This window comes from Eptesicus fuscus, chromosome 3 (assembly GCF_027574615.1).
Source record: "Eptesicus fuscus isolate TK198812 chromosome 3, DD_ASM_mEF_20220401, whole genome shotgun sequence".
In the NCBI taxonomy this organism is placed as follows: domain Eukaryota; kingdom Metazoa; phylum Chordata; class Mammalia; order Chiroptera; family Vespertilionidae; genus Eptesicus; species Eptesicus fuscus.
The window spans coordinates 94,084,625-94,156,713 of NC_072475.1; the positions used below are offsets into that span (position 1 = coordinate 94,084,625).

General features: G+C 38.1%; 1 pseudogene; it reads right to left on the bottom strand.

Moving 5' to 3' along the window:
- Window positions 1–18,696: 18,696 nt before the first annotated feature.
- LOC114226979 (U2 spliceosomal RNA) lies at window positions 18,697–18,842 on the bottom strand (annotated as a pseudogene).
- Between the last annotated feature and the right edge of the window lie 53,247 nt (window positions 18,843–72,089).

Sequence of the window (72,089 nt, forward strand, 5' to 3'; positions counted from 1 at the left end):
AAATGATCACCTTCTCAGAGATTCATTTACTCAGAATATGAGGAATAGCTTTATTTAGATTATTGTATACTCTGAAAACAATATATATAGATCCCATTTATAAATATTAAGTCATATTTTATAGTGGATAAATGAATATTGAATATATATTTTCAAATTCCATATAATCTTCTTGTTAATTTTTGCAGTTAACATTCTCATACAATAACTTTTCAGATGAGTTTTTATGTAAAATGAAGTTTTGCAAAATTATGTGCTTATTTACTTTGAGCTATCTTGTTCTTATTTGAAGTGTTTAAAATTGAATGGATAAACAGGATAATTTGCATCATCCCATCTCCTTTGAACAAAATAAATCATGTTAAAGAAAACAATACAAACATTACAAAGCATGCATTCCCTTAGAAAAATGTGAGAGGAACAAAAAGAAAGGAAAATGTGAGGAAGGAATGGAGTTCCCTGTTTTTCTTGGGATAGGGAAAAGGTATTATTGTGTGACTGTGCACAGGCATTATTAGCACTAATTTGAAGATCCACCACCATCTTCTCTAGTTTACTACTCAACTTCTTGAGTCAATATAAAAAGATGGTTTTTGGAAGAAAATAATCCTAAATTACAGTGTCCAAAATAATTTTTTCCAATCTTCCACAAACTTGAAACAACTAAAAGAAGAAATCATATTCTAAGCTACATTGCTAAAAGAGAGCTTATGATACACTAAGAAAACAAAACAGAAAATAGGAATGCAGAAAATTAACTTTCCAGGATTCAAAGGAAAATGGAATGTCTCCAGATTTTTGGTATTTAATATATCCTAAAGCTTTAATAGTTGGAACTACATAAGATATTTTTATTTGCTTATTTTTTAATAGTCATGGTTATATGTACTATACAATAATTTTATATGTATTATATAGTAATTTTACTATATAATTTGATTTTAACTGCAGTGATAATTTAAACAAATTTTAATAAATGAATAATAAATATTTTAAGTGACATGAGGTGGTAGAGAATCAGCAGAGCAGGTATTTTCAGTTTATTGCAGTGACTTCACTAACTTTGACAGAGATTCAGCAGACATAATGGCTTCCTCTGAGTCTTGCTCTAATTTACACTGTGACAGTGACCTTGACTAGCTTACTAGGGTTTTCTTGTTTCATAGTTTTCTCAATAAATTAAAATGAAAAGAATAAATGGAAAAAGGATTACCAAGTCTTATCACTATAAAACATTATGGAGGGCATTAAGAAATATAGTTAGAACTCATCATGCCTCCTACAAAAATCTCCTTGTAAAGACTTAGTATATCATTTTTTATTTGTGGCATTTTTTTCATGTTGTTGTTTTGAGATTCTTTTGAGAATAGATCTCCATGATTGGCAATTTGTGTGGTACATGGGTGATTTCTGGAGCCACTATACTTCCTATTTGTAAGTCAATATAAGTAAATGTGACCTTCAGGTCTTCAAGATGAAAAGAGACAGCCTTAAAGTTAATTTACTATGTCACCTAACCTCTCTCCCCTTCAGATAGAAAATATACTGTGTCTTCTACTTTAGCAAATTTAAATGTGTCACAAATAAAGGGCATTTTTCATAACAAATTAAATGCATTTTGAGTTGAAATTTAATGCTGGTGAATTCTGTTTAATATTATGTATGTCAAAAACAGAGAACCTCCTGATAAATAATAGGTTAAAGATATAAAATTAATGTGCTTATACATATACAAACTTGAAAAAAGATATATTATTTCTATGATGGCCTTTGGAATAAAACTCATAAAATCAAGCAATAATTAATCATGGCATTTATTTTAATGATTTAAAAGTGCCTCAAATTAGAAAAGCAGTGTTATCTTTGACAAAATTTTATGTAGGGGAAAAAGAGATGTTGAGTGAAGATTAGTTTATTTTTGCTGACTGAGTCAGCTTATTCTTTTCATTTTTTAATATTTGCCATTCAAGTTGTTAAAGAATATTACCTTCATTAGCTATGCAGCATTGGAAATTTGGATGAATAGAAAAATGGGGCAAAAATATGATGGGGTTTACAGTTGTGAGTAGGTTTACAGTTGTGAGTACATGAAACAGTTTATTCTTGTATTATTATTTATTAATATTTATATTATTTTCTATAGGAACAACTATAAACCTACTTTTTCCCTACCCTGTACTTTGGAAGGATTAGTTAAGCTTCCTAAAAGATGAGTGATAATACAACCAGCAGGTGATAGAATACTATAAAAAATGTACTTTATGTCTATGTGTGCAGGTACAAGTAGAAATAAAGATGACAACATAAAATGATCATAGCTTAAATAGTTACACATCAGTAGTTTTCATATAGACTCTCTAACTTAAAAAAGTTAACACAGAAAAATAATATGCATTTAAATATTTTTGAAGTATACATTAGAGAAAATTATTTTTAAATATAATAATAAAATTATATATTGAGTATGATTGTTCTAAGGTACTTTAGATACATAGTCCTCCTCTGTCATTAGCATAAATCATAGGTGACTTTTCACTTTTTCTTTGAGAAAACTGAGGCTTAAAGAAATGTGCTATCATGGGACATTTTCAAAGATTGACCACATATTGGGACACAGGCAAAGTCTCTTCAAATTAAAAGATGATTTAAATCATACAAAGAATATTATCAGATCACAATGGCATAATATTAGAAATTAGAGGCCCAGTGTACGAAATTCGTGCATGAGGGGGGGTGTCCTTCAGCCCAGCCTTCACCTTCTGAATCTGGGACCCCTCAAGGGATGTCCAATTGCCCGTTTAAGGCTGAACCCACTGGGATCAGGCCTAAACGGGCAGTCAGACATCCCTCTCAGAATCCAGGACTGCTGGCTCCCAACTGCTCACCTGCCTGCCAGCCTGATTTCCCCTAACAGCTTCTGCCTGCCAGCCTGATCACCCCCTAACCACTCCTTGGCCAGCCTGATTAACACCTAACTGCTCCCCTGCCAGCCCGATTGCCCATAACTGCCCTCCTCTGCTGACCTGGTCACCCCTAACTGCTCTCCCCTGCCAGCCTGGTCACCCCAAACTGTCCTCCCCTGCAGGCTCGGTTGCCCCCAACTGCCCTCCCCTACTGGCCCAATCACACCTAACTGCCCTCCCCTGCTTGCCTTGTCACCCCTAACTGCCCACGCCTGCCAGCCTGTTTGCCCTAACTGCCTTCCCCTGCTGGCCTGGTTTCCCCTAACTGTCCTCCCCTGCAGGCCTGGTCACCCCCAAGTGACCTCCCCTGCTGGCCCGGTCACCCCTAACTTCCTCCGTTGCTGGCCTGGTCACCCCCAACTGCCCTACCCTGTAGCTCTGGTCGCTCCCAACTGCCCTACCTGGCAGGCCTGGTCGCCCCTAACTGCCGTCCCTTGCCAGCCTGGTCATCCCTAACTACCCTCCCCTGCCTGCCTGGTTGCCCCCAACTGCCCTCCCCTGCAGGTCTGGTCACCCCTACCTGTCCTTCCCTGCAGGTCTGGTCCCCCCGAACTGCCCTGCCCTGCTGGCCCGGTCACCCCTAACAGCCCTCCATTGCCAGCCTGGTTGGCCTTAACTTCCCTCCCCTGCTGGCCTGGTTGCCCCTAACTGCCCTCCCCAAACTGTTCCAAAAAATTCAAGAGAAAGGAACACTCCCAAGCTCTTTCTATGAAGCCAGCATTACCCTAATCCCAAAACCAGATAAAGACACTACAAAGAAAGAGAATTATAGGCCAATATCCCTCATGAACATAGATGCTAAAATCCTCAACAAAATTCTAGCAAATTGGATCCAGCATTACATTAGAAAGATCATACACCATGACCAAGTGGGATTTATTCTGGGATGCAAGGATGGTACAATATCTGCAAATCAATAAATGTGATATATCACAGAAACAAATTGAGAGACAAAAATCACATAATCAGCCCTAGCCAGTTTGGCTCAGTGGATAGAGCATCGGCCTGCAGACTGAAGGGTCCCAGGTTTGATTCTGGCCAAGGGCACATGCCCAGGTTGCAGGCTCGATCCCCATTAGGGAACGTGCAGGAGGCAGCTGATCAATGATTCTCTCTCATTGATGTTTCTATCTCTCTCGCGCTCTTCCTTCCTCTCTGAAATCAATAAAGAAATATATATTTTTAAAAATCACATAATCATATCAATTGATGCAGAAAAAAGCATTTGACAAAATCCAACACCCTTTCTTGATAAAAACTCTCAGCAAAATGGGAATAGAAAGATCATACCTAAACATAATAAAAGGCTTATATGACAAACCTACAGCTAACATCATACTCAATGGGAAAAATACTAAAACCATTTCCCCTAAGAACAGGAACAAGACATGGATACCACTTTCACCACTCCTGTTTGACATAGTACTGGAAGTGGTAGCCATAGTGATCAAAGAAGAAGAAGAAATAAAAGACATCCAAATTGCAAAAGAAAAAGTAAAGTTGTCATTATTCTCAGATGACATGATATTGTACATAGAAAACCCTAAATACTCCATCATAAAACCACTAGACTTAATAAATGAATTTGACAATGTAGGAGGATACAAAATTAACACCCTGAAAGTTATGACTTTTTTATATACCAACTAGAGCCCCAGTACATGGAAATTCATACACTGGAGGGGGAGTTCCCTCAGCCCAGCCTGCCCCCTCTCACAGTCTAGGAGCCCTCAGGGGCAGGAGGCAATCTGGTGATCAGGGGAAGGCATCGCCCCATCACACCTCTGCAGCTGCCACTTCTGGCAGCACAAGCCTCGGGCAGCCCTGGGCGGCTGGGCAGCCACCATCCAAGGCTTGCCTGTGCCTCAGGCTGGACCTGGGTGGCTGGGGGGCTGAGGGGCCTGGGGGACTCTGGGGGCAGCCCTGGTGGGGCTGAGGGTACTGGACGCTGCCATCTTGTGGCTGTGGTTGCTGCCATCTTTGAGGGTGGGACAGTCAATTAGCATATTCCCTCTTTATTAGATTAGATAGTGAACTCACAGAAAGAAAAGCTAAAAGAATCCCATTTACCATTGCAACAAAAAAATTAAGATACCTAGTAGTAAACTTAACTAAGGAGGTAAAAGACCTGTACTTGGAAAACTACAAGACATTGAAAAAAGAGATAGAGGAAGACGTAAACAAATGCAAGAATATACCATGTTCATGGATTGGTAGAATCAACATCATTAAAATTTCCATACTACCCAAAGAAATGTATAGATTCAATGCAATTCCCATTAAAATACCAATGGCATATTTTACAGACCTAGAATTCCAAAAATTTATCTCTATATATAAAAGCCTAAGTGACCATTATGACCCGTCAACTGAACAACAGGTCACCCGGTCGCTATGACAATGCACTGACCACCAGGGGGCAGACATTCAACACAGGAGCTTCCCCCTGGTGGTCAGTGCACTCCCACAGCCAACCTCCCCTTGCCAGCCAACCTCTGGCGGTCCCTCACCCTGGCTGGCCCCATAGGGACTGGGCGAGATGGCCCAATTGGCTACCATCACCAGCCAGGCCAAGGAACCCCACCCATGCACGAATTTGTGCACTGAGCCTCTAGTATGGAATAAAAGAAGATCCCATATAGCCACAGCAATCCTAAGGAAAGAAGAACAAAGTTGGAGGGATCACAATACCAGATATCAAGCTATGTTACAAAGCCACTGTTCTCAAAACTGCCTGGTACTAGTACAAGAACAGATATATAGACCAATGGAATAGAACAGAGAACCCAGAAATGGACCCAAGCCATTATGCTCAATTAATATTTGACAAAGGAGGCAAGAGCATACAATGGAGTTAAGATAGTTTTTTTCAATAAATGGTGTTGGGAAAATTGTAGAGAAACATGCAAGAAAATGAAACTAGACCACCCACTTACACCATACACAAAAATAAACAAAAAATGAATAAAGGATTTAAGTGTCAGACAGGAAACCATAAAAATCTTAAGAGGAATCCACAGGCAGCAAAATCTCAGACATATGTTGGAGCAATATCTTTATTGATACAGCTCCTAGGACAAAGGAAACTAAGGAGAAAATAAACAAATGGGACTACATCAAAATAAAAAGCTTCTGATCAGCAAAAGAAACCATCAACAAAACAACAAGAAAGCCCACTTCATGGGAGAACATATTTGCCAATACGATCTCAGATAAGGGTTTAATATTCAACATTTACAGGGAACTCATACAACTTAACAAAAGGAAGATAAACAACCCAATCAAAAAATTGGCAAAGGACTTAAATAGACACTTTTTGAAAGAGGACATACAGAAGATCAAGAGACATATGAAAACATGCTCAAAGTCATTAATCATCTGAGAGATGCAAATCAAAACGACAATGAGATACCATCTAACACCTGTCAGAATGGCTATCATCAACAAATCAACAAACAACAAGTGCTGGTGAGGATGTGGAGGAAAAGGAATCCCTGTACACTGCTGGTGGGAATGCAGACTGGTGCAGCCACTGTGAAAAACAGTATGGAGTTTCCTCAAAAAATTAAAAATGGAACTCCCACTTGACCCAGTGATCCCACTTCTAGGAGTATATCCCAAGAATTCAGAAACACCGATCAGAAAGGATATATGTTCATAGCAGCATGATTTACAATAGCTTAGGTATGGAAACAGTTTAATTGTCCTTCAGCAGATGAGTGGATTAAAAACAGTGGTACATCTACACAATGGATTTCTACACTGCTGTAAAACAGAAAGAACTCTTACCATTTGCAACAGCATGGATGGACACGGAGAGCATTATGCTGAGTGAAATAAGCTAGTCGGATAAAGATAAATATCATATGATCTCACTCATTTGTGTAATATAATGAGCACCATAAATTGATGAACAAAAACAGATCCAGAGACATGAAGCATGGAACAGACTGTCAAACTTCAGAGGGAAGACAGGGGAGGGTGGGGGAGAGTAAGAAATCAACTTAAGGACTTGTATGCATACATATACTAGTAAGCTTCTCAATGGACACAGATAGTATTGGGGTGAGGGCATGTGCTGGGGGTGGGAGTGGCCTGGGAGAGGTCAATGGGGGAAAAAGGAGACATATTTTAAACAAGAAAGAATTAAAAAAAGAAAAGAAATGTGCTATTTTCCCAAATTATACAGCAAATTAAAAATTTTACCAGAGTTTAAAATAAAATTTTTTTGCTCTAGACTATATCTTGTCATTAAACCATGGTGACTATAAACATATTTTTAATTTGTATGAGCTAATTTATCAAGTTGGAGCTACATATGAATAACTATGGCATCAGTGATTATTTTAAAAACAAAGTGCAGTCTGGTTTAAATTTTACAACTGCCTCACTGTGTTATGAAACACGTGTCCTGATTCTGTATCTTCACACATGCTATTATCTTGTGGGCACAGACAGTCCAACTTTATGAAAAGATAGAGGTAATTGCATATGAGCCACAACAGGGAGAATTGCTCACACACACACAGTGATACTTATGAAGATATTCCAAGTCATGTTCCTGAGAATCCCCAACTCTAAAATGTTTATTTCTTAGTATACATATCCCCCTTTGTGATTCACTTTATATATAATGCCTAATATTATATATATTCAAAGAATTGCTCAAAAATAACTCAAAGATAAATGTTTTAAATAATATCTCACAGAATTATTCTGATATAAAACAGTACAGCTGAAGTTTACTCATATATAAAGGTCAATTGTGTAGATGATCTCACTGGAAAAAATAAAGTCAGGATGGGTTTTAAAGGCTTATTCACAGACTATCTGTGAAAATGGGTCTTATTTTGTTTCACTTTATGTTTGTTTGTTTTCCCCTCTGAGTAAACTGATTGGTTGGAAGTCCTCAAAGGACAGTTTACCCTTGGACAGACTGAGTTAGGGAAGGCAATTACAGGGTGTTTCCTGAAAAAGCTTTAATTTCAGCTATAAAGTAAACATTACATACTCTTTGGTTAGGAATGATAACTGCTATTGTCCTTTAATGGTACTTTCCATTTAGTTAATTTGTGTATGCACTAAGACACTTGTTATTATTTGCCAATATATGAGTTTTTAAGTAGCAACTTCATTTTTCCTGTGCTTCCTCTCCTCTATTCTCTAAGTAACCCAATAGAAACTTTTTTTTTAAAAAAAAAAGCAAGATTACCTGAATTAGGAAGAACAGATTAATGCCCAATTTAAGATATTTTTAAAGTAGGTCTGTGTAGAACTTGTAAGCCACATTACTAGTGAACTTTTTATTGGCCATAACTGGTTTTGTCTTGTACCAAATACTAATCTATCTAGAGCTACAGAATAGCTCTCTTTTTAATATATTTTCTACATATTACCTCCTTTTTAAATAAAATTTATATGTGACTTTACTTTCAAGCAAACCTTTTAATTTTTCCAAGACTTTATTTTTTGGAGTGGTTTTAAATTCACAACAAAATGAAAGGAAGTATAGAGATTTACATCTTTTCCAACCCACACAAATGCAAACCCTCCCCTATTATCAACATCCCTAATCAGAATAGTACATTTACTACAATTGATAAACCTAAATTGATACATCATAATCAAACTATAGTTTACACCAGTAATGGCGAACCTATGACACGCGTGTCAGCACTGACACGCGTAGCCATTTCTGATGACACGCGGCCGCTGAGGCAGCCGCATGCCGAGGATAAAACATTTGCTGCTCCTGAGGATGAAACATTTGCGAAATAATGTTTTTTCCTCAAAGTGACACACTACCCGAGTTATGCTCAGTTTTTTGGCAAAGTTTGACACACCAAGCTCAAAAGGTTGCCCATCACTGGTTTACACTGTGGTTCACTCTATAGGTTTGGAAAAAAATCTCTCTATATAAAAACCTAAGCGACCATTAAAACAGGCAATGGCACACTAACCACCAGGGAGCAGACGCTCAATGCAGGAGCTGCCCCCTGGTGGTCAGTATGCTCCCACAGCCAACCTCCCGTGGCCAGCCAACCTGCCACAGTCCCTCCTCGCTGGCCACCTGGCACCCATCAGCCCCAATATCCTGCCAGGGCAGGGAGCCCACCTGTCCTCGAATTCGTGTACCGGGCCACTAATGTATAGTGATATGTATCCATCATTATAATATCATGCAGAGAATTTTCACTGCTTTGAAATCCTCTGTGCTCTATCTGTTCATCTATGTCCACACCCAACCTCTGGCAACCACTGATTTTGTTAGTCTCCATAGTTTTATCTTTTATAGAGTGTCATAGAGTAGAAATCACATAATAGTAGTGATTTCAGATTGATATCTTTCATTTAGTGATATGAATTTAAGGTTCTTCATGTCTTTTCATGATAATTTGCTTCTTTTTGGTGCTCAATAATATTATATTGTCTGGATGTACTTCAGTTTGTTTATCCATTCACCTAATAAAGGATATCTTGGTTTCTTCCAAGTTTTGGTAATTAGAATAAACCCTCTATAAACATCCATGTGCAGGTTTTTGTGTGGACATAAGTTTTCAAATATTTTGAGTAAATACAAGGGAGCACAATTGCTGGAGCATATGGTTTAAAAGTATGTTTAGTGTTGCAAGAAGCTGCCAAACTATCTTCCAAAGTAGCTGTACCATTTGCATTCCCAGCAGAAATGAGAGTCCCCATTGCACCTGTGCTCACCATCATTTAGTCATCAGTGTTCCTGATTGTAAACATTCTGATAGGTGTACCGTTGTATCTGATTCTTATTTCAAATTGTATTTTCCTGCGGACATAACATGTGAAGCATTATTTTATATGCCTATTTGCCATTCATATATCTTCTTTGGTGAGGTGTCTTCTTAAGGTCTTTGGCTCATTTTTTATTTGGATTGTCAGTTTTTTAAAAATATTTTTTTATTAATTTCAGAGAGGAAGGGAGAAGGAAAGAGAGAGAGAAACATCAATGATGAGAGTGAATCATTGATTAACTGCCTCCTGCACACCTCCTACTGGGGATGAGCCCACAACCCAGGCACGGCCCCTGATGAAACCTGGGACCATTCAGTCCTCAGGCCAATGCTCTATCCACTGAATCAAACCAGCTAGGGCTGGGTTGTCAGTTTTAAGAATTCTTTGTATATTTTGGATACAACTTTTATTGGAAGTGTCCTTTGCAAATAATTCTTTTTGAAAAAATGAGGTTTGTCTTCTCATTCTCTTAACAGTGTCTTTCATTGAAATCTAGCATATCAATTCTTTCTTTCATGGATAATGCCTTAGGTGTTACATATAAAAAGGCATCACCACATCCATGCTCATCTAGGCTTGCTCCTATGTTATCTTCTAGGTTTATAGTTTTATTTGTATTTTACATGTAGGCCTATGATTAATTTTGAGTGAAGTTTACAAGATCTGTGTGTAGATTTATTTTATTTTACATGGATGTCCAGTTGTTTCAGCCTCATTTGTTGAGGGGACTATCTTTGGTTCATTGGATTGCCTTTTCTGTTCTGTCAAAGATCAAATGGCTATATTTATGGGGATCTATTTCTGGACTGTAATCTATTCCATTGGTCTTCTTGTTTATTCCCTTGCCAATATCACACTATCTTTATTGCTCCAGTTTTATAGTAAGTATTAAAATTGAGTAGTGTCTGTCTCCCAACTTTGTTCTTTTTTTTCAGTATTATTTTGGCTATTCTGAATCTTTTGCCTCTCCATAAAAACTTTAGAATGAGTTTGTGGGTATCCACAAAATTCTTGTTTTTTCATATCTTATAAAATGTGTATATCTCTCAATACAACACACTTCAGCTGTTTTTTTAATAAGTTTATACAATGTGCTAGCAGACTTTTGAATTATTAGTATATTCCAGATACAATTGATAGAATGTCAAAATGATAAGGTGTAAACAAAGGGGATATGTTACTGGCCCTAGAAGAGGCCAGATGCCATGTTACTACATGCAAAGCAATGTTTGTTAATGGCCACACTAATTGGTGATCACAAAATGATGAAGTATATTAATCCTAACATCATGAGGGTTTCCTAACATTAGAGATCATCATCTTAAATTCCTTGATCTGATTTATATTACTCAATTATCTGAGTATCTTTGGAACAGAACCATAAATAAAAATTAAACTTTTGCTATACTTTTTATCAGTTGAAGAAACAATGCAGTCTGAGGAAACCTGGTGCAAAACATATTTTATTGGGTGATACCTGTATAGCAGTTGATGCTCCAAGGGACATTTGGCAAATCTTATGTTAGCAGGCCTGAGGGGCCTTTTGGCCATTTACCATGTGGCAATTTTTTATTTAGCTCTGAATATATGGGACTCCCAAACACTTATGAGGCAAGCATGGTCTAGGATATTTAATTATAATGAGACTAGAGGCCTGGTGCACAAAATTTGTGCATGGGAGGGGGGTCCCTCAGCCTGGCCTGCACCCTCTCCAATCCAGGACCCCTCAGGGGATGTTTGACTGTGATCAGGCCTAAACCAGCAGTCAGACATCCTTCTCGCAATCTGGGACCACTGGCTCCTAACTGCTCACTGGCCTGCTGGCCTGATTGCCCCTAACTGCCCTCCCCTGCTGGCCTGGTTGTCCCTAACCACTGCTGCCTTGGCCCCACTGCCATGGCTTTGTGCAGAAGGATATCCAGATGGATGTCTAGAAGACATCCCATCTAATTAGCATATTACCCTTTTATTAGTATAGATTATACAACATAAGCTTTAAGGTAGAATTGCATTAGTAGAAATGAAGAGACATTTCATTAAAAAGTGTATATTGGTTTGATATGATTCAAATCCACTTGTTTATGACAAAAATCAAGTCTTTAAGAATAGGATTGCTTGTCCTAGCTGGTTTGGCTCAGTGGCTAGAGCTTTAACCTGATGACTGAAGGGTCCCAGGTTTGATTCTGGTCAAGGGCACATGCCTGGGTTGTGGCCTCAATCCCCAGTAGGGTGCGTGCAGGAGACAGCCAATCAATGATTCTCTCTCATCATTGATGTTTCTATCTCTCTCCCTCTCCCTTCCTTTCTGAAATCAATAAAAATCTATTTTAAAAAATAAAAGAGTAAGATTACTTTGGTATCGAAGCCATGTAAGGTGTGTCATTTGTTGTCCCTGATTAAGTCTGAGCAGCTCAGTTGCTAAGCGACTTCACTGGTTTCTTATCAAATAAAATCTGTGGAGAAGCAACTACGCCCACCATGCATTTAGGCTATAAAGACCGAAAGTCGGGGAGGACAGAGTGTTTCTGGGGTAGGAGACAGTGAGGGTCAGCGGCTGGGAGGCAGGGAAGACGCAGGAATGCCCAGTGCCTGGAAGTACCAGAGGGTCTGGGATATGCAAATCTGATGGGGGTGGGGTCAGGCCCTGGGCTCCAAGAGGTCAGGTCCTGAGGGAGGGCAGGGGTGCGGTTCCAGGGAATCCCCTTCCTGCGAGGCTCCTCCTCCTCCCTTAACCCCCTAACCTGTCCATTTGGATGAAGGGGGTGGGAAGCAGGTACGCAATGCCTGGTCAGGATGCCCCTCAGTCCCGGATCTCTCTGGGGCAGGGGAGGGGTGTTTGTATTGGTTTATTTGATTCTTCTTACACGTTGAAAGGGGTGGCAGGGGAGTGTCTGCCAGACATGGTTTCCTTCTGCTTGCTCGCCAGAGCTGCCCCATGTGATGCCTTTTCCCTTCCTTCCCTACTGCCCCTAATTAACACACATGAGATCACCAGGGATGAAACTGGGGCCCCGTTGTATTGCGTGGAGATTGCACTCCACTGGAACCTGCTTGATCCAGGGAGGGTTGGCATCATTCACTGCTGGAAAGGCTCAATTTAAACCAAGCCTCTGCTTGCCGCCACTTAGATAGGCGCAGGCTGAGCTGTTTGTGGAGGGTTTATCATCCCTTCTGGCTGCTCCCTTGGAAACCACAAACTCAAGATAGCAGAGCCGGGGCTGCGCGGTTCTCACCGCCGGCTCTCCTCAGTCAGCTGCTGAATTTACTTGAAGGATGTAGAATAATTTGTAAATGATGTTAAAGTGTGTACAATTAGGTCAAAGCATTATGCAATTGTTTCCTATTAATTTGTATGATTGGGGGTCCTGAGTGTTTGAGGATGTCAGCTCTCACAGAGCATAGTGATTTTAACTACTGAATTTAACCAAAGTCTCCAGTGACTCTTTCAGCTGGGCGGCCTCCGGGCCGGGCACAGTGTGCCTGCTCGCACCTCCGCTGGTGGCCACTGCCGCCAGGGGCAGTTCCCAGGCCAGGCGGCTCGGCTTGCCTGCTCGCGACCCCTGGCTGGGCAGCCTCTGGGCTGGGCAGCGCTGCGGGCCCGCGCGCACCCCCACAGGTGGCCATTTCCACCAGGGGCCACTCCTGGGCCAGGCCTGACTGGTCATGACTATTAAGCGCCTGACTAGTTGTGATTAATTAGTATATCCGGGCTAATTAGCATATCCCTCTTATTATATAGGATAATATATAGAAAAACAGATCCAGAGACAGAGAAGCATCTTTCTGACTGTCAAACCTCAGAGGGAAGGTAGGGGAGGGTGGGGGTATGGGAGAGAGATCAACCAAAGGACTTGTATGCATGCATATGAGCCTAACCAATGGAAACAGACAACAGGGAGGGGAGGGCATGAGTGGGGAAGGTTGGGTGGCAATGGGGAACTAAGAACACATATGTAATAACTTAATCAATAAAAAAATAAAATTGTAAAAAAAAGAAATTATAATAGGGACAGAAAACAGAGTTTTTCAAATATTTTAATGATGTTATGAAAATTTTTGCAAGCTTGTTATTTAGTAACTAGTAGCAAATTTGCAGGAAGAATCCTGTAAGCGGCCACTGAAGTAGCATGCGCTGCCGCGGCCACCGCGGTTGCAGCCACCATGCCTGCACCTGCAGGCCACTGCTGCCCGCCCCACTCCGCCCCTCTCCGCCCTGCCCTGCCTGGGCTTTCCCTCTGGCAGCCACCTTGCTTTCTGCTTTTCCTCCCTCTTCCTTCTAAGTTGTCTTCAGTCTTCACTCCTCCCTCCCTCAGCGTATGCAAATTAACCGCCATCTTTGTTGGGTAATTTGCATACTCGCCCTGATTGGCTGGTGGGTGTGGCTTTGGCTGGTGGGCGTGGTTTGGGCATAACGAGGTGTGGTCAATTTGCATATTACTATTTTATTAGGTACGATAATTCTATTAGAGAATCAGGAACACACACATACTAGAGGCCTGGTGCACAAAATTCGTGCATGGGGGGGTGGTCCCTCAGCCCAGCCTACACCCTCTCCATTTTAGGACCCCTTGGGGGTGTCCAACTCATAATTTGGGACCACTGGCTCCTAACTGCTCACCTGCCTGCCTGCCTAGTCATCCCTAACTGCCCTCCCCTATCGGCCTGGTCACCCCTAATTGCCCACTCCTTCCAGACTCGTCACCCCTAACTGCCCTTCCTTATTGGCCTGGTCACCCCTAACTGCCCTCCCCTGCCAGCCTGGTTTCCCGCAACCTCCTCTGCCACAGCTCCCGCCACCATGACTTTGTCCAAAAGGACATCCGTAAGGATGTCCAGAACATGTCCAGTATAATTAGCATATTACTCTTTTATTAGTATAGCTATATACAGAGAGGCCAGATTATTATGACCACCCCATAAGTACTTCATTGGGCCACCTTGTACCTTCAATACTGCGGCGATTCTTCTTGGCATTGACTCCACAAGATGTTGAAAGGTGATGCGAGGAATCTGACACCATGCCTGATGAATAGCACTGTCCAGTTCTGTGAGATTTGATGGTGGTGGAACCAGCTGCCTGATGGCTCTTTTAACTTCGTCCCACAAATGCTCAATTGAATTGAGATATGGTGATTGTGGGGGCCACCTAAACAAGGTAAAGTCTCCCTCTTGTTCTTGAAACCACTCCTGCACAATACGAGCACCGTGGCATGGCGCATTGTCTTGTTGGAAGAAGCCATCTCCATTGGGATACATCATCAACATGATAGGATGAACTTGATCAGCAACGATACTTAGGTATGTTGTGCTGTTCAGATGTTGTTCCACGGGAATTAAAGGGCCCAAATCATGCCAGGAAAACATGTCCCAAACCATAACACTGCCCCCACCAGCTTGAAGGGTTGTACTCATGCATGTGGGATGCATGTTTTCATGCTGTTTCCATGAAATTCTCACTCTGCCATCTGCATAATGCAACTGGAAATGTGATTCATCAGACTACCTGACTTTTTTTCAATCCTTGACTGTCCAATCCTTGTGCTCCTGTGTGAATTGGAGACGTTTTATCTTGGTAACTGCAGACAGCAAAGGTGTTCAAACAGACCTTCAGCTTCCATAACCCATACGATGCAGTGTATGGCTAATTTGCCTACAAACGTAGGTGGTCATAATAATCTGACCACTCAGTGTATATTGTTATTGAATGCCATTTGCATATTCTTAGGTATAAACAAGAAAAACAAATCACTTCAAACATAGAAAAGTGCTGAACAGTTGCTATTCACAAAAGTTGACCAGAGATAAACATATTTTATCTACCCCCTTTTTTAGGGGATGTGGAATGAGGAAAAGGGTCTGTAGTATTTTTCAGATCCATGAAACAGTTCAAGGAGAGAAAGCTTCCCAGCATGGAGCTAATTAATATTTATTATTATCATAAGTATAAAATAAGATGACATTGGGGAAAAACTCTTTTAACTGATGTCTGTCACTTAAGACTTATGACAATGTTCATTCAATGTCATATAAAAAGGTCCAATTACTTTGTAAATTAGAAAATGAAAAATAATTCTCCTTTGATATTTGGCAAAAAATTCTTTAAAAAGTTTGGTGAGTGCACACAATGGTTTCCTTAAATGCTCCTAAACAATCTGGAAGGCTCAGGAAATAAAGAAAAAGAGTTAATACATCAATTAATTTATTCTAAAAACATCTATTGAACATGTTCAATATAAATGGCACAAGGTATATAAAATTCTGTAAAAATCATAGAACTGGTTTTCTTGGAACTTATATTCTGGTGGAGTATATTCTACTATGGAAATCCCTCACTTGATACTTGCTATTTACTTTACTATTTACTTGCTATATCTTCTGCTCCTTTTTTCTTAAAGAAAACGTAGAATAATTCCCATGAAGGCAAGAAGATAGGAAGGTAGCCAGGCTAACAAGAAATCAAGAAGGCTATCATATGAGTTAATTGGTAGGAAAGAAATAGCTACATACATTATTATATCAGAATCACATATCTATTTCTAATAGAAATATCTGGGTGCAAAAGCAAGTATTTTAAGGACAAAAATTGTAAAATAAATACATAATAAAATGGAATAAATGTGTTATTGTTGCTCCAGTATATGGTTATAATTCTGCTAAAAGCCTATTATTTCAGTTAACACAATTTTAGAATATTTAGTTCAGAAATTTCAGTTTTCAAAGAGAAATCAAATCTAATAAACTTTGTTTCCCTTGAAATTATTTGTGATAAATGTTTCCCTATGACCTTCCAGTATGTCTATATTTAGAATCTTAAAAAAAAATCTTTTTAGAGATGACAAATAATCAGATTAGAAATGCATAAAACTTTCCAAAGTCCTATCCCAGGGTAAAATTTAATATTAACTCATTCTGGTTCAAGAAAATCACCCACATTTCTAGGCAACAATAAAACTTACCTGTGTATCATAAATACATACACCAATAAGCTGCAGTACTGGTCTGGAAATGTTGTTTCAAGCATTATGGTGTCATGACACCAAAATGCTTACCACTGGATCCTTCTAAATCTCTATTAAATATTTTTGGAGCTCAATAATATTCTATTGTTAAATAATATTATCTCATTAAACAGTAGTAGACAGAGTAAATTATAAGCTATTATTTTCTTTACAGTTCTGAATTGTGAATTTGTAATACATACCAAAAGTTACAGACTTTTCAAAGCCTGACTCTATTTTTGTCTCATTAAATGGACTGATTTAGATTATGGTTAGAAAATTTTTCAACAAATGTAATATGTTGAAAGTGTCTATCAACTCTAAATTCTATCAGTTTTTAACAATTTAAGTCACTAATATATTAGACTTATTAAGATTTTATTTCAGAGTGGGGAAAAGTCAGATAAAAGAAAGCAAAGAATGCCTTTTTTTCTGTAATTTGCACTTTTGCCTCCAAAGAAATTCTTGTAACATATCACATATGGAAGGGTTATGTAACAAAGTTGAATTTTTACATGTAGGTAGAGTATTAAAATTATATATGTGCACTAGCGAGTGAAAAAGTTCTTCCAAATTTGAAAATTGTTTTTGAGTATATTGCTTTCTAAATACAATGAACCACAAAGTGAAGACTTGAAATTGAATACCTGAAATCTTTCATTTTTCTGAAGAACTGTTGTCATTGAAATAGAGAAAGATAAAGTAGCTAATTAACCTTTAAAAGGCTTTTCAATCCATGCCTAGTGAAAAATGTTTACAGTATTCTGATTTATAATGTTTTCTTATGCTTTGAAAAATGATGTAAGTTTAACTGTGATATTGAGTTTGAGTTCATTTGACTTTGATACTGAGTTTGTGTTTTTCTTTGTGACATTCCATCATACATTTGATGATAGCTTTTTATGAGCAGAAGACTTGCATTACTTCCTTATTACTATTAGAAATTCTATCTCAGCTAAACGGAATAAAAACATTTTTGTCATACTAGCTCATCACTCATTCCTTCTTTCTATGTTTAAAAAGTTAGATATGTTTTTATTTGCTTTATTTTGTTTTGAAAATCTTCCTGCAATTGTTAAAATTCAAAAGCTGCTTTAACTAAATAATGAGAGGGCTGGGTAGTCAGGGAAGGGGAATAGCACAGGAAAGTCCAAGAGGAACAGAATCTTGTGAAATAACAGGAAGCAGCTTGCTGACTGCGCCACAGAGGCAAACAAAAGGACCTCGAACTGAACCCAGCTAGGCAGGAGTTGCTAAGACAACCCAGCTGGGTGGGGAAAACTAGACCCAGCTAGACCGGAGCTGGTAGTGCAACCTGGGAACAGTGATATCACCTTGGAACTGAAGTGGCAGTGCTCAATCAGGTCTGTCCTGTGGGCAGGAACTTGAGTTTTAAATGTATGGATGTTGCTAAGGCAGAATTATTTGAAATGACCAATCAGGAGCTAGCAAAGCTTGTATCTACCTCTAGACAAAGGAGTACATTTTCTTCTCTCTCTGACTCACTGAGTTCCTGGCTCTCCTGTGATAAGGGGACATGCTCCCCTGTGTCCATGTGGCTTATGACCATATGGGACTCCTCACATGGACTAATAGACTTTAAGTAGCGTGGGTGCTGAACTACACTTGACTGCAACATGGAACAGAAGCTCTGGACACTGGGCTGCTGTTGGCTCTCCTGGAACCCCAGCTGCACCTTTTCCAGGACTGGCTTCAGGGGCAGGGGACTGTGGAACCTGAGACAAAGAAGCTTCACTTGCAATTTGCTTTTGGCCCCCTCCCTGCTGCTCCCTGCTGCTCCCTGTGGCAGGAGACTATCTATTTCTCCATAAACTTTGCTTCCACTAACCATTTTTGTCCATGAGCTCATTCTTTGATTTTGTGAGACAATGAACTCGGACCCAAACTCAGCACTTTGGTTTCAATGGTGCATAAGGTTGTGTGGATTTCTTATGATTTGTAGGAGTCTTAGAGGTTTCTTTTTCCTTGTGTAATCATTTTCCCCCCCATAAGAATGTAAAGTTTTTATTGCATATGACTTCACAAGATTACCAATCTATTAAACTGATAAGAACAGATACTATACATGATCTTAGCCAAAAGGCCAAGAAGGGATGAAAGCACCAATCTATTAATGACAGACTGGACCTTGACCTTAGTATTAAAAGAAAAATGCTTTTTCACCTTCATTTAATCATAACACTAAACATTAAAAAGTGATAAGGATGTAAATTTCTCTCTTCTAAAATATTTTCTTTAAATGAATAGTTGCCCTTGACATGGAAATACACATGGATATCTGAAATATGCTGAGACATTTTCCTTCATAAGTATATAAAATGCCCCCTAAACACAATAGTAAATTGCATTTTTACTTCTTTCCCTGTTTTAAAACTTCTTTTGTTATGATTATTTCTATCTCTTCATTCTATAACATTATTTCACTTGACTAATTCTTTTGTTGCAGTTGTATTAAGTGCATTTATTTTTAACTTCTTTTTTTTTAATCTGAGGAAGAAAAAGATTATTGTTCTCTTCTCAATTTGTTAATCAGAACACTTACAAATAAAGAGGTCTTTTTTTTAAATGACTTTATTTCTACAGATTTCTTTTAGCTTTAATGTCAAATACAGTGTATGGAGCTTTTTCTTTTTAGTAAAACACATTTTCTTTGTGTATTGTTAAAAACCATTTTAGCTCACCTTTAAGGAAAAAAAAAGTCTTTATATAACAATAGAATTCTCTTGTCTTCATTTATTCATCATTAGGCCAAGTACTGGAAGGAAATCCTTTGTGTTTTATTCATTTTGAAATCATCTTTTATTAATTAAGGTGGAAGTACATTTACAACAATCACTGGTAAATGATGTGAAAAAATATTTAGCCCACTCTTCTTGATTGTAATATATTTGTTGAAGACTTTTCATGGTTTTCAAATTGGCATTTAGTAACTCAGCTTGGTTTAAGTGATGAATATTTTGTATGCTACAACAATACAAATGCTAATCTTGTGTTTCCCCCACTCGCCATTTTCAATATAGGTATTCTAAGTGCTGCTTGCTAACTCCTGGAGTATGACAAAGGAGAGCACATATATTTCCTTGATAGCAGACAGAAGTACATTAAGAAAAGCTTGAGTTCCAACTTATGTAATTAGCAACCCAACTAAATAACCTTCCTAAATGTGCAATGTACATATGTCTGTATTGTTTCATTGATGTGAGTCACACCTCATCGCTTTTCTTTTCATTTGACTACACCCAAATTCATACCTGCTGGTATTCAAAGGTAGCACGAAACCTACTTGATGTAAGCCCTTTATCCTCTTAACATATATCTGTCTCCTCAATGGAAAAAGAATGAAATATTGGACCCTGAGCAGGAACATATGGCAATGCAACAAAATATGTATTTGAAACATCAGAAGTAATCTGCTTGGTTGCTTAAATTTTACTTAATGACAACTAACCTATCATAGAACTATTCAATTAGGTTAGCTAGAGTTTAAAGGGAGGTTATTTACCTATATAGTAAGATCATTATCTTCAAACTTCTATTTAGAGTAACTGACAGACTACTGTTGATCTTGAAAAAATTGCCACTCTTATCTGTATTGTCTTAGGCTTCTTCTTGCTACCCATAATACTTAGGTTGTTTTTCTCCATCTTATCCAAAGGTTATAGAGACTGTGAAACTAAACAGTATAGTTTCTATCAGAGTCTATAGGAATTACGTGGAGCAACAATCTTGTGTGACTTTTTGAAAATGTTAAATTATAGTCAGTAAGGAAAAGATCATAAGTATGCTCTGAAAAATTGATTTTATCTCAATTTGACTAAAGCAGCTAGTTATCTCAGTGGAGGCAATGTTTGAAACCTGAAATGTGAGACCAAAAAAGGTTGACATCAAAAGTTGCCCAACTTTACTTATAATGAAAATGAGAGATGATAGGGTTAAAGGGATAATTATATCACACTGCTATAGGGCTATAATATTTTAATAATATTATATGTATTCTCTAGAACCCAAAAAGTTCCTTGAAATATGCATTTCAACTAGCAATGGCTTAAATGGTATTTGTAAAATTATAATTGCTTATATTTTCATTCTATTTGCTAAGGCTTGGCTAAAAGTATTCAATTATTGTTCAAACCAACTCATATATTTAATTGATTTATTAAATAATAAATTATTGATTAATTAATAATTTAATTATTAATTAAATAATTAATGTATTTAATACCTTAACGTTCTGAAAAACATACAGTAATTTAAGAAGAGGATTTTTTAAAAAACATACCTTCATTCAGAAAATATTTTATGTATGTTAGATGCATATCTTTCTTCTAAATCAAATAAAGGTATCAGGCCCCTGCCTCTTTTTTCTAACTCCAAACTCCTCCTAGTCCATTGTAATCTTAGCAACTCAATGTTCCTTCAATGGGAAAAGCTAGGACCTTCGAGGTCCCCAGTGCACTATGTATGGCAAAAGATGGATCAGGGAAGGTGATAAGGCCCATCTATCAGTTAGCCTCTTACTGATATTTTCAAGTCTAGATGAATAAATATGTATAGATGACAACTATACATATAAAGATTGAATTAGATAGAACCTTTCTAAAGACAGATAAACATACAATGCAGGCTCCTCTGAAGCAAAGCAAAGAGAATCATTCTAAAATACACCAAAGGATAAAAGATCTTTCTCTTCTGGAATTGTATCACTTGTATCTTAAACATCTCTGGTACCATACTCAGAATGTCAGGTGCTTTTCACAAGTCTGCCCCTTTTCTTGTCATTTCTCCACCCAGAACAGGGTTAGACATCTTTCTCTTATAGACTACCATCTCATTATCTACATCAGTTCTTATCTACTTCCTTTCCATCTAAAAGTTATTCATTCTTTTTTTTTTTAATTAAGTGCATCATCCATCTATTTTTTTTTATCCCATCTTCTCCAGTTCTTCATTTACCTTGCTTAATCAAGTAATAATATATTTTCTAACCTGGGTCTTCAATCTTTTTCTTTCCTTTTGATCTTTCCCATTAGCATATAAAGTTGTTCAGACTTTCACACCATAAGAAAGCATACCTTCCTTATACACTGTAACACATACTTTGTATAAGATAGTTATCTTTCACTTAAATAGGAGAGTTCTCTGCTCATCTTTGGGGACATTTGGAAGTCTAGTACTGATTTTTGGCCAAGATAAGAATAATGAAGTTAGGTAACAATCTACAATCTGCTATTTAAAATTCAGAACTTCTTTGGTGACATTCTGAGACAGTTTGTTTTTTGCTTTTGTTTTTTAATTGTTTGGGAATATAGATTGGTGACTTATTCCTGTTTTAGCTTCCATGGTCTGGGTTAGCTTTCTGATCAGTGGGGTTTAAAATACTACTGGTACCCCACTGGAAACTTCTGCACAGTTTCTCCTTAAACCAAGATTTCTTGCACATATGTTGGTGGTGCATAATCCAGAGCTGAAGCACTTTCTGTGCAACTATAAAAGGGGCTTGGGTTGCTACATCAGGAAATCTTCAGGTCCACAATTCTTGTCTGTGATTCTTTTCTCTTAATTTAATCCTTATCTTGATTAAAACCTTATGTAAGTACACCTTGTTGAATGTAGTTGAGTCTTTCATTTATCTGGTCATGTATAGTCATTGCATTCTTCAACTATTGTCTCAACTTTTAACTCTAGACATAACATTCCACAAAAAGAAGTGTAGATGATGTTATAGCCAAAGCCAATCTAATAAAGTTTTTAGGGCATGCTTAGACAGAGAAAAGCTCTCTCATTTCCTGTGATGGTAAAATGGAAATTATGTATTTTTAGAACTTTTGCAGCAATGCCCTCACCTTTACCATCCAGATGGAATTCATCTATAGTTAGGCAAAGAGTGATTAGGAAAATATGCGAAGATGTAATAAATTCTGAAGAAAAGAGACATGAGACAAAGAAACAGAAATAGAGAAAGGCACATAAAGAATCCTAAGGTCCTAAATTCAGCTCTACTACTAGACTTACTAGTTATTTGAGCAATAAATCTCCATTGATGTTTAAGCAGTGTGAGCAGTCACATTTAGCCAAAACAACTTTCATTAATATATTATTTAAGGATGAAAGTCACATTTTATTTATATACTTATCTCCACTTTAACATAATGCCTGAGATTTTCTACATAAAGTACATGGTTAATGTTAAAGAATAAAACAAATAAATATTCTTGTTTTAATATATTTTATTGTTAATAGTAATATTTTTATTGTTAATGGGAGATATTTGTTCATTTGTTGCTTTCAATTTCATATTCCACATATGAGTGGAATCATAAGGTTCTTGGCTTTTTCTTACTTATTTTGTTTAGCATTATATTCTCAAGATTCATCCATGACATTGCAAATGACAGTATTTCATTTTTTTCTTATGGCTGAGTAGTATTCCATTGTATATATGTACCACATCTTCTTTATCCAGTCATCTATTGAAGGGCACTTTGGCTGTCTCTATGTCTTGGCCACCATTTATAATGTTGCAATGAATATAGGAGTTCATATATATTTGCAAATAAATGTTTACAATTTTTTCAGGTAGATACCCAGAAGCATATGGTAAGAGTATGGGTCATATGGTAACTATATTCTTAATTTTGTGAGAAGCCTCCATACTATTTTCCATATCGGATGTACCAGTTGATTTACCCACCAGTAGTGAATGAGGGTTCCCTTTTCTCCATAACTTCTCCAACACTTCTTACTACTTATCTTGTTGATAATAGCCAATCTAACAAGTGTGAGGTGATATCTCATTGTAGTTTTGATTTGCATTTCCCTAATAGCTAGTGAAATTGAGCATTTTTTATGTATATGTTTGTTATTTGTATGTCTTTTTGGGAGAATTGTCTGTTCAGGTCCTCTGCTCATTTTTAGTGGGTGTTATTTTTTTTAGGTATCTTAATTATTAACACAATTTATGAGCATCACCTCATAGATTTATCATTCAGGGACTTTACTTAATTCTTCTTTTATTTTTATTAAGTGGGAGGGAGAGGGAGAGAGAGAGAGAAACATCAATATGAGAATCATCAATCAGCCATATCAGGGACAGAGCCCACAACCCAGGCATATACCCTGACCAAGAATTGAACCATGACCTCCTTCGTTCATAGGTTGACACTCAACCACTGAGCCATGCCCACTGGGCAATTCTTCTTTTTCCTTTATATTAATTTGTAGGGCTAATAATTGAATACTTCACAAAAAATTTTGGCAAGATATCCTGAGTTTGTATTCATTTCCTTGTGATACAATATCCTTTGATCAATAATAAATTTTTCTATAAAACACTGACAACACAAATCATAATGAGGATGTGGAGCAACATCAACTTTCATTCATTTCTGGTGGGAATGTGATATTGTACAGCCATTTTGGAAAACAGAGAGTTTCTCACAAAATTAATATTCTCTTACCCTATGATTCAGCAATTGTTCTTCCTGGTATTTACCCAAATGAATTAAAATTTATATACATACTAGAGGCCCAGTGCATGAAATTCATGCATGGGTATGGTCCCTTGGCCTGGCCTGTGATCAGGGCCATCTTCCCTGGCAGTTTGCAGCCTGCCCTGACCCCACCACCACCCACCCTTGGTTTCCCATTCGCCATTGGGTGATCAGAGCCTGCCAGACAAGGGGTGGGACCAAGAGGTCGGCCATTTCTGCCCACTCACTGGCCCTGCCCCTTCCATGGGTCGCCCTCTGTGTGTGGGGCAATTGGTGGGGGTGGGGGCCTTGGCCTAGTGCCACCTATGACCCCGCCACCCACCCCCAGTTTCCTGTTTGCTATCAGGCGATTGGTGCCAGCTGGATTGGGGGAGGGACCAAGAGGTGGTCAGTGCGCCTCATAGTGACTGGTCAAGCAGTTGTTCTGCCCACTCGCCGCAGGTTGCCCTCTATGTGTAGGGCGACTGGCAGGGCAGGAGCCTTGGCCTGGTGCCACCCACATCCCCCGCCACCCACCCCTGGTTCCCTGTTCACCATTGGGCGATCGGAGCCTGCTGGCTGCGGGGAGAGACCAAGAGGTGGTCAGTGTACTTCATAGTGACTGGTTGAGCGGTCGTTCTGGTTGTTCTGCCATTAGGGTCAATTTGCATATTACCCTTTTATTATATAGGATGAAAGCCAGTACTTGTATGTTTATTGAAAATCTAAAGATATTCTTTAGTAGGTGAAAGTATTAATAAACTGTAATACATGCAGGTAATAGAATATTATTTATCACTAAAATGTAATGACTTATCAAGCCATCAAAAAACATAAAAGAACCTTAAATGCATATTACTAAGTGAAAGAGGCCAATATGAAAAGGCTATATATTGCATGATTCCAATTCTGTGACTTTCTGGAAAGAAAAAACTTACAGAAAAAATAAAAGAATCTGTGGTTGCCAAGGGTTGAAAGGAGGGAGGGATGAATAGGCAGAGTCCTGAGGGTTTTTATGGCAGTGAAACTACTCTATATGTTACTATCATGATAGATAGATAGGTTAGATATGTTACTATCATGTCATTATAGATTTGTCAAAACCCACAAAATGTACAACCCCAGAAGTGAACATTCATTTAAGTTATTGGACTTTGGGTGATAATAATGTATGATTATAACATGTACGACTCTGGTGGTGGATATTGATAGTCATGAAGTATTGTGGGGGTAGGGAGTTTATGGAAATCCTCCATACTCCCCATTCAGCTTTGCTTTGACCCTAAAACTGCTATAAAAAATCTATTAAAGATAAATAAGTAATAGTGATGTCCATTCTAATGAAATTGTAAAACCTTTAAACTTTATTTCAAGACAAAGCTTCCCATTCCCCAACCAAACTTGGCAAGTTTGACTGTGTATGGTGGGGTGGAGTTGGTGGGGGTTGACTATTTTTATATTTCCACTTTTCACATCTGGGCTCATTTCTCAGATTGCTAATATCTGAGTATAGAACGGGGCACAGGAAGATCAGAATCATGAATAGCAAAGAGAAAAGGGTGGGCAGAAATATCAACTTGTTTAAAACTGTAGAGGCACAATGCCACAATCCCTGGGTATGATTGTCCTCAAAAGTTGCTGAGTAATGGAACGTTGTTATGAGTTTCTCTATTGCTGGGATCTTTCATTTGCAGTCACATTGTCTATTGTGGCTGGCCACTCAATCTTGTCTTAAACACTAAGCATCTGAAGTAACAAAGCTTTCTGCTGAAGTCCATTTGACCCTGAAGTTGTACTCTTAGAGAACTAAGGGATGCCTACACAGCCTCTTTAAACTCTGAGATCTGCTTCTCCTCAGGAGACTGTAATGCATTTTTGACCAGGGAAATCTCCAAACATGCATATTTCCCCACCCTGATCTGTTGTCAGGCATGATTTACTCACCAATCTTAAATTGCAGAGGACAATTTTGAAACTTCCTGAATTGTCTTCATAAAACTTCTTTCCCTTGACTTGAACATACAGGATAGTGAAACCATGCCTGCAGAAAAATATAGTCCTCACTAAAAATCTACTTAAAAAACAAAACAAAATAAACTCCTCCAATGTCCCCACAACTTATATACTTTATGTGGACAGGAGATTTAAACATGGCATTAGATTTTTAGCATCTCTTTTTTGCATGAACTGCTGGTATCACCAATATTTACTTTGTCCTTGAGCTTTGATAGAAATTTTTACTTGAACATGATGTGATGTCTGCTAGAAAAAGTAACTACGTAAAAATCCTATTTCACAAAGTGCTCAGAAGCTGAGGTTCTGGGAAGAGAAAACATGAGTTCAAATACCAGCTGTTCCATGTTTATCAGATTTTTGACATGCACAAATAGTTTTAAAATTCCAAGGCTTCACATAGGTACCACAAGATATCTATATATATAAAAGCCTAAGCGACCGAACAACCGGAACAACTGGAACGACCGGTCGACCAGTCACTTTGACACACACTGACCACCAGAGGGCACACACTCAACACAGGAGCTGCCCCCTGGTGGTCAGTGCACTCCCACAGCCAACCTCCTGTGGCCAGCCAACCTCCCATGGCCAGCCAACTTCCCCTGGTCCCTCCCCCTGGCTGGCAGGCCCTGAATTCTGGGAGTGCCCATCAATGACAGCCCCTCAGTTCTGTCACATCTGTTGTCACTGCAAGCCCCGCCCACCCTCAGAATGCAGGGAGGTGGCAAAAACATGCACGTGATCTGCCTGGCCCTGATCAGCTCGCCCCAATCGGGACTGGGAGAGATGGCCCCCATTGGCTTTGATCACCAGCCAGGCCTAGGAACCCCACCCATGCACAAATTTTGTGCACTGAGCCTCTAGTCTATAATAATAAAAGTGAGTGTAATATGCAAATTGACCGAATGACTGAACAGCAGAACAACCATCTGGATGACCATGCTATGACACGCACTGGTGTCAGGCCAGCCAAGGTGGGTGCAATGCGATTGGTCGAGGGCCCTGCTTACCCCATGATCACCCCACAGAGGGAGGCCCAGGCCACCCTCTGCGGGGCGATTGATGTGGGGGCTCTGTGATCAATCGCCCCTAAGAGGGAGGCCCAGGCCACTGGCTGATGGGACAATCGTTGGGGGGGGCCTCCACCATAGCCCCAAAGAGGGAGGCCCAGGCCACCTGGCTGGCAGCATGCAGCAGGTAGGTGGGGCCTCCCTCTGCATGGTGATCAATCTGGGGGCCCATAATCAATTGCCCCACAGAGGGAGGCCCAGGCCAGACAAGCAATCACACCCCATGCCTCTCGCCTGCAGAGGGAGGTGACCGGTGGCAGAGGTGGGAAGGGGAAGTGCCACACAGATGGCAAGCAGTATCAGTAGTGGGGGTGGGGCCAGCTGCCGGCAGCCAGGGGAAAGAAAACCCCAATAGGCCCTGATTGCCAGCTAGCCCTAGGGACCCTACTCTAAGGGTCTCGGATTGCAAAAGGGTGCAGACCGGGCTAAGGAACACCCCTTCCATGCATGAATGTCATGCACCAGGCCTCTAGTTAGTAAGATAAATAATTTAATATACTTAAAGAACAAGAATATATGTAACGTGGTAAAATTTCAATAAATGTTAACTAAACATCATCATCGGTTGTCACTAAAGTTCTTCTACATCAATATGTTATCGGGGAAATTAAGGTATCTCTTTCCCCACTGAGTGCTGGAGGTGGTCCTTATAATATCTTGAGACTTGCACAGGAGGATGAGTGATTTTTATTTGTGTGGAGTTACATCTTTGTGTTTCTAAAGTCCCATTACGGTCATAGAAGAAGTGTAGTTGGGGTTCCAGTAGAGCTAGAAGCAAAGCCAGTGTCCAGAGTTTACATTCCATGTTGTAGCCAGATTCAGTTCAACATCAGACAAGTTGCAATCCATTAGTCCACTGTGTTTGGGGGGTCCAAATGGCTGTGGATGAATGCAGGGGGCCAAGAGAGTTCACCCTTGCAACAAGAGTTCCAAGGCAGCCAACAGAAACCAGGAGGAACCAAAAGCATAAGAGAAACAAAGAGAGTGAACTCCTTAGTTTAGGAAATTAAATATCCCAAATTTCATGCCTTGCAGTGGCCACACCCATTCTGGCCAATAACATATTCTCAGGTTTGACTGACAGCAGTACCTTCCCTATGTCACCCCACCTTCACTGGGCATGTGACTATCCACTTCCCTGTCTAGTCCCTTCCCCCAGTGATTTGCTGGGAATAGACCAGTGGCTCCCTGGGGAGTATAAAGTTATAGCTTTACTGTGAAAGTATTACAGGTTTCCCCCTGTTTTCACACCTGGACCCCCTCCAACAACCCAACTTCCCCCGAGGCCTTCACCACACTATTCCCTGTGTCCATGGGTTATGCATACAAATTCTTTGGTTAATCTCTCCCCCCACCACTACCTTCCCTCTGAGATTCCTCAGTCTGTTCCATCATGTTTTTATGTCTCTGGATCTCTTCTGTTCATCAGTTTATTTTGTTCATTAGATTCCACAAATGAGTGAGATCATGTGATACTTGTCTTTCTCTGACTGGCTTATTTTTCTTAGCATAATAATCTCCAGATTTCTCCATGCTGCCTCAAAAGGTAAGAGATCCTTCTTTTTTACAGCTGCATAAATATTGCATGAAAGACATACATTCTCCATTGGAGAACAAATTTGACTGCTGAGAATGCCAGAATGGGTGCTTCATTACATATATTGTCTAACATATAATTTCATCCTTAAGCACTGATTATTCTTAATTGTCTATGAATTCGCTCCAGCATGCACGTCTTCTGATATATATCATTAACATAGGCAACTTCAATTATGAACTGATTTAGTTAAGGGAGTAAGAAATAATTTACTTTTATAGAGGTAAAAGTATGAAGGAAAATGTCACAAAATTATCTGAACCAAGAAATACTACAAAACCAAATGTGACCTAATAGGCAATTATAACCTCTTACCACCTACCCTGCTGTTGGCTACAATCTCTATCCACCCACCTTAAGCTAGAAATATTGTCACTTGAAAAGGTAAGAGTTTCAAAGTGTCAAACTGAACCTATTTTTTAATGCTTTCAAATTTTGCCAAATTTTCAGAAGCAAAGCCATATCTACTTATCATTTATCTATTTATCTATCTATCTACCTACCTACCCATCAAGCCATCTATCCATCAATCCATCCACATCTACCTACCTATTTATCTATCTCTAGGAAAGAAAGTTGGAAGGCAATGTGTGAGTTGAAATGCATTCTTTCCTTATCCTCCAAGCTTGATAAGTATAAATCTCTCTGACTATCCTAAGCCTATTTCCACTATTCCCCCTTCAGCTCTTCCTATGGAGGTCTGGTCATCCCAGGCAGTGTCTGTCTCCTTTTTGGTTCTCATAAGAAGGGTCTGTACTCTTCTTTTCTATCTTAAGTAAAGATATTTTCTCTTTTCCTTCCCCAAATTAGGGCTATTTCTGCCTTGACACTCTTTTCCAAAAACATTATACCCTTTGGTGCTATTGGTCTTTTTGTGTAGGACGTGACTACCTTAGTTATGGAAGCAGAGTCTGGAGGGATATTGTGTTCTATAAAACTTACATTTATGAACAAAATTCTTGAAGGACATTATTGATATTCTGATATTTACTTTTAGATAAAACTAAAGGGCCCTGAGAGGATACACAAAATCCCTGGCCACAAAGTAAAGGAAAGGTAAAAGAATGGAAGATAAAAGAAATATAATCACTTTATTAGTCGTCTTGAAAGAAAATAAGTGGGGTGGTAGTAGTTTATTGTCTCTATATGAAAAAAGTTCCACTTTATCAATATTTTTTCTGGGCACCACTAATATTGTATTTTTTTAATTTTTCATTGATCTTTTTTTTTGAGAGAAAGAAATACAGGTGTCCCAAAAAATGTATAAACACACTTTGAATAATTATAAATTCAGTGTTTATTAAAATACATTTCATTTCATGTAATAGCTATTAGCTGTTAAAGTGTGTATACATTTTGGGGGATACCCTGTATATAAAGAGAAACATTTATTTGTTGTTCCACTTATTTATGCAATCATTAGTTGATTCTTGTATGTGCCATAATCAGGGATCAAACCTGAAAACTTGGCATATCAGGATGATGCTCTAACCAACTGAGCTACCCAGCCAGGGCACCACTGATACTTAAAATTCAGCCATTGCAACAAGAACATCTTGGCTTGGAGAGATATTATTTTTCATTAACTGAACTGTTGAATAGTTGAGTATATCAGAGCACATAGAAATAATGAGGCCAATAAAATTATAAAGTATAATAAAAACATCCATAGATTAAAGGTTTCTACCTCATAAGAGAGATAAAAATTTTAGAGTTGTGGCATTATTTTTGCTTGGATATTATTATTTCTTTAATAACTACTTTTAACTTTTGAAATATTTTCACATTTTCTGAAGTGTTATATGAATAGTGCAAAGAACTCTAAATACCCTTCACCAAGAAAAATTCAATAATTGTTAATATTTACCACATTATCTCTCTTTTTCTGTTTGTTTTTCACAATATTGACATTTTTAAGGATTACAGGCCAATTGTTCTATGGAAGGTCTCATAATTTGATTTGAGTTTATCTAATCTATACATATAAAAGCCTAAGTGACCAGCCCACTGACTGGCTGATTGGCCAGTAACTATGACTCACACTGACAACCAGGGGGCAGATGCTCACCGCAGGAGCTGCCAAGCTGCAGTGACTTGGCAGCTGCAGTTCTTGGGTGATGCACCAGAACCAGAGGAGGGAGCTTGATTTTGGGGTGCATCACCTGAGAACCGCCCTCTTGCAATCCGGGACCCCTCAGGGGATGTTAGAGAGCTAGTTTTGGCTTGATCCCCGCAGGCCAGGTTGATCCCATTGGTGCATGAATCGATGCACCAGGCCTCTAATGTTTCATAATGACCAGATTTTCACAAAAATACTACTCATAGTGTTTTCACTCTGTTTTCTCTCTGTGTATGCACCCATATATATTAATGAGTCAGTTACAGACATCATATCTCTTTGCCCATAATTATGAAATTTTCTAAAACTAAATATAATGTAATGAAATGCTCTTGTATAATTACAGATATATAGCATTAGCATAATAATTTTATGTAATGTTCAATTTCTATAATTTTCCATATGTTTTTATGGATATTTCCCATAATTTCCTATGATTCAGCATGCAATATAGGATAACACATTGTATTTAGTTGTAATGTCTTATGAAAATGGCAGTAAGAAATTATACTCTTTCTGAAAAATAAGAATTCTTGAATACACACAGCCTTAATAAATAAGAAGAAAGAGAAAGCTCTTCCTTACATTAGAATTTTAATTTATAAATATGGAGAAAAAACAGAATTAGAAAATCATAACTTGTAGCTGAGAATAAACAATTAATTCATGGAGGAACCATAAATAAGTACTAGCCCATTTCAGTAAAAAAATCTGAAAAAGAATATGATATTTACATGGTCTAGAAGCATTCCCACTGGTTATATATTAATTACTAAGAGAAAAATGATAGTATTACTATATAAAACATTGTGAACACATTTACTCAAGTAATCAAAATTAACATCAATAATGTAGTAAATGGACATAATGTGCTTTTTTTACATAATGCACTAAGAACACAACATTTACTACTGCCAAAAATATATAACCTTATTCTAGTCGTGAGGAAATACGGTATACATAGCACTGGTCTAAGGAGATAAAATGCTAAATAAGACAGTCAAAATAACTGCCCCAAGGGAGCCCACATTCTGATGAGCATGGGAAAAATGGAGGAAATTTGCTTGAGAAGAATAAAAAAATAAAATTTAAAAATCAAAGTGTGTTATTACATTCACAGTAATGATATCATCCACACTAACAGTTAAAACATAAACGAAAGTTACAATCTATTATAGTACAAGACTGCTGATAATAATAAATCTGAGAACCCTAAATTGAAGGACATTCTGCAAAACTATGGCATGCAATGTTCAAAAATTCATTAAAAATTAATATGAAACTTGAGCATGGCTCAATGGTTGAGTGTCAACCTATGAACTAGGTCACAGTTCAATTCCCGATCAGGGCACATGCCTGGATTACGGGCTGAATCCCCAGTGTGGGGCATGCAAGAGGTAGCCAATCAATGATTCTCTCTCATCATTGATGTTTCTATCTCTCTCTCCCTCTCCCTTCCTTTATGAAATCAATAAAAATATATTTTAAAATACAAATAAAAATAAAGTACACTAATTTTAAATATTTTTAAATAATCTTTAATGTAATACACTAACAACACAATATTTACTACTGCCAAAAAATATGTTATTGTCAATATCTGCAATAGATGACCCTGTTGAATAGTCAGATATTTATACCACAAGGATGCAAATATTTTTTAAAATTATTTTTAAAAATATATGATAATTGCTTTAATTTATATGACAATATATCAGAAAATGACAAAATACTGAGGGTTTTCCTCCTAGATTCATAAAATTTAGCTATAACCATAATGCTCAAATATTTAAGTAGAAATAAATTCATAGTGAGTAAATTTTTTTTAGAAATAATATTTTTATAGCAAGTTTCAATTATAGTAGGAATATACTGTGCATACACATAATTCAATATCAAGGTTTAGGTGTCATTATAAAGGTGGTCATGGTTTGTTCTGCCTGGTAATAATATTTTATGAACCCTTGAATGGATTGTAATCCTGGTGATCTTGATAATAATAATTATACTATATATAATTAGCACACATTGAATTATTTCAATAGAAATGTATTAATTTTCAGATCCTATTTGTGAAAAGATACTAATACTAAATTATAATAGGTGAAAAGAAGTGAAATATGTATTCATGGATATTTATATTTACTATCTAAAATATAATTATATTTTATCTTAGGAATAAAGCTATTATGCTATAAAGTAATATGTATCTTTATAAATGTATATTATTAAGTGCCAAATATAGCAGTTAAAGAACTGTGTGAGAAAAATTCATATAAACAAGCTTTTTTACTAATCATGAACTTTTTAAAAAGTTATAATTCATTTTCTAGCTCAGGAAGTCTATAAATAATTTGCCTTCTTATATAAATAAAGAATAATAATAAACTGCTATTTATTTTTTGATACTCAGTTCCCATTTTTAATAATTTAACCAAAATCAGGTTCCAGGTTCATGATCCCACTATCAAGGGGCATTTTGGATATGTGTAGAATCATTTTTCATTGATACCACTATTGGTATGGCTCCAGGAACTTCAAATAATTTTATCAATTATTACTGTGGAGGGATATGCTATTCATACAATTTGTACTTTATCTGGCTCAAAACTTTAACAAGTATTATTTATAATTATGAAAATCAAGTCATCTTCAACAATGCTGCTAATGGTATTTGAATGTCAATAAACACACATGCACACTTCATTCAATTTTCATTTCAAGTTCTTGAATTTATAATCATAATCATTTCTCATGTGGATGTAAATATCTGACTATTCAATAGTGTCATCTATTACAGATATTGACAAACTGGGATACTGGGCCAAATCAAGCTGCCATCTAAATTGGAAAATGCGGTTTTATTGGAACACTAGAGGCCTGGTGCATGAATAAGTGCACCAGTGGGGTCCCTCAGCCTGGCTTGTGGGATCAGGCCAAAACCGGCTCTCCAACATCCCCCAATGGGTCCCGGATTGTGAGAGGGCGCAGGCCAGGCCAAGGTACTCCAATAGTGCACAAGTCTGTGCACCGGGTCTCTAGAATGTTTAATAAGGGACTAATTTCCAAAATACTTAAAGAACTTATACAACTCAACACCAGGAAGACAACCTAAATAAAAAATTAGAAAGGAGCTGACTAGACACTTCTCTGAAGAGATCATACAGATGGCTAGTAGACATGAAAAAATGTTCAAGGTCACTAATCATCAGAGAGATGCAAATTAAAGCCACAATGAAATATCATCTCACACCTGTCAGAATGGCTATCATTAATAAATCAACAAACAACAAGTGCTGGTGAGGATGTGGAGAAAAGGGAAACCTAGTGTACTATTGGTAGGAATGCTGATTGATACCGCTAATATGAAAAGCAGTATGGAGTTTCCTCAAAATATTAAAAATGGAACTGCCTTTTGATACAGTAATCCCACTTCTGGAAATATATCCTAAGAAACCCCAAACACTAATTTGTAAAAAACATATTCACCCCTATGTTCATGTTTATTTTGCAGCATTATTTACAACTAGAGGTCCGATGCATGAAAGTCATGCAAGGGGCTCGGCCTTCGCAGCTCCAGCTTCGTCTGAAAGGCCTTTCGGCTGTCCAGTCTAATTAGCATATTACACATTTATTATTACAGATAGCCAAGATCTGGAAACACCTTAAGGGCCCATCAATAGATACTAGTAAGTGGATAAAAAAGCAGTGGTAGATTTACACAATGGAATACTACTCCACTGTAAAAAATAAAAAAAATAAATAAATAAAAAGATATCTTACCTTTTGCAATAGCATGGATGGACCTGGATATTATTATGGTCAGTGAAATCTGCCAGACAGAGAAAGACAAATGCCATATGATCACTTTTATGTGGAATCTAAAGAACAAAATAAACTGACAAACAAAATAGAAACAGAGGCATGGATACATGAAACAGACTGACAGCTGTCAGAGGGGAGGAGGGTTGGGGGACTGGATCAAAGAAGTTGAAGATATAAACAAAAAATATATATCTCACATAAACACAGACAACAGTGTGGTGATAGTGAGAGGGAAAGAAAATGGGGGAGGTGTAGGTGGACCTGGGGGTAGAAAACGGGTACCAAAGAGGTTTGTTTGTGTTTTTTCCCTTATTCTTTTTTTTAATCCTTTTTTTATTATTATTGTTTAAAGTATTACAAATAGTAATACATATGTCTCCTTTTTTTCCCCCAATTGACCTTCCCCCAGCTCCCCCTACCCCCTGGCACATGCCCTCACCACCCTCCCAGTGTCTTGCATCCATTGGGTTTTTGAAAATTTTTTATTTTATTGTTAAAAGTATTACAGATGTCCCCTGTTTTTCCCCATTTACCCCTCCACCTCACACCCACCGGCCAGGCCTTCAACACACTATTGTGGTGTCCATCCGTTATGTATATTACTGTGTGCACATTAGTTCTTTGGTTAATATCTTCCCATCCCTTCCCTTCCCTCTGAGATTCATCAGTCTGTTCCATGCTTCTGTTTCTCTGGATCTGTTTTGTTCATCAGTTTATTTTGTTTATTAGATTCCACATATGAGTGAGATCACATGATACTTTTTCTGATTGGCTTATTTTACTTAGCATATTACTCTCCAGGTCCAGCCATGCTGTCTCAAAAAGTAAGAGATCCTTCTTTTTTATAGCTGGGTAGTACGCCATTGTTTAAATGTACCACAACTTTATTTTCCCACTCATCTACTGATGGGCTCTTTCCAGATATTAGCTATTGTAATTAATGCTGCTAACTTAGGGGTGTACATATTCTTCCTGATTGAATTTCCAGGATTCTTAGGATATATTCCTACAAGTGGAATCATTAGGTAAATTGGAAGATCCATTTTTTTTTTTTAATTTTTGAGTGAACTCCATCCAGTTTTTCATAGTGTCTGCACCAGCCTGCATTCCCACTAGCAGTACACTAGGGCTCCTATTTCTCCGCATCCTCGCCAGCACTTGTAGTTTGTTGATTTGTTGATGGTAGGTAGCCATTCTGACAGGTGTGAGCTAATACATCATTATCATTTTAATTTGCACCTCTCTGATGATTAGTGACTTTGAACATTTTCCATGTCTCTTGAGTTTTGTGAATTTGGATGTTCATTTTCTTCCTCAGACTTAGGATGTTTTTAGTTCTTCGAATAAGCTCTCGGTCCATTTCTTTCTCTCCTTCTGGAACTTCCATAATTTGTATTTTAGTCTACATGATGCTGTTCCATAAATCTCTAGTCTTCCTTTCCTTATCTTTATTATTTTTTTTCTTTTTAATCATGTGTCTAGATCATTTTGAATGACCTTATTCCAAGTTCACTGATTATTTCTTCTGCTTGATCAAGTCTGCTGTCAACCCCAAATAAAAATGTTCATTTTAGTTATTTATTAATGTTCATTTAGTCTTTGGCTCCAGAATTTCCATTTTGTTCTTTTTAATAGTTTTTATTTCTTTGTTGTTAATCTTATTTTGTTCATGTGTCATTTCTTGATTTATTTTAGTTGTCTGTTCTTTCTTAAATCATTGAGCTTCTTTAAGACAGGTGTTTGTTTGTTTTTTGTGTTTTTTTTTATTAGTAATTCATAGGTCTCCATCTCTTCAGCGGTGGTTTCTGGAGATTGAAATTTTGTGAGTTTTTTTTTTTCTCTCCTTTATTTAGCTATGCTCTCTCTTTCTTCATATGTCTTTTGATATTTTTAAATGAATTTATGAATTTAAAAAAATAGTTACTTCTCTCAGTCTTTACAGATTGGCTTTCTGCAGGGGAAGATCTTAACTATCAATCTGGCTAGAGATTCTGGATGCCTCTGAAACCTTTGGGGAGGGAGGGCAATACAACCTCTCTGAGCTTATGCATGCAATGTTCCAATTGGAGAGGATTCCCCATTTCTTTTTCAGAAGCTCATAATCTTTGGCCTTCTCTCAGTGTCCGCCAGCAGTATTTCAGTTTCTCTCGTGCCACAGTGGGAGGCCATCCCGCTCTTCTTTGTGCTCCATGTCCTCCAGGCATTAAAGTACGCTGGCTGCCCAGAACTCGAATCAGGAGAAACAGATATAATTCCTTTGTGCAGATCTCCAAAAAGTTAGAAACACTGAACACACGCTTCCCTGTTCTCTCTCCCTTCTGTGGGAGAAGCCACAGTTGGGCGCCTCCTCTAAACCATGTTGAACTGTACCAAACTCTGTCGGTGGTGCTATAAGTCCTCTCTGGCCACACAAGCTGCCCACACTCCCCTTTGCTTTTAGCAGCCCCCAGATCTCCAAACTATACCAATTCCATTAGCACCCCAGGTCAGGTCACACAAACCATTCCCTCAGACAGCCTTCTGAAAAGCGAAAATGTTGGACACACATTCTACTCTTCTCTTTTCTCCTCAAGGGAGAAGCCACAAGCCAGTTTGGGCCTGGGAAACTTTCAGATAAAGAGAAAAGGTCCTACTAATTTCAATGTGATAATTCCAAGCTTTTCACTTGATTGTGGTATTGCAGCTTTTTAACAGTTTTCTGGAGTTATCATAAAAGTATTTTGGCCTGTATATTGTTCTTAAGTCTGTCTCTTGTTGAGGGATAATGAGTTAGGGCTATGAAATCTGCCATTTTGCTGACATGACTTTTCCCACATGATATACTTTTAAAAGTATAATTACATTTGCAATACACAAAAGCAAACACTTTCACTCACTCATGATTAATTCTCCATTGTAATTTCTAGGTGGAGGAAATAAAGGTAATTTTATTTCCTACTATATTTTTGTATTTTAACAGGATTATTCTGTTACTTTTCAAACAGAATAATACTATTTTGGTTATCTAATATTATACTGGATATCAAAGTGAATTCTATTCCCCTCCCCCAAAAAAATACTGTACCCATAGTCTTCCCATATAAGATGTCTTATATGAAACGCTATAATTTCAATTGTCCCTGAAACATTTTCCCTTACACTCCAGGAAGTGATATTGATTATGCATTTACAATGCTATATAATATAAGGCTAATATGTAAAAAGACCAAACGGTGGAACAACGGAACAATCGGTCGCTAAGATGTGCGCTGACCACACATGTGCAGAACATGGCAGGCGTTGGCTGTGAGGGGATGGTGGAGCAGGTGAGTGGGGGTGCCAGACCAAGGCGGGGCGCTGGTCACTGTCATCAGGGCGAGCCTCCGGTGGTTACTGAAAATTCTTTGCTCCCATGAGCTGCGGTCCCGCCTGCCACTTGCATCTGCTGCTGGCGCCGCCCCGCTTGCACCCACTGCCAGTGCCAGCCCCACTGGCATCCGCAGCTGGCTCCGGAGCTGCCACTCGCACTCGCTGCTGGTGCCTGGCGCTAGTCCTGATCATTCAGCTCCATCAGCGGGTGCAAGCTGTGGCTGCCGGCCCCAACCATCCCTGAGGCTTTCTCCACCTCCCCCGGATCCTGAGGGGTGATGGGGGCAGCAGTTGCCGCTCAAACCCACTGTTGGTGCTGGCCCCAATTGGTCTGCACCATCAGCGGGAGAAGGGCCAGCGCCATCAGCATGTGAGCAGTGGCAGCCAGAGCAGGGCTGCCGGCATACAGGGGACAAGGGGCCATGGCAGAAGGGGCCGGGCAGGGTCACAGAGGATGGGCTGAGACCCGCCCCTGTGCCTACTGCAGCCTCATGGCCCACAGTTCCTTTCAAGGTGCACAAATTCGTGCCCTGGGTCCCTAGTGTATCTATAATACAACCAATTCATGCTGCTACCACTGCTATTATTCTGGTTCAAAACATCATTATCTCTAGCCCGATTATATGAATAAGCTCCAAAAAAGACTCTGTGCAGCTAATATTACCTTCCTCTAGATAAGAAAAACATATAGGAAGATGTCCTAAATGATATCAGGCCTTATAACTTCTTTACCCAAACCCTGTCTTAATTTGACTCACAGTAATAACTAAAGTCCTAACAATGTTCTGTAACTCCTATATAATCCAGATCTCCTTCCTCTCTTAACTTCTATCGTATTACACTCTGACCTCATTCCTCATTCCATTCCTTGACCATGAGAACACAAATTTCACCATATATTTTTTGCTCTAACTATTCTCTCTGCTGGAATGTTTTTCTTCCATATAATCCCTTAGCTCACCTCTTTCAAATATTTGAACAAATTTTACCTTCTCAAGGAGGCTGACTCATAAGTCCCCATGTATTACTGCACATTGCACCCCACTCAGGACCCCAATCTGGTTTACCCGGGTCTATTTTTTCTTCATTTCATAGGAAAAAATCCACTTATTTTATTAACACTAATGAAAGTAGCAGGTAGCACACTTTATATGCAATGCTATTTTGAACTTTGAATTTATTGCATTGTTTTCAGACAAATTAGACTGTAAATGGTGTTTTATTTTAAGAATAAATTACTTTGTAGTCATTGTGTATATCACATATGATAATGAGCAAACATGTATCTATGACTGCTGCATTGCAGTGTACATGAACCAGTCAGAAAATGTAATGTCTGTAAATAATCACTAAGGATATACCAGTGTCTATAAGCTAAGTAGCCTCCTGTGGTAGAAAAATACCAGTTGGTGGTTTAAAATATTATCTCTGTTGCCATAGCTGGTTTGGCTCATTGGATAGAGTGTCGGCCTGAGAACTGAAGGGTCCAGGGTTCAATTCTGGTCAAGGGCACATGTCCGGGTTGTGTGCTCGAACCCCAGTAGGGCTCATGCAGGAGGAAGCCCATCAATGATTCTCTCTCATCATTGATATTTCTCTCTCGCCCTCTCCCTTCCTCTCTGAAATCAATAAAAATATATTTAAAAAATAATAAAATATTATCTCTGTTAATAAGTCACCAAAATTATCATCCATATGTGAACATGTAAATTTTGAGGTATCTGATAAAATATTCTAGCCAATTCTTTATTTCTTGAATACCTGTATCTTTCAGATACTCTTATTCTGATTCTTGTGACAGTAAGTTGATGTGTCTCGGTTTTGAAAGAAAGGAGATTTTCATCAAACATCTACAAGATCTATTTTTTTTTTAAATAATTCATTCAGCATACCCACTGAGTACCTAGTATGTGGGATTTTATGGGAATTAAAACTTGAACTATTGAGACAAATAAGAATGCTGGTTCAATTAGGGAGCTCATAGGGTAGCAGAGACAGATCAACACAAACCTGGTTCTAAAGTAATAAAGGTCTATAGTAACAATGTGTATGAAGTAGTAAGGAACCACAAAGTGAACAAATAATATAATAATGTAATCTTATATAATAAAAGCCTAATATGCTAAGTATCCAGTCAACCCATCAGCCATTTAACCAATCAAAGTGTAATATGCTAATGATATGCAAAGGCCGCTCAACCGTTTGCTATGATGTGCACTGACCACCAGGGGGAAGTTGCTCTGACTGCTAGGTAAGCTTACTGCTGGTGTCTGGCTGATTGGGACTGAGCAAGATGGGCCGAACATGCCCTGGAGCCCTCCCAGGGTCCCCCCTCCCCCTGGCTGGCCAACCTCCTGCATCTCTCCCCAGCCCCAATCATGCATTGGTGGGGTCCCTCAGCCTGGCCTGCATGCTCTTGCAATCTGGGACCCCTCAAGTGATGTCGGAGAGCTTGTTTTGGCCCGATCCCACAGGCCAGGCTGAGGGACCCCACTGGTGCACAAATTCATGCACTGAGTCTCTAGTAGGCCTATAAACATTTTAAATTTCCCCACAAGATTCCAGAAATAATAATGATAATATTAATATTTTTCTTTGTCATAATTACATTTTCCCTGTTAGGTTAGAGTTTGATTATATACTAGTTTGTTTTCCTTATCTCATATCTAATAAAGAGAATCAATGATACTTACTGACCAAAAAAAACTATTGCTCCAGGAGAAGAAAGTACTAAAGTCTACCTAGGAAGAAAATACAGGCATTTCAGCAATGCTGTTAACTAAAAATCAAAAGACCCTTCATCTTCTGGCATTGTGGGACCTTGGCAGTATAGGTTACTGCATGTGGTTTCCATAGCCTGAATACTTTGCTGAACCCTGAGTGCCATATATTTAAGATGAAGGCCCTGTATTTACTATGTCAAAAATTTCAGGTTCAATATCTGGTTCATTTAATAACTCCATATTACTGCTAGTATGATATGATAGACAATTCAAAATGGCATAGGGTAGAACAGTGATGTTTTATTGGGGGTATCTGGAATATATGATACATAAAAGTATATTAAAAAGTATGAAAAAGAAGATGTTTAATAAACTAAAAAATAAATTACTCAAATAAAAAATTTTAAGACTATTTTTTATGATACTTTCTTATAACCTGTTTTAACAATAAAAGCAAAATATATCAGATTAACTAGTGAAGAAAATAAACTATTACAAATAACTTTTAAAATAAAGGTTTTCTGTAGCTTCAAAAAAGTATTCCCGTAAAACATTAGGGGCTATAAAACTCACTCTGTCCTTCAATTTTCCAAGTTGGGAATCTAATTGAATTTTATGTGCAGTGTTTTCTGATTTCATGTGAACTTTCTATAGACAAAAATAAAACACATCTTTACTTTTTTTTTCTTGCATGACTATTAAACTCAGTAATCATCATATGGCTACCAAAAATTTAAATCATTTAAAAAATAACTATCAAAGTATTAAGTATTCAAAAATGTGCCACCTAAATCACTTATTATAAAACAAATAGACCCCTTTATGTGTTATGGTCCCCAAGCCTTTTGATTGTGTTAAGAATAAATTTATTATATTTTAAGAGATCTACATTTTCCAAGGTTATTTCTATTGAATTTACAAGGTCATTGAAAATTTATACAAGCTTTTTATTTAATTTAACAATGAAAAATCTCCAATTAAGTCATCAGCATTCAGCCTACCTAAACAGTCAGAATATTTTCCATCCTAGATATAACAGGAGAAGATGGTAGAAGAACTTCCAAATCAAATGGGTCAGAAGTGCTTAAATGGAGGCTACTACAACATATAAAATATTGTTCTTAACAAAGACTTGCTTTACATTCAAACATTACTATAGTTGTCTACACAAATAGCTTGTGCCTTTTAATTTCTGAACTCTTATTTAACAAAAAAACTATAGGATTTTAGGACCATATATCTGTCTTTATTTTGTTGTTTTGCCTCCTCTATAAATGGTGTATCAGTTTTAATTAGATTATAGCCTCAATTGCTAACCGCACTGCTATCGTTTCTATTTCATGATTGTTCTATCAATAATGGGCCCTGCCCTAACTGGTTTGGCTCAGTGGATAGAGCATCGGCTCAGGGACTGAAGGGTCCCGAGTTCGATTCTGTGGTCAATGGCATGTACCTTGTTGCAGGCTCAATCCCCAGTAGGGAGTGTGCAGGAAGCATCTGATCGATGTTTCTCTTTCATTGATGCTTCTAACTCTCTATCCCTCTCCCTTCCTCTCTGTAAAATCAATAAAATATATTTTTAAAAAATAATGGGCCCTACAAAAGTCTCATATATATAATTAATGATGAATATTTTATTTCTTAAATCTTTATATTTATTACTTACTCATGAAAGTTTATTAAAGTATAGAAGTAAAGCATACCCCTTCATTTTTCCAATGATCCTCTCCAGATGGATTTGTCTGTGTTCATTCATGTAATATTTCAACTTTTACCCCTTTTAAAACATATTGTAACACAAGATATGTTTGTTTAATAATTGTAGGATATTAGTTTTGTTAGAGTTTTTGTATAGTGACAAAGCCAATAGAATTATATCAGTTTTGAGTTTCATAGCAGCACAAAAAGTAGGACATTTTAAGAATAACTATAAGTTTTTCATTCTATTTTTAATTTTTTATTTAATTAAATTTCATTATTTAATTTTATCTGAAAGTATGGTTCAATCTGGTTCTGTAACTCAAGCAAATTTATCATGAGTTACAGGTAAAGACTCATACTCTCTGCTCCAGACAAAAGTGTCCTCAAAGGACAATTCTGCAGAAATTCACTTGCTGTAATGTATTAAAAAATGAGTGTAACAGAGGGAGTTTGCATAGACTAGTAAAGTCTAGCAAAGTCAATAAAATAAAAAAATTAATTTCTAAGACCTGGAGGATATTTTCTTTTAAATTCCTAGGGTAATTCTGGTTCTTATTTTGTGCCAATGTATACATTTTACTGGTTTTTAACAGATTATTTTTTTCTTTCTTAAGATATGTTAGCTAGTTGTAATAGTTTTACCTGATCACTGGAAACAAGAGTGTCATAAATATGATAAAATAATATGAAAGATTTTGGGGTTTTGGCATGGAACTCAAACACCCATGTAAGTAGAGTAGTATTCCAAGCCAGAAACTAGTGTGGAAAGTGAGGTAAGACATAGTGCTGTGTCACTTCCTATCAAATGTCTAAATAATTCTATTACAACTTTAGACTTTGTTAGTCTAGATTTATCACCTGTAAATTTGAAATAATTTCCTTTTCAATTAATTTATCTTCCATATATACTTTGAATCTGAAACTATGAATAAACACTAGGATTTTCAACCCACTATTTTAGTCATATATTCAACTGCTATATAATATGTGCTTAATAAATAAGCTGGACATACTCCTAGGCACTAAAGATATGACTCTATTATACAAGACCTTATATTTTAGTGAATGATACACAACAAGAAAGTAAATAAATAAATAAATAAACAAACAAACAAATAAATAAAAGATATCAGTTAGGATGCAGTGACATGAAAAGTAATAAGTTAAGAAAAGTGGAGAGAGAGTAATGGGGGAGAAGATTTGAACTATTTTAAAAGATCATGGAAGACATATTTTAGGAGGTGACATTGGACTAAAGAGCTGAGTAAAATAAGAAACAGAGAGCTGGAAAAGGGAACGCATTTGGAGCAAAAGGAAAAGTAAGGTAAAAAGCTTTGAAATTAGTTAGAAAAGTGGAAAGAGAACCGGAACCTGGTGAGAAAAGAGTGAGCAAGGGGACAGATAAGCAAGAAATGAGCTTCCAGAGGTGCACAAGGCGGGAATCAAGTAGGGAAGTGAAAACAAATGCATCCGGTGTTTGGAATTTATGAGTTATTGAGGAGATAATAGAATTTGAACAAGACAGTGATGTATTTTTTAAAGTTCTGGCCAGATTACATTTTAATTATTATTATTAGTTTCCAAGTTAAATGTTGGGTAGTAACTTAGAAAATTTGTCCTTGCATAGCTTCACAAAACCTCATGTAAGTAGTTTTAAATAAAATAAAGTTATGCTTTAAAAAATACCACATTGGATTAAGCAGCATGGTTTACAAATTTGAATAAATTCTTTTTTCTCCATTCCCAAAAGATCCTGGAGGGTCTAGGACTCATGACTGTTCTCATTGTTATTTTAATCATGAATAAGTTTTCAACAGTGTGATTTCATTATTGTGTTTTGCAACCCTTTAAAGTAATTAATTGTGTGTCATTTTCTAAAATAATTCTCTTCTTTCCGTACAATCAAGTATAATTAATCTTCTACTTATCTGAGAGTGATCTACTTTGAATATATTCTCTTTGAAGTGAATGTGAAGGACATTTATTTTCATAGTCCACATTTTAAATTTAGGAATATGATGACCTGTGATTCTCCACAAAAAGAGAAGAAACTGTTTTTCTTTATTACATGAAAGAGAAATCTGTGAACTATATTATACCCTGGCTTGGCATTACCATTCTTTTTTTTTTTTCATTTCCCAAAATTAATAGCAATTATATATTTTTAAAAATTTTAATAAGTACATTATGACATTTTTAATTTTAGGTCAGATTGTTTTAGTGCTAAATTAGTGCATGGGTATTGAGTTTTCAAAGAAAATCCTGTGATTTGGAAAATGTGCTCTCTTTATAGCAAGTAACTAATTATGTGGTCAATGCACACACACACTTTTTCTAATGAGAAATAAAATTTATTTGAAAAAACACTAAAAATCAAGTCAAGAGTGATTTTTTCTTTAGGACTTTATAAGATAAATGACCTTTGGAAAGTCATAAACTATGTGAGTCTTATTTCCATAATGAAGTGATGAGAAAATAGATGCTTGTTCTATTGCAACTCACTGAAGAACTAATGAGTCAAAAGACTAAATTATTGATAAGGTCATATGCACATAGTGTGAAAGATGATTCATTAAAGTATTCAATGAATCTTATTGATTATCTACAATATTCTAGTGTGTATTTTAGGCATATAATTCTACAAATGGACAAATGAGACAAAGTTTTTACCCTTTGAATGTTGTAATCTAGTAGTAGGAAACAAATTTAAAAAAGCAATGTCAGATAAGGATAATGTTTGAGAAAAGGGAGAGTCAGTATCAGGAAGGTTGGGTGATATTTTATGTCTCCTTTTACAAGAGGTTTACTCTATTAGTGGTTCTAATTGGTCTGCCACAATATGCCTTTTGTTATAATAAATACATTTATACATAAATACATAAATAAGCAAGTAAATAAATAAATAAATAAATGCATGTATGTAGTAGGGTAGTCTAGGAAGCTATCACAGCTAAGGCAACATTTGAGCAGAGATCTGTGGGAAGTGAAGGAGTAAACCATTCAAAAAGTCCTGAGGCAGGAGCCTGCTTCCAATCACCGCAACACAGCAGAGACCCGAGTATCTAGAGTAAAGTGAGTAGATACAGTGGCTGGAAGACGAATCCAGAGTGAAAGCACAATTCCAGAAAGCTATTGTGAAGATTTATGATTTAGCTCTGAATTAATCAGTAATCAACAGGAGGGCTACAGATGGATAATCTGATCTCACTTTTATTTTAAAAAGGTCATTCTGGCATCAGTATAAAAAATAGAAAACAGGGAGATAAGTGTAAAGTCGAGAAGTGTAGATTATTCAAGCCATTGTTAGTAGAATCATCATTTTGATTTTTAAAATAATCCAAAACAATAAAAGTTAATTGTGGTATGCAAAAACTATTATATTAAAATAATATATTTTTCCACCCTCACTAAGTTAATGTTACTGGTGTAAGGAAAGACAAATCCAGAATAAAGAAAATAGAAATAGGTCTAAACACATACAGTCAGTGATTTTAGAAAAATAAACCAAATTAATTTAATAGGGAAAAAGAAGTATTTTTTACACATATTGCTAGACCAAATGAATATCTATATTAAAAAACAAAAACATAATACTTGGCGTAAACAGTGGTTAGCATGCCAGCCTGCATATCAGAGGGTCTCAGTTTGATTCCCAGTCAAGGACACCTAGATGGTTTTTGGGTTTGGTCCTCACCCCTAAACAGGGCACGTGTGGGAGGCAACCAATCCATGTGTCTCTCTCACATCGATGTTTCTCTCTCATTCTTTCTCTCCTTCTCTTCAACTCTCTCTGAAAAAGCAATGTATCTCTCATAGGGAAGGCAGAGGTGGGTGGGTGGGTGGGAAGAAATCAAACAAAAAACATCTATGCATATATGCATAACACATGGACAAAAACAATAGGCTGATGAAGGCCTGGGACTGGGGGTGGGGCAGGCTAGCAAGGGTCAGTGGGGGGAAAAAGGGACATATGTAACTTTCAACAATAAAGATTTAAAAATATAAAAAGAACTATTTTTAAAATGCTGTAGTACATTTACACAATAGAATACTATGCAGCTGTAAAAATGAAAGAACTCTTACAATTTGCAACAGCATGGTTATACCTGGAGAGTATTATGCTAATCGAAATAAGCCAGTCAGAGAAAGACATGTATCACATGATCTCATTCATACGTGGAATCTAATGAACAAAATAAACTGATGAATAAAATAGATCTAGAGACATAGAAGCATGGAACAGATTGATGAATTTCAGAGGTAGGCGGGGGTGTGTGGGGTGAGAAGCCGGTGGGTGGGGGCAGTTGGGGGTGACTATGCCAGAAGGGGGGGCAGTTGGGGGTAACCAGGCCAGCACGGGAGGGCAGTTAGGGATGATCAGGCAGGCAGGCAGGTGAGCAGTTAGGAGCCAGTGGTCCTGGATTGTGAGTGGGATGTCCGACTGCCAGTTTAGGACCGATCCTGAGGGCCTAAACTGGCAGTGGGACATTCCCTGATGGGTCCCAGTTTGGAGAGAGTGCAGGCTGGGCTGAGGGGACCACCCCCCATGCACAAATTTTGTGCACCGGGCCACTAATCTATATATATATAAAACCCTAATATGCAAATAGACTGAATGGCAGAACAACCGAACAAACAAACAACTGGTCACTATGATGTGCACTGACCACCAGGGTGTGAGCAAAGAACATGGTGGGCATTGGCAGCAGCTGGCAGAGCAAAGAAATTGTGGGCATGGGCCATGGCGGGATGGTGGAGCAGGTGAGCAGGGGCGCTGGTAGCTGTCATTGGGGCAAGCCTCTGATGGTTACTGAAAATTCTTTGCTCCCACGTGCTGCGGTCCCAATGGGTGCTCGCACCCGCTGCCAGCAATGGCCCCACTCTTACCCACTGCCATTGTGGCTCCGCTTGGACCCGCAGTTGTCGCCAGAGCCACTGCTCACACCTGCTGCCAGTGCCCAGCACTGGTCCCAATTGCTCTGTGCCATTAGTGGATGTGAGCAGCGGCTGCCTGCCCTGATTGTCCCTGAGGGCTTCTCCACATCCCCCTGCTCCTGAGGTGTGATTAGGGCAGCAGGCGCCCCTTGCACCCACTGATGGTGCTGGTCCTGCTCGTACCCGCTGCTAGCACTGGCCCCAATCACTCTGCACTGTCAGTGGGTACAAGTGGGGCCAGCACCATGAGCGAATGGCAGTGGCCGTGGCAGGAGTGGGGCTGCCAGCAGACAGGGGACCAGGGGCCATGGCAGGAGGATCCAGGTGGGGGCATAGAGGATGAGCCAAGACATGCCCCTATGCCCACCACAGTTTCTTTCAAGGTGCACAAATTTGTGCACTGGGCGCCTAGTATATCCATAAAACATCTTATACAATAACATTTATAGCCCCTTTATTCATCATAGCAAAAAATGAAAACAAACCAAGTGTTTATCAACAGGAAATTGAAAAACAAAATGTGGTATATTTATACAATGTCATACATACTGCTCAGCAATTAAAAACAAAGTGAACTACTGACACACCTACCTCATCAAGCTAAATAGTGACAATCTCTGTATTTTACTGTATGTTCATTGCATTTCCATAAAAATACTCATTTATAAAAAAAACTAGAGGCTCGGTGCATGGGTTTGTACACCAGCGAGGTCCGTCAGCCTGGCCTGTGCCCTCTCGCAATCCAGGATCCTTCAGGAGATGTAGTAGTGGATGAAGGGGCAGGTGGCCAAGGAGGAGCCCAGGCCTGGCGACATGCCTCTCCCATTCATTCAGGCCCCACTGTACCTGCCACCACTTGGGTAGCACGGCCACAGAGGCAGGAGAGGCTCGCACTGCCGCAGCTGCACTCGCCAGCCTTGAGCCCAGTGTCTAGTGCCCCTTGATCAGCCCCTGGGTGCCCCTGGTAGACTTAGGTTTTAATAAATATAGACTAGAGGCCCAGTGCATGAAATTCGTGCACTGGGGGGGGGGGGCGATGTCCCTCAGCCCAGCCTGCACTGTCTCCAATCTGGGACCCCTCAGGGGATGTCCAATTGCCAGTTTAGGCCCGATCCTGAGGATATCCCTCTCACAATCCAGGACCACTGGCTCCTAACTGCTCACCTGCCTATCTTCCTGATAGCCCCCAACTGTCCTCCCCTGCAGGCCTTGTCCCTCCCAACTGCCTTCTCCTTATGGCCTGGTTGCCTCCAATTGCCCTCTTCTGCTGGCCTGGTCCCCCCCAACTGCCCTCCCCTGCAGGTCTGATCACCCCCAACTGCCTTCCCCTGCCAGCCATCTTGTGGTGGCCATCTTTGACCACATGGGGACGGCCATCTTGTGTGATGGTCAATTTGCTTATTACCTCTTTATTATATAGAATTATGTTTTCCTCTTTGGTGCTTACAGACATACTACAAGTTATGATAATGATGATAACAAACTATACTAATAAAAGGGCAATATGCTAATTAGGCCAGATATACCAGAGGTCTTCTGGACAAAACCATGATGGCAGGGACCGAGGCAGAGTGGTTAGGGGTGATCAGGCCAGCAGGGGAAAGCGGTTTGGGGTGATCAGGCCAGCAGGGGACAGAGGTTAGGGATGATCAGGCCAGCAGGGGAGAGTGGTTAGGGGTGATAAGGCAGGCAGACAGAGGTGGTTAGGGGTGATAAGGTAGGCAGGCAGGTGAGCGGTTAGGAGACAGTGGTCCCAGATTACGAGAGAGATGTCCGACTGCTGGTTTAAAGCAGCAGTGGGACATCCCTCGAGGGGTCCTGGATTGGAGAGGGTGCAGACCAGGCTGAGGGACCACCCCCCCATGCACGAATTTCATGCACTGGGCCTCTAGTAATAATATAATATTAAAAATAGAAAATGTTATTTTATGTATATGTAATTACTTATAAAAATTTTTGGATCTGAGCTCAGGGTTATATGTTCGTTAGACTACTTATGCAACAAATTAATATTGTACATAAGCTGCTCAGGAGTGCAGATTCAAGGGTAATATATTTTGTTATCCAAATGTAATTTCTAGCTCTTAGCTTCCAGTATATTGCTTAGCAAAATAAATGAAAGTCAATGCTTTTCTTATGTCATATAACAACGGGAGTAAATGAAAATAGGAATTGGGGAACATCTTTTTAAAACCTAAACTTAATCACCCAAGATATGGGAGAGGGGGGATTTTAGTTTATACATTCCTTTTTAGTTATGTTAAACTCCGATGGGGTATTTCTCTATTGTCCCTGAAGCAAATGATGTCTACAAGAAAGTTTAAAGAATCGTGGATCTTTATCTAAAGCTCAGATATCATCTACCAATAATCTTCATAAGCAAACTATGCCAGATCGATACCACAAAGGCTGCAATCCTGGCTCAATAGGAGGGGGAGTAGAACACAGAATTTAAAAGGTGACTTATTAACTTTCAGTTAAGTAAAAACTTTAGTTACATATAGAAGCTAACATATATTAACCTAATTTATCTCAGTTCTATTTTATCTGAAAGTTTCTATGGAATAGATTTAATTTGTATATGAATAGAAACTAATAGGAAAGCAGTTGTCATTTGGGGACTAAAATGATACTACTTGATTTAGAAGAAACGTTGGCAGTCTTCTGGTTCAACTAAACTGAGTACTTGGATATATTACCTTCACTGTTTGAATAGTTCCCATGTTTGGAAAGCTTCTGCTTTTACCGTATCTGCAGAATACTCTGAAATATATGCTTAGGACATCAGCAAAACAGGTAAAATTACTGTGTGATAATGTTTTCTGAAATAATTCAAAAGACTGATGTATCAAAATGTTAATAGCAATAATAAAAACAATTATTTTAGACTTATCTTTACGTCTTTCATGTTTCTGGCAGGGCTATTACTAGTATATGTTGAATTACTTATGAGAGATGTGGTTCCGTAAAGTGCTTAGGGACTCTGCGGTTCAGTGTGGTTCTATTTGCTGTTATGTAATTTTTCATTGTTTATATTAAATGTTTCTGCTATGACTTGATTCTTGATGCTCTGGCATTCTACTATGATTTGATTCTGCCGTAAAATAAAAAATTCAAAATCCACATTCTTCTACAATTTGTAATCCAAACCCACTTTATAAATTAATTTTACATAAAATTACCCACTAGTTAATCAGTGACCTTTTGAAGATATATTCCCATGGTTCTAAAATTTAAAGATTTATCATAACTATCCTCTCCCATTTTAACTAGAACTCAAGACTTCCATCCTCATGGCCTAGAAAAGAAGTTGGGATGAAAGACATATTCCCAGTTCTGTGGCCATGCCTTTCTGCCAAGTAATTCAATATGTAACAAAAGCCTTTTATTTTTACTGGAAAATAAAAACATTTGAAGAAGAAACAAAAGAATACAGTGGAGAACATTGTTTTTATACTACAAGTAAGTTGAGTGTAATGAAAAATATATAAATGAATTTCAGCTACATTTGGGGTAAAACAGGATTTTTTGGATTATCCTAGAGATAAAGTACCAATTAATGCTTTCTTAAGAAAAAACATGTTTGCACTTAAATAACTTTTGGGTAGGAACTGTTTTACTTTGAAGATTATATTTAAGAATATAAGAATGTATATCACAGAAAATTTAGGTGTCACTACTAGGTTTTAATTATAGAATTCTGACAGCTTTTAGCTTCCCTCTAACTGCTTTCTATCCAGATAATGTTATTTATCTTACATTCTCTTTTCACACCTAAAGTTTCACAGCTGTAAAACTGTAAAGAATCTATTCTTAAAATCTGTACCTCTTTATAGAGAAATGCTGGGTTTTCTTTGCATTAATATCACTTGGATATTAAAAATGACTTCTATCACTAGAATATGCCATGTGTGCAGGATAAATTATTGTGACCCTTCAATTTCAAGAAACATCCTCTTGATCTTTGTTTTATAATCAGGCTTCATTTGTTGTATTTTAAACATTATTTATAATTACTCTAATTTTCCTCCATAGACAGAGATTTTCTCTATTGACATTATTCATGTTGCATGATAAAGAAAGTAGCTGCTTTAAAATGACCTCCTACCATGTTCACTGAGAGGTCCAGGAAGTGCCTGCTCTCCTGGACAGTGGCCTGGGATGCTTCCTCTGTGTACAGCAGCTTGAATTGATTGACATTGAAGTCAAGTTCTGTTCAACAGAGCATTTTCTATGAAAAGATTTCTCTTTTAGATCGTCTGCTTCCTCTTCTGGGGAAGCTCATTCTCTGATCCGTACCTGAATATGGGTTGACCTCCAGGTCTTGTAGGTGGATCCACCTCCACTCACTGTTAGTTTTCTTCTGCTGTGATGCTGCTTTTATCACATTTTCAGAAAAAGGCCAGTTTTTCATCTTCCTTTTCTCTGCTGAATATGTCAGATCCTAGAAATATTTCCCTGAAGTGATGTTACTGAGACCTCTGGTGCCACCCTCTCATCTTGAATGACCACAAAAAGAAAATGTTTCTTTTTGTCTATAAAAGTTGAATTAAGTTATTTTAAAAGTAACACATGAACTTGTTGGAAAGTATTATGTCAACTGAGATACAACTAAAGCAGAGAGCATATCATAAATACATATGTTCGGGGAGAGTAGCATATCGTTCTATGATTTTGGAGAAAGAGCCAGAAATAGCCTAAACAGGACATTTAGAGATAAAGAAAATAAAAGCTTTTTAATTAGGGTTCACAGCAATGTCACCAGAGATTAAATATACTGGTGATGCCGCAGAAAACCTAGCAACAAAACCATCTCATATTTAGAGCTCTTTCCAGAAATCGTTTTTAAGAAATCCTTGCACTATACCATATGAAAGATATGTTTATGCTTTTTGCTTGATCAAAGTAAAATATTTCACGTATGATCTGAAAACCAGTACAAGTAGTTTGGTCATATTTTTTCTAAAAAGCATAAAACACTATTTGTTCCTTTATTTTCTAACTTCAACATCAGTTCTACTGAATAAAAAAAAAAAAAAGTCTTTCTCTGAATCTCCCTTACTTCCTTCTTATGATCAGCTATAAGCATTGCTAATTTAAACTCCACAATGCCTCTCTTCTATCCTTCTCTTAATAAATTACCAAGAAACATGAAAAAGAGAAGAGAGAATATATATTTAAATGTATCAATAATGAGACTGTCAGAAAATTATTAAAATATGTGGTATAATCTACTATTTAAACAAATTTTAAAATGGGAAAAGAAACAAGAGGTTTACCCAAAACTTATACCATAGAGTTTAATTGCCAGATAATATAAAGAGTAGCTGTATAAGCCTTCATTTTTCTTCTGGTTTTTCCTGTCAAGAATTATATTCTGTTGGGAATACTCCCTTAATAGGAAGTAAAAGCTTACCTGTATGAGAGAGAGAATGAATGCACATGGCATTTCTAGTGGTAACTTTTTCTGTCAAAATATATCTTGACTTATGGAATTTATAGGTAAGATAGATGAGCAGTGTTTGGTCATTAACTTCAGATCAAACTTGAAGAGCTAAAGCATCTTCTCCCTGTATTTTACACCTATCTGAATTAATAGCATCATCATCTTACTTGGAGGCCAAGTCAAAAACCTGAAAACCATCTTCTGCTATTCTATTTTCCTTTCCATATCCAATCAAATCTATTTGTTAAAACTCACTCTGATTAGTCCAATTCTTAAACATCTTTTACACAAGTTCTTTCTGCTTTCTTTTAGCAGCAATGTGCTTAATACTCAGGACTACAATACTATGATACATTTTCCCCTTAATAAGTATTTATTGTGCCCCTACTAATTATGACAAACACTATTCTAGTGCTATAAACAGTGAAAAAATTAACAAAGTTCTGCATTCTTATGAAGCTTTAAAGAGTTTCTTATCTTCAGCTTTAAATATTCCAATATATACTACATACCATGGTTAGTTATCACTGCCCAACTTAAAATCAATTTAGTATGTTATACAACACCCTTTAGGACAGTGAGTGGTTATTACAATTCAGTATAACATTTAAAACTCTAGGTTCAAAAAATAAAAACACAAAATGACTCAATACCATGTTTGGCTCATTCATGTCCAATATAGTAAAAATGATTTTGATCATGACAGAAAGTACAATATGCTCCTTGCTAATATTTTTAAATTATCTTCTGCAAGGATTCTACAAATACCCTATGCTTAATGTTTTCTAGAAATATGTTAAGTTGTTTCTGGATTCTTTAAAATCTGCCATGTAATTACTTTCCCCAGTGTTCCATGCAAACCACCAAAACTCAATATAAATGTTATTATTTCTTTGTAATTTTAGCCAACATATATTATTTGGTTGAATATCTCTGTGTCTATAGCACCTTAAACATATATTGATATGAATATATTATGCTCTAATATAATTTTTATTTATGTCTTATTCAGAAATTTATAAAGCCTTTGAGAAGAGGAATAATGTATTGATCACTGGTACATACTGAATCCTTAAGTCAGTACATAGCATAAATTAAGGACATGTATATAATAAATTTTGGTTGGAGAAATGAATCAGTGAGTAAATTTAACTAGTAAATTCATAGTCCATTTCTTTTGTCCTTGAAATCTTACACTTCTTATTAAATTTTTCAAGCTTACTGGATCAATTTTTTGTAATAAATTATTTACAAATACACTAATACACAATTTCTAAGGACAAAATATGCTGCCTAAATGCTTTTTCAGTTTATGTGGTGGTAATGGATATGTAAAATAAGTCTATTTAGGTTAGGAATTAGCAAGACTCATACCATAGAGTCTAATTTTTAAGAATTTCTGAAATATGAAAGCAAAAACATTATTTTGATATAGATTAGACATAGTTGCTTGCTTTTTTAGAAAGAACAATGTGAGCAAAGTAAACAATAGGACTTACATAAGATACTGCTCATGACAAAGCTCAATTTCTTTTCTTTAATTGAGTTAAATGATGAAATTTGGAAGAAATAAAAGATGCAAAACCCTTTACAATTTGTTTTTATTACTATTATTACATCTTTGAGGCGAAATCTCTCATACATTTATTCCAGATTTGGCTATTCAGATTTTTGCCTCACATTATTCAAATTTTACTTAGAAGTTACAGATGTAAAATGCTCTTAGGAAGACTTTCCATTTGAGCTTTATACAATTCACTTGAAAATATCTTCATTAAATATTGTCATAAATCTCTACTTTGTTAAGAGAGTGGTGTCTGGTTTAGCAATTTCAGGTTACGAGGGCAGTGTAGCTGAAAGCTGTTACTTATATAATTAATCACTTTTGAAACTTAATGCATGCTGTGTAGATAAAGAACTTTTCTTTGGAGAAAAAATAGTCTATGGAAAACAAAACAACATGATACAATTAAAAAATAATCACCATGGTTGTATTATTTTAACATAAATATATGTGGTTTCTCATGCAAGAAAGAAAGAATGGAAAGAAGGAAGGAAGGAAAGAAGGAGAAGAGAAAGAAATCTCAGGACAAATTTAAATGTAAAACACCATATAGAGCTACATATTTTTTTACACATAAGTAAGAGAAATGTGTGTGTGTGTGTGTGTGTGTGTGTGTGTGTGTGTGTGTGTGTGTGTGTGTGCATGCGCAAATGCGCATTGCAAGAGATCTGATAAAATTAGGGCCATTTCCAGATAACTAAATGTTTACCTTTATCATACATAAAGACAATAAAAAAAGTCAGTAAGTAATACTGTATTTCAAAAATACATGTAATTTATGTATCTACTCCCTTGGTTTAATTTTATGTTCTCCATTTAGCAAAATAGTTCTGCTTATTATTTTATTTTTTAAAATGTTGGGGGAAGGATGAAGGTAGAAAGATTTCTAAAGTTTTAGAGTCAATCTTCAGACTCTGAAGGTTGAAATATACTATATTTCTGATATGAAACACAAAAATAGGATTCTCTAGTCCTGATAACAGTTTTCATAGCTATAGTTAGTATTAGGTGTTTCTTCTGCCATTTTCTGAATCCCAGTTTTGTCTCTACTGTTTTATGTAAAATCATTTTAATGCATTCCATTATGCATGGAGAAAATATTAGCAACTAAAATTAAATTTCTATTATTAGTTTTAGTTTCAACATACTGCAGCTGACCTTGCCCAAATCTACACTAATAAAAGAGAAACAAGCAAATTGACTGTACCTCTGCTACACCCACAAGCCATGCCCACAAGCCAATCAGGAGTGAGTATGCAAATTAACCCAACCAAGGTGGCTGCGGCCATGGAGTGAGCAGGAGGCTTGGGTTTCCCGGGCAATGGAAGAAGCCAAGCTTTCCACACACCCTGGCTGGCCCTGGCCTCCACTCAAGGTTACAAAGTTTCAATTACAGAAGATAAATAAATGTCAACAAAAATGGCTGCAGCCAAGGAGCAAGCAGGAGGCTTGGGTTTCCCCAGCAATGGAGGAAGCCAAGCTTCCTGCCCCCTCCTGACCTGCCCTGGACTCCGCTCAAGGCTACAAAGTTTCAATTATAGAAGATAAATAAATCCCAGATACCAGGGCCTCCACTTGGGTCACTGGGGGACATGGCCGGCCTGCAAACCACCACAGGCCTCTTGCCCAGGCTGCCCCAAACCCCAAGGGAACACCCACCCTGATCTGGGACACCCTTCAGGGCAAGCCAGCTGGCCCACACCTGTGCACCAGGCCTCTATCCTATCTAATAAAAGAGTAATATGCAAATTGACTGTCACTCCAACACACAAGATGGCTGCCCCTATGTGGTCAAAGATGGCTGCCCCCATGTGGACACAGATGGCCACCACAAGTTGGCCAGCAGGGGAGGGCAGTTGGGAGGGACCAGGCCTGCAAGGGAGGGCAGTTGGGGCCGATTAAGCCTGCAGGGGAGGGCAGTTAGGGGTAGACCAGGCCAGCAGAGGAGGGAAGTTGGGGGCAACCAGGCCTGTAGGGAAGGGCAGTTTGGGGGGACCCAGGCCTGCAGGGGAGAGCAGTTGGGGGGACCAGGTCTGCAGGGGAGAGCTGTAGGGGAGACCAGGCCTGCAGGGGAGGGCAGCTGGGGGGACCAGGTCTGCAGGGGAGAGCAGTAGGGTGGACCAGGCCTACAGGGGAGGGCAATTGGGGGCGATCAAGCCTGCAGGGGAGGGCAGTTGGGGGTGACCAGGCTTGCAGGGTGAGCAATTGGGGGTGATCAGGCTGGCAGGGGAGCATTTAGGTGTCAATCAGGATGGCAAGGGAGCAGTTAGGGGGTGATGAGGCTGTTAGGCAGTAGCGGGGTAGGGGCAATCAGGCAGGCAGGAAGGTGAGCAGTTAGGAGTCAGCAGTCCAGGATTGTGCGAGGGATGTCCGACTGCCAATTTAGGCCCGATTCCCAGTTCGGGCCTAAACCAGCAGTGGAACATCCCCCGAGGGGTCCCAGATTGGATAGGCTGCAGACTGGGCTGAGTGACACCATGGACTCTAGTATCTACATAAAAGAAATTTATAATTTATAATTTCTTCTCCCTACATTTTGAGAACTTTATAAAATCTAATATGAACTTAGAATGAACTGATTCTATAAAACAAAGGTTGTAAGTAAAATTAGTTTGTGGTAAAAGTGATTTATAGATCTGTTTTGAGACAAATGGTCAAGTATATATGTGTGTGTGTGTGTGTGTGTGTGTGTGTGTGTGTGTGTGTGTGATTGTATGAGTTTTCTTAGGTTGTTATTTAATAACTAGAGGCCCGGTGCACGAAATTCGTGCACGGAGTGGGGTTGTCCCTCAGCCTAGCCTGTACCCTCTCCAATATGGGACCCCTGGAGGGATGTCCGACTGCCCGTTTAGGCCCGATCCACCGGGCTTGCACAAAAAGGCCACCGGGATCGGGCCTAAACGGGCAGTCGGACATCCCTCTCACAATCCAGGACTGCTAGCTCCCAACTGCTTGCCTGCCTGCCTTCCTGATTGCCCCTAACCGCTTCTGCCTGCCAGCCTGATCACCCCCTAACCACTCTGCTGCCAGCCTGTTTGCCCCCAACTTCCCTCCTCTGCCGGCCTGTTTACCCCTAACTGCCCTCTCCTGCAGGGTTGATCACCTCCAACTGCCCTCCCTTGTAGGCTTGGTCCCTCTCAACTGCCCTCCCTTGCAGGCAGGGTGCCTCCCAACTGCCCTCTCCTGCTGGCTATCTTGTGGTGGCCATCTTGTATCCACATGGGGGCAGGATCTTTGACCACATGGGGGCAGCTATATTGTGTGTTGCAGTGATGATCAATCTGCATATTACTCTTTTATTAGATAGGATAGAGGCCTGGTACAGGGGTGGGGGCCAGCTGGTTTGCCCTGAAGGGTGTCCCTGATCAGGGTGGGGTACCCTTGGGGCGTAGGGCGGCCTGAGCGAGGGGCCTGTGGTGGTTTGCAGGCCGGCCACATCCCCTGGCAACCCAAGCAGAGGCCCTGGTATCTGGAATTTATTTTCCTTCTACAATTGAAATGTTGTAGCCTGGAGCGGAGCCAAGCCTGGGGCTCCCTCGAGGCTGAGGCCGGCAGCCATTTGTGTTGGGGTTATAATTGAAACTTTGTTGCCTTAAGCGGGTGGGCCCAGCCAGGGTGTGCTGAAAGCTTTACTTCCCCTGTTGCCGGCGGCAACCCTGGCCTGCTCTCTCAAGCTCCATTCTGCCGCCATTTGTTTGAATTTGTTTACCATCTATAATTGAAACTTTGTAGCTTGAGTGGAGGCTTAGGCCTGGCAAGGGCAGGCGGAAAGCTTGGCTTCCTCTGTTACCTAGGAAACCTTGCTCTCTGTGGCTGTAGCCATCTTGGTTTTGGTTAATTTGCATACTTGCTCTGATTAGATGGTGGGCGTGGCTTGTGGGCATGGCTTGTGGGTGTGTCGGAGGTATGGTCAATTTGCATAATTGTCTATTATTAGATAGGATTAATTATACAGCAGTCCCATCTTACCCATGCCAGAAATAAACAATTTATAATTTTTAAATGCATACATTTCTAAATAGCATGGTGAAACCTTGTATCATACTTTTCCAGCTTGACTGAATATGAATCATTATTTTGTCCAGCATATCTACATGGTATATCCCCCCAACCCTAGTCACTTAGTAGCTGTCAGGCTAAAGATCCACTGTTGCAGTATTGAGTGCTTGTTTTAAAATCACCCTTATTTTACTTAATAATGATCCCAAAGTGCAGAAGTGATGTTGCTGGAAATCCAGATATGCTAAAGAAAAGTCTTAAAGTGCTTCCTTTAATTGAAAATATGGAAGTTTTTGACCTAATAAGGAAAGAAAATAATAATATGATGAGGTTTAAAGCTCTATAGTCAAAACAAATCATTTATCATTAAAGAAGGAAACATTATTTTTTCTAGTTTTGCTGTAGCACCTCAAACTGCAAAAGTTAGGGCCACAATTTTAAACTGATTAGTTAAAAAGTAAAGGCCATTGAATCTGTGGGTGAAAAACAGAAAGAGAAATGTGTTCCCATTGATAGCAACATGTTACTCCAGAAAGCACTGAGCCTGGATGAAGCTTTCAGCAAGGGATCTTCTGAAGCCAATGACCACATTCACATAACTTGTATGAGAGTATATTGCTATAACTGCTCTATTTTATTATTGGTGATTGTTGTTCATGTCTTACTATTGTTAGTATCTAATACAAAACTTTATATGTGTAGGAAAGCACAGTGTGCATAGGCTTTGGTACTATTCATGGTTTCAGGCATTCACTAGGGGAACATAACACCTGTGGGTAAGAGGGGACTGCATCTTATTATTTAAAGAGAATCTTAATATTGGCAAAAATCTACATTTCATGTCAATGTTTAGCTAAATAGCTTTATTTCTCATAATGAGAGCAGAAGAAAGGAAAATATACAGAAATTAAATTCCAGCTCAGATCCTATATTTTTCTTTATTATCTGACTAGAGGCCTGGTGCACGAAATTCGTGAATGGGGGCAGAGGAATTCCCTTAGCCCAGCCTGCACCCTCTCCAATCCGGGACCCCTCGGGAGTTGTCCGACTACCAGTTTAGGCCCAATCTGGGATCAGGCCTAAACCGGCAGTCAGACATCCCTCTCACAATCCTGGACTGCTGGCTCCTAATTGCTCACCTGCCTGCCTGCTTGGTCACCCCTTACTGCCCCCTGCTGCTGGCCAGGTTGCCCCCAACTCTCCCCTCCCTGCCGGCCTGGCACCCCAAACTGCCCCATCTGCAAGCCTGGTCACCCATTACTGCCCCCCCCCTGCTGGTCTGCTCACCCCCACTGTCCCCCCTGCTGGCCAGATCTCCCCCAACTACCCCCCACTGCCAGCCTGCTCACCCTCAACTACCCTCCCCTCCTGGCCTGATCGCCCCTAACCAATTCTGCCTCAGCCCCAGCACCATGGCTTTGTCTGGAAGGATGTCTGGAAGGTCTCCCTGTCTAATTAGCATATTACCCTTTTATTAGTATAGATTGTCTATTAAAGGCTCTGCAAAAAGTAAAATAGAATAAAGACAGGAAAATTTGAAAAATACAAATTATAAATTGAACGATACTTGAGACCTTGAAGAAGCTTTCAAAAAAAAAGTTAATTTTCATTAAGAAAATTAAAAAATCAAATTGAACCTGTTAAGAGATTATGGTGCAAATTTAAGTAATAAGGAGAAAGTATAGATAGAAGTAAATAGAAAATATTCCCTCTCTGTCACCATAATTTAAAAACAATGATAGTAGTGATATTTATCAGATTTTTTATTAGAATGCACATTTTATGAAAAAAATGAATAAAATAAGTCAATAATATTCTAGATTGTGTAAGATATATTTCCCTTTTACTTTGCTACTGATTTTTTTCTTTGTCTCTGTTGAATTCCTTTTCTCCCATTATTTTTCCTTTGAACTTCTCCAATTTTATCCTAATGGCTTACATCACTTTCATAATCGCCACTTAACCTTTCATATTGCACATCCCAAGTGAAATCAACATCACTCAATTTGTCCAAGAGAACAAAACATGCAGAAAACATGCTGAGGAAATGTGTGTTGAGAAAATGATAATTGAACAGATGTTACACTATATTGGAAAAGATAAAAATATATTAATAAATCAACCAAACAGAAGTCATCCAGACATAAAGTAAAAAGGTGTTGTTTCAACTGGGTAAACATTTTTTTTTTCTTTCTTTCTTTTAAATTTCCACTATTAAACATATGCACTCCTTAAAATGTATGAATTGCTACATGATATATACAAACTGCAATCTGAGTCCTTGATAATATTGAAAGCAAAAAACAAATGCTAGAGAAAATAAAACAACAAAATACTTATCTCTTAAGCCCATGTTATCAGTGATTATAATCAACATAGATTTTACCAATTGTTAAGTTATTCCCATATTGTTTGATTTACATAGTGTTGGCCAGGGTGGCAGTTAGCAGGGTCTGGCAGAGATGCTACCAGTAGTTACCAGGTGCATTAAAAAATGACAGGTGGCACAGGTGAATGTCCATGCTATGTCCACCTACTGCTTCAAGAGAACTCAACCTCCTGGGGGAAGTGGGACAGGTCTCAGACAGGCAGCATTTTTGGAAGCATTATCAATAAGAACCAAGGACTTTATGAGACCAGTCATTGTGGGAAGCACTGACAAGTACTTACCATCCAGGACAGATGGCAGAGCACTTGGGTGCTCTCTGGATGCAACAAAGTGCCAGGAACTGGGAAAAATCAAGTAAGCATTTATTATACAATTCACTTTGTCAGATTGTAGAACAGATAAGGCCATGCTTTACCTAGTGATTACACTGCACATAACACTGAAAAACAACAAATGTTTTGGAAATTATTAAAAGGATTTAATGAGTGATTACTCTTATAATATGGACCTTTGATAATCAGTTTTATGTATGTGTAGTTCAGCTTTTAAAGGTGAGTTGTCTAATGTGGAAGGCACAAATCACATATGGAGATTTAAAATATATTTTATTGATTTTTTACAGAGAGGAAGAGAGAGGGATAGAGAGTTAGAAACATCGATGAGAGAGAAACATCGATCAGCTGCCTCCTGCACACCCCCCACTGGGGATGTGCCCGCAACCAAGGTACATGCCCTTGACCGGAATCGAACCCGGGACCCTTGAGTCTGCAGGCCGACGCTCTATCCACTGAGCCAAACCGGTTTCGGCCACATATGGAGATTTAGATTCTAATTTAAAAGTTAAAGTTAAATAAAATTGAAATTCAATTCCTCACACCACTAGTACATTTCACATGTTCAGTAGTCAGATATGGTTAGTGGCTGCCACATTGTACAGTGCAAAATATTTCTATCATTGCAAACAGTTCTCTTAGACAGCAATAATTTAAAGATGAAATGGTCTATATTGTTATATATAACACAGTATATACTACATATACTATGTAGTATATAATACATAGCATAACATTGTTATTTGTAGGTAATGTAATATATACCAAGTAATGTATATCCTATGTAGTATATAATATATAATATAATTATATCTACATATATTTATACTATTGTCTCAATGTTAAAATTTTTATATACCATCTATACTAATAAAAGGGTAATATGCTAATTAGACTGGGTTGTCCAGACATCTTCCGGATGTCCAACTTCCTTCCGGACAAAGCCACGGTGACAGGGGCTGAGGCAGAGGCGGTTAGGGGTGATCAGGCTGGAGTGGGGGAGCAAGCAGTTAGTGGGCAATCAGGCTGGCAGGGGAGAGCAATTAGGGGGTGATCAGGCAAGCAGGGGAGGGCAGTTGTGGGTGATCAGGCCAGCAGGGGAGCAGTTAGGTGGAGATAAGGCTGGCAGGAGAGTGGTTAGGGTGTGATCAGGCTGGCAGGCAGAGGAAGTTAGGGGTGATCAGGCAGGCAGGCAGGTGATCGGTTAGGAGCCAGCGGTCCTGGATTGTGAGAGGGATGTCTGACTACAGGTTTAGGACCGATCCCAGGGTCCCAGATTGGAGAGGGTGCAGGCAAGGCTGAGGGACACCCCTCTCCCGTGCACAAATTTTGTGCACCAGGAATCTAGTTTGTTTATAATTACCAGCTATTTGCTAGGCAATGATATTACTTCTGAGTGAAAAATTGTCTGATATATTTAAAAATATAAGAAAGCATTTTAAAAAGTTGTTTTGTTATGCTCTATAAATGCATCTATAAAATATCTGTATTCATTAGCAGAACTTAAAGTCTATCAAATAACACTTTGGAAATATTAGTACATCTCTTTCTCTTTGAAAAAGTAAGTTCTCAGAGTCTGAAAAGCTTTATTTTTCACCATTCAAATTATGGCCTCTGCATTAAACCACAAGATAAAACCCAGTTAAATAACATGCGTTAGCCCTAACTTAAAGGCTTTGTAGCTTTATTAGAGAGAAATGCAGCATCTGAAATCACTTTTCCTATTTTGCTGCTATAGATTTGTTTCCTGGCTTCCATTTACATGCATAACAATATACAAGCATCACTATTTGTACATTAGTTGTTATTATATTTTATGTGTGTTAATAAGTGATATACTACTTCCTAAAAAGCTAAACCTTTTTTCTGACATTATATCAATAATCTATTAAATCTCAGAGTGAGCTCAATTATCCAGATATCCAGACTTTCATTTTTATGAATATTGTTTTTATAATAATTTTTATTACAAATAATTATTCTTTTTACAATTTAAAGATGTTTGTTTTTGTTTTTCTGTGGTCAGCACAAAGGATACCAACTAGATATTTAATATGTTAATATCTTTAATGTGATACTAGTATATTAAATCATATTTTTGAAATCTACTATATGCTCTATTTTATATCAAATTCTGATTGTGAGAATTTGTATTTTCCCAACTATTTTAAGTTGTTTTTTAAATTAAGTTTATATTTACTCTAGATTATGTATATTATGAACCTTTTTATGTACTGTCTTTGAGGAGCTTATGGTATGTTAACAAGAAATTTCATAGGATACTTCTGGGCTTAGTTTAGTCTGAAAGCATGAGGACAGCACATTCTACATCACAAAACAGTCTAATGGAAGTAGCCCAAAGCTTACAGATGGGATAAAATGTTGCAAAATGAAGAAGAATGCATAAGGAGGATGTATTTGCAGAAAGTGCCTGTGATTTCAACACACCAAGTAGGATATAAGGTAAGTGTGGGGGTTTTTCCCCTCCTCCTGTTAAAAGAGAGAGGCAATGAGAGTGTTCAGTGTTTGCTCCATTGAATCTGAGGAAGCAGAGAGGTCACAGAGCAGGCTGGTTTCTAACTTCTGCCTGGGAAACCTAAGAACAAGATGTGTTGCTCGTTCAATGTGGAGAGATGAGTCAAGGAAGGAGAAGGGCACAGTGGACTGTGCCTGAACTCTAAGGCTTTGTTGTGTAAAAGATTTCAGGAGAGTTCATCAGTCAGTGATGTGTCACACATAAGAGCACCTGACATGAATTCATCTTAGAAACTGTGCAATAGGAACAATTAAAGCAGTTGCTAATCAGGCAAAAGCTAAAGTCAATGTCAGCATTTCCAGGCACTGCAGAAACAGTAAAGCAACCAGTTGTACTAAGATGGTATTTTGGTATTTCCTATAGATGTTGTTAAGAGATCTTCAGTAATGATATATCCATAAAGAATCTTCTCTTCCGCTCTCCCTACACACACACACACACACACACACACACACACACACACACACACACACAATGCCACGTAAGATAAATTCAGCTGTAAATACCTCCAGACCCAGTAAATGTGAAGCTATCTAATAAAGTAAAATATTGCTCTTTCTCTTACATGCCTTCTCTTCCCCATTTTCAACTTTGAAGAAATAGGAAACAGTTGGTAAATTTAAGAGAAGGTGAGTAATGAAGAAAGCAGTGTACAGCTATTCCCCATTCCTGGGCATCACATGGCTATACTTAGTCTTTTGTGCATGAAAGGTGAAGGAATAGCAATGATGTTGAATAAAATTAGGTACATTGACTATTACAGAGGGCTGAACATTTTAAGTAGGTAGTTCTAGTTGTTGTTTTTAGCTTAAAGTAATTTTATTAACTTTTGTTAAACTTAAACTGTTTACTTAAGAATTATAAGAGAAAAACATGAAATTAATGAGTCTTACCAGAGATTAGGGATAAATATCCCACAATAAATAACTTTTAAAGGAATATTGGAAGACAAAGTAAAATTGCTTTTGATTGAGTTCAATGACCCATATTTGTTTATAATATAGTATATAAGGTTGGGTGAAAAGACAGAAAATGGCCTTATTGTTATGCAGTAATCTATATATGAATATTAACAACTTATGAAATAATATCACATTATAAGAGAATAATAAAGAAACATAGAGATCATACCAATCCTCTAAGATCTGGCTTTGTTTCTTGATTTTGTTCCTGCCCTGGCATTTGAACCAATCCATTTCCAGTCAGGCTGCCAAGCACATTCTCATTGTTTTGAACCAACTCTATTCTCCATGAATACTTCCATGTCTCTGCATGGTCAGGGATTAATGAGTAAATGGCAAACATGATTTGGAAGTTAAAGATTGTGTATCTCTCTAGAGTCATCTGTTTACATTTCAGGGTAAAGTCCTTCCTTGTGCTCCTCAGAGAAGATTCCATTCCAGAATAACTCTCTCTGGAGGGCAGAAAGGTAAATGTTCCAGCCACCCTGTGAGTGTCCTTATTTCATAGTGTGATTCCTATTGCACACGCAGGTGACATCTGGCTCTCATTGTCTTGCTCCACAGGGAACTGGAGTATAGGGAGCCAGTGCTGCTGAGATTGCTCTATGAGTAAATAAAAAGTCATTTTTCTGATCCAGAGGTCTAAGGTTCATGTGTGTGTGTGTGTGTGTGTGTGTGTGTGTGTGTGTGAGAGAGAGAGAGAGAGAGAGAGAGAGAGAGAGAGAGAGAGAGAGAGAGAGAGACAGAAAGACAGTGAAGACAGTGTCAGGCCATTTTGTTAGTTTGAAAGAAGTAGGATAACATCTCAGATCCTTCACAGCTGTGGACTTAACACCACTACATAATATTTATAACTATCTCTTTTAGTCAGTTTTCTAGAGTGTTTTTTCATTTTGTTATAAACCTGAAACCATTCAATCTGCTATATTCACTCTGAATCTTCAAACTACTTTTTGCTTTCCTATAATTTCCACTCATGCTTTCTCCAAGCTGCGCCAGTTCCAACATATTGTGTGTGCTCTCCATACCTAACCACTCATTAAAAAGATGAAAGCAGCTCAGAATGAAGCCTATCATTTTGAGCAATCAGGAAATAGCCTTCAGTGTTGCATGAGCAAAGAGGAGAGAGACATGATTTTGTTCTAAAGGAGGTGCACGGATTTCAAGGTTGATCACATGTATCTCGATGTATTATTTTAAACTAGAGGCCTGGTGCATGACATTCGTGTACTGGAGCGGGGAGGGGGGGCCGGATTTCTCAGCTGGATCTGCACCCTCTTGCAATCCAGGAGCCCTCAGGGGATGTCTAACTGACAGCTTAGGTCTAAGCCAGCAGTTGGACATCCTTAGCATTGCCTCAGAGGTGTGAGAGGCTCCCGCCACCACCGCTGCCCTCACCAGCCCTGAGCCCAGCTTGTGGCTGAGTGGCACTCCCCCTGTGGGAGCCCACTGACCACCATGGGGCAGCTCCTGCATTAATCATCTGCCCCCAGGTGGTCAGTGTGCATCATAGCAACTGGTCATTCCACTGTTCAGTGGATTTGCATATTACCCTTTCATTATATAGGATACTAGCTATCACACCTATCTTGTCAGTGCCCCATTGATGGTTATTCTAAAGCAGCTTGGATTCCATGGAGCAGGGTGGTACAATAGCTTACTGAGAACAGACTTCAGGGCTCTTCAGTTCTAATCCTCTCATGGATTACTTTACCTGGTCTCTGTTCTGAGCATGAGTCAGATCCACACTTTCCAGCAGTGCCTCCGCTATTTTGTTTTTATTTGTGAAAGCTAGAACATGTGAGAATACAGCTCTTTTTCCCACTTCTATTTTACCTTTGCTTCTACATTTCCTGCAATTTTGTGGTCTCAGCTTTGTAATCTATTTCATAAATCCTTTCAGAGTCACCGCTCATGAATGTCCACTTCGGTGAGCAGTTCCTTGTGGCTATTCTTATGTCATTCATTAATAACGCATAACTCCAGCACTGCACACTCTGATAGCACATGTTCTTCACAAGAAGTGCATTTTAAAAGCAAAAAAGAATAATTACAATTTTTCTTAAATTTCTTTACATTGACCTTGATCTTATATCTCTGGGATTGGTGAATTACGCAGAGGTTGTCTTCTGGTCCCAGCTTTGCTACTTCACTGCCACCTCACAGTGTGACCGCATTCCCTGTTTTGAGCCTCTATGTCCTCATTTATCAAAGGAGGGAGTTGAGTATTGACTAGGTTGCTCCATAGTTTATAACCATGTTTTTAGGTTTTTTTTATTTTTTTAATCTTTACTGTTGAAAGTATTATATATGTCCCCTTCTCCCCTCATTGACCTGTTCTAGCCCACCCCTGCTCTCTGCCTCAGGCCTTCACCACCCTATTATCTGTGTCCATGGGATATGCATATATGCATACAATTTCTTTGGTTAATCTCTTCCTACCCACCAACCCTCCCCCATTTCCCTCTGAGATTTGAAGCTCTATTCCATGCTTCTATGTCTCTGGATCTATTTTGTTCATCAGTTTATTTTGTTTATTAGAGTTCACATATGAGTAAGGTCATGTGATACTTATCTTTCTCTGACTGGCTTATTTCACTTAGCATAGTACTCTCCAGCTTTATTTTAGTTATCTCTTTATTATTTAAAAAAGCAACCTATATTTCCCATGATTATATACTTACTGATATTTTTTCATTCTGAGATCATTCTTGAGGATATATTAATCAATATGTGAAGTCTCATGCCATTTTCTCCAGAAAATTGCAGGGGTCTTTATTAGCTGATGATAACTATATAGCATGTTTTTATTATGCCATGAGCATTAATGGGATTCTTTTTTTATTATTTATATTTTTTATTTTTTTATTTTTTTTTTATTGATTAAGGTATTATATATGTGTCCTTATTGCCCCATTTCCTCCCCACCCCTCACTCATGCCCTCGCCCCCCTGTTGTCTGTGTCCATTGGTTAGACTTATATGCATGCATATGAGTCCTTTGCTTGGTCTCCCCTAACTTCCCTCTGAGGTTTGATGGTCTGATCGATGCCAGTCTGTCTCTGGATCTGTTTTTGTTCATTAGTTTATGTTGCTCATTATATTCCATAAATGAGTGAGATCATGTGATATTTATCTTTCTCTGACTGGCTTATTTTGCTTAGCATAATGCTCTCCAGTTCCATCCATGCTGTTGCAAATGGTAAGAATTCCTTCTTTTTTACCGCAGAGTAGTATTCCGTAGATGTACCACAGTTTTCTAATCCACTCATCTGCTGATGGGCACTTAGGCTGTTTCCAAATCTTAGCTATTGTAAATTGTGCTGCTATGAACATAGGGGTGCATATATCCTTGCTGATTGGTGTTTCTAGTTTCTTGGGATATATTCCTAGAAGTGGAATCACTGGGTCAAATGGAAGTTCCATTTTTAGATTTTTGAGGAAACTCCATACTGTTCTCCACAGTGGCTGCACCAGTCTGCATTTCCACCAGCAGTGCACAAGGGTTCTTTTTTCTTCGCATCAGCGCCAGCACTTGTCATTTATTGATTTGTTGATGATAGCCATTCTGACAGGTGTGAGATGGTACCTCATTATCGTTTTGATTTGCATCTCTCGGATGATTAGTGACTTTGGGCATGTTTTCATATGTCTCTTGGCCTTTCTTTTGTCTTCTTTTGAAAAGTATCTATTTAGGTCCATTGTCCATTTTTTAATTGGTTTGTTTATCTTCCTTTTGTTAAGTTGTATGAGTTCCCTGTAAATGTTGGGATTCTTATTTGTCACACTATTAAAAGAAGCTCAGCAGCAAAGACAAAGCCCAGATCTGGGAGCAATGAGCACTGTTCCCTCAGTGAGCAGATGAAAGGCACACCTTTATATTGGTCTATATTTTCATTTTAATTCTTCGTGTTTTTTAAATTTTTATTCTGTGGTAGCTGAACTATGTGTTTCCCACAACTGCAGAAATGACCAATAATCAACACTGTCCCTAACCACCTCTGCCCAGCCTGCTTTCTATACTTCTTATTTTGAATGATCAAAAACTAAAAAACAATATGACAAAGAGCAAATGCCTGAGGTGTGATCTCTCCTACATCATTTACATATACCCATCTGGGCCTCTTAAGCCTTAATAGGTATTAATATAGATTTTTCAGATACTTTCAGTGGACAAAGTTTAGTGAAGTGGAAAAAAAAAAAAAAAAGCAGTAAGCACCATAAGCAGATTCCTCCCTAGGCATCAGACTAGGCATACTTTTGCCTCAGGACTTTCATAGGGAGGAAAATACCATAAAGAAAAAGGCACTTAAGAAATAAGGGGGGCATGTCTTACCTGTCTATGATCAGTATCGACTGTATAAATATAGAACTGTTATTTTTTAGAGAATTTATATTTTTTCTGTTTAAATTTTAAAAAAAAGGTCCTTCTGTAATCTCCAGATATTAATTGTATAATTGTGTAGTCCAGAAATATTCTACCCTCACCGTTTCCATATGCCCTTGAGCCAACAGCATTGGTCTGATAAATACCTTGTGCATATGTATGGCTTTCCACGATTCCAATGTGCATGTCAAGCCTGGCTCTTTTTACCCAGTAGGTCTGAATCATAGCACAGAGTTCAGTATAGGATAAGGTGACCAGATTTTAACATTGGTAAAGCGGGACACAATTGACCGCGGGGTGGGAGGAGGGTGTCTTTTTTTTAAAATATATTTTATTGATTTTTTACAGAGAGGAAGAGAGAGGGATAGAGAGTTAGAAACATCGATGAGAGAGAAACATAGATCAGCTGCCTCTTGCACACTCCCTACTGGAGATGTGCCCGCAACCAAGGTACATGCCCTTGACCGGAATCGAACCTGGGACCCTTGAGTCTGCAGGCCGATGCTCTATACACTGAGCCAAACTGGTTTCGGCCCGAGGGGGGCGGGGTTCTTGATTAAAAATTTGGTCTATATTGTAATCGCTTTTGGTTTTTTTAATAAAAGGAAATTCACTTCTTAGATCATTGTTGAATTTGCATTCTCTTTTCTTACTCATTATGTTAAAAATATAAAAAAAATAATTTAAAATTATATTATAAATTATTATATACATATTGCTTAAAAACACAGTAAGTAGGTACATAATTACATGAACATATTTTATTGTTAGTTTATAAATTAAATTAATTTGATTGTTATAAAGTAACTATATTTTAAAAATTATTTTAATCCTATATTTCTTTCTAAATAATAACAATACTAACTTGTATTATTTTTCCTCTGAATTTGCCGTAACGTAAGTCGTAGTGTCACTTTCAAGGCCAGCGCTAGACTTTTTGCCGCCACTATAAAATATAAGTAATAAGAGTACTGTCTGCTAAATTCAAGAAAATGTATGTATTTATGAAATAAATAAATAAATTACTTACCTAAATTATCTGAATAGCTGACTTGTAATGACATCACTTGTTTAACTAGCTTACTAGCACGCAGTACGATGTGTATCGTCTGAGAGACAGTTACAAAATGTTTTCGTCGTTGCCAATCCCAAAAAATGCCATTGTTCATTAAGTCCAAACAATGGTGGTCGAATTCTAACAACTGATCAACAATGCGAACTTTGATAAGCAGTTCTCGATAATCAGTTGTCAACAATTATTTGTTATTATTAAAGTTTACCATTATAAAATTAACAAAAATAATATAAAACTCATATTCTGGCTAAATAGCCACATGGCCGCCGGAAAACCGTATATTCCCTTCCCGTTCTCCCGCCGTTCCCTAGCTTGTCGTGCATTCTTTCCAAAAATCGGGACTTTTTTAAAATGCCGCAGGACATGGGACAAATTGTTAAAAATCGGGACTGTCCCGCCAAAAGCGGGACATCTGGTCACCTTAGTATAGGACCAAGCTGAGAGATTGCATAAGCAGTTTGTGTTGCCCCAGATGAAAGAGTGATTTTAAAATTTGTTGTCATGAGAGTTCTGTTATGTCTTTAACATCTTTCATCATGTTTCTGTGATTCTCAGTGAAGCAGTTGGGTATCTTGAAAATCGTTGCAGTCTAAAGTTAAGGAGCCTTAAAGTAGTTGCCATCATCGTTGTACTATGATAGGGGCTTAACCCCTTGTTCACTAGGATTAGGTTTCTTGGGTGGATTAGGAAAGAAGATAATAACATACAAGCACCAAACTGGGTTATTTGCAGAGGCACTCACAACTAAGTTATTCTCTTATACTTCCTTTAAGTTCAAAAGGGTCTGAAGATGAGTCATCAGACAATACAAACAGACTGTCAAATTTCACACAGTTACAAAGACATAGTATAGGAACTCATATAACTGATATATAAATACAAAACAGTTTACTTGGTAGCATTTACTTCAAATGAGCTTAAAGTGTGTGTGTTTTTTCTTTATGAATAAAGTACAGTGGTGATATGTTCTCAGGCAATTGTCAATAGAAGATGTTTTTGCTTTAATATTTTGTTATTAGGTTCCTTAATTATATAATTTTTAAATAGTGCCAATTTATATTTTTAGATAAGAATGCCCTGTGAATTTTATTTTTAGAAAAGTGTATTTATATTGTCTTTGCTATTTGGTTCCTTTTCTGTCCTTTCTTTTTATATTAATGTGACTCTAATAGGGAAAGTATAGTTTTCTACTTAGTTTCTCTAATTGTCACATTGGTTATGGCATATTACCTTCCTCATTTTAATTTGGATACTAAAATGGAATGGTTAAGGTCTAGGCAAAATGACCAAACAAACAAACAAACAAACAGATTGTGAAGTTTATCCCAAATATTTTTGTTAATTAATAGTAAACTATAAGAGTATGTAATACTGATTTTTTGGCCTGTATTCATAAAAAAATATATATATATAAAGATAAAAAATCCAGGGGAACTGACTAACACTGAGATGAGATTAAAGAATTCTCTTCTCTGTGATTCAGTTTCCATATTAGTAAAATTTGGACTATATTGCTTGCACAATAAAAGTCTTTCAAGATAGAGGTATTTAAGAATCTCTGTACTTAGGATATATCTTGATTAGACTTGATTTGAATCATCATTATAAAGTACATGTAGCATATATACCTGATCTTTTAAAAACTGTTAAATTATTTCCATTATAACTTCCTGCTCAAGATGAACAGGTTATTAAAGACCTATTTCTAAGATTATGCCTAAAGTGTGAGTTACTATAGGAAGAAGTCTGGTATTAAAGACACCTGGAAGCCTCGCAGACTAGATTCTCACAGAGCCAGTTTTAAATCCTGGCTCTGAGGCTCAGTGCTGAGTAATGAGAGGATTAAAAGA